Source organism: Lasioglossum baleicum, unplaced genomic scaffold (genome assembly GCF_051020765.1).
Source record: "Lasioglossum baleicum unplaced genomic scaffold, iyLasBale1 scaffold0067, whole genome shotgun sequence".
Taxonomy (NCBI): domain Eukaryota; kingdom Metazoa; phylum Arthropoda; class Insecta; order Hymenoptera; family Halictidae; genus Lasioglossum; species Lasioglossum baleicum.
Genome location: NW_027469127.1, coordinates 319,839 through 391,543, shown reverse-complemented (window position 1 = coordinate 391,543; position 71,705 = coordinate 319,839). Strand labels below are relative to the sequence as shown.

The 71,705-nt window shown below is 54.1% G+C and overlaps 1 protein-coding gene across 1 annotated transcript; it reads left to right on the top strand.

Annotated features, from left to right (window-relative positions):
* The first annotated feature begins 46,811 nt into the window (after nucleotides 1–46,811).
* LOC143219755 (uncharacterized) lies at nucleotides 46,812–50,055 on the top strand. The gene is made up of 3 exons (XM_076445633.1): nucleotides 46,812–49,073; nucleotides 49,170–49,562; nucleotides 49,957–50,055. Exons 1-3 carry the CDS (start codon nucleotides 46,812–46,814, stop codon nucleotides 50,053–50,055), a joined length of 2,754 nt encoding a protein of 917 aa, XP_076301748.1.
* The last annotated feature ends 21,650 nt before the right edge of the window (nucleotides 50,056–71,705 follow it).

Sequence of the window (71,705 nt, the reverse complement as noted above, 5' to 3'; positions counted from 1 at the left end):
CGTTCGAATTTAACGCCAACTTCGCGACGCTGACTTCGCATAGGTGGCGAGTGCCGCCACAGTCGCCGCGTTTACTCTGCCTTGATAGTTGAGCGAATCGACTTGTAACTTCGAGGTTACGAATCCGACTCTACGTTTGGGTTTACATTTTCCATTAATTTTAAAGGGAGGGGGGGTTGGGGGAGGATGGCGATGACAGACCAATTGCGCTCCTCCCCGCCACCATCGTCGCTACCGACGACCTCGACCTCGAGCCGAGCCGAGCCGAGCCGAGCGGGGCCGAAGGCCCAACGGGCTCCCAGAAAATTCGGAAAGGCGATATACCTTTAAACCCAGTTGGCCGTAACATTCTCGATGACGTCAAATTAGTGAAAAATCAAAGATTCTTTGTCGCCGTATAGCTCGAGAACGGGTCGACGGGTGCGGGCGAGAGTAGGCTCGTCGGACGGAGGACGCGGAGACGAAGGTTTACCGCGCGAAAATTCGCGAAAAAGTTTTTACGTGTGCATCGGTAACGCGCGTCGACCTCGGCGGAGGATAAGTTACCGACCACCAGCGGCAGTGGTGGGTATGCGCGGGGCGTATAAACTGCCGCGTTAAAAATGAAACCAGAATTTCGGCGCTTCCACGGTTCAGGGCTGAAAAGGTCCCGAAAGATAATAACTGATTCAAACGTTCGAATTTAACGCCAACTTCGCGACGCTGACTTCGCATAGGTGGCGAGTGCCGCCACAGTCGCCGCGTTTACTCTGCCTTGATAGTTGAGCGAATCGACTTGTAACTTCGAGGTTACGAATCCGACTCTACGTTTGGGTTTACATTTTCCATTAATTTTAAAGGGAGGGGGGGTTGGGGGAGGATGGCGATGACAGACCAATTGCGCACCTCCCCGCCACCATCGTCGCTACCGACGACCTCGACCTCGACCTCGAGCCGAGCCGAGCCGAGCGGGGCCGAAGGACCGACGGGCTCCCGGAAAATTCCGAAAGGCGATATACCATTAATTCCCAGTTGGCCGTAACTTTTTCGGTGACGTCAAATTAGTGAAATTTTGCGATTTCTTTGTCGCCGTATAGCTAGAGAACGGGTCGACGGGTGCGGGCGAGAGTAGGCTCGTCGGACGGAGTACGCGGAGACGAAGATTTACCGCGCGAAAAATTCGCGAAGATTCGCGAAAAAGTTTTTACGTGTGCAACGGTAACGCGCGTCGTCCTCGGCGGAGGATAACTTACCGACCACCAACGGCAGTGGTCGGTAACGCTCGGGGGGTATAAGCTGCCGCGTTAAAAATGAAACCCGAATTTCGGCGCTTCCACGGTTCAGGGCTCAAAAGGGCCCGAAAGAAAATAACTGATTCAAACGTTCGAATTTAACGCCAACTTCGCGACGCTGACTTCGCATAGGTGGCGAGTGCCGCCACAGTCGCCGCGTATACTCTCCCTTGATAGTTGTGCGAATCGACTTGTAACTTCGAGGTTACGAATCCGACTCTACGTTTGGGTTTACATTTTCCATTAATTTTAAAGAGAGGGGGGATTGGGGGGAGGATGGCGATGACAGACCAATTGCGCACCTCCCCGCCACCATCGTCGCTACCGACGACCTCGACCTCGAGCCGAGCCGAGCCGAGCGGGGCCGATGGACCGACCGGCTCCCGGAAAATTCCGAAAGGCGATATACCTTTAATTCCCAGTTGGCCGTAACTTTTTCGGTGACGTCAAATTAGTGAAATTTTGCGATTTCTTTGTCGCCGTATAGCTCGAGAACGGGTCGACGGGTGCGGGCGAGAGTAGGCTCGTCGGACGGAGGACGCGGAGACGAAGGTTTACCGCGCGAAAAATTCGCGAAGATTCGCGAAAAAGTTTTTACGTGTGCATCGGTAACGCGCGTCGACCTCGGCGGAGGATAAGTTACCGACCACAAGCGGCAGTGGTCGGTATGCACGGGGGGTATAAACTGCCGCGTTAAAAATGAAACCCGAATTTCGGCGCTTCCACGGTTCAGGGCTGAAAAGGGCCCGAAAGAAAATAACTGATTCAAACGTTCGAATTTAACGCCAACTTCGCGACGCTGACTTCGCATAGGTGGCGAGTGCCGCCACAGTCGCCGCGTTTACTCTCTCTTGATAGTTGAGCGAATCGACTTGTAACTTCGAGGTTACGAATCCGACTCTACGTTTGGGTTTACATTTTCCATTAATTTTAAAGGGAGGGGGGGTTGGGGGGAGGATGGCGATGACAGACCAATTGCGCACCTCCCCGCCACCACCGTCGCTACCGACGACCTCGACCTCGAGCCGAGCCGAGCCGAGCGGGGCCGAAGGACCGACGGGCTCCCGGAAAATTCCGAAAGGCGATATACCTTTAATTCCCAGTTGGCCGTAACTTTTTCGGTGACGTCAAATTAGTGAAATTTTGCGATTTCTTTGTCGCCGTATAGCTCGAGAACGGGTCGACGGGTGCGGGCGAGAGTAGGCTCGTCGGACGTAGGACGCGGAGACGAAGGTTTACCGCGCGAAAAATTCGCGAAGATTCGCGAAAAAGTTTTTACGTGTGCATCGGTAACGCGCGTCGACCTCGGCGGAGGATAAGTTACCGACCACCAGCGGCAGTGGTCGGTATGCGCGGGGGGTATAAACTGACGCGTTAAAAATGAAACCCGAATTTCGGCGCTTCCACGGTTCAGGGCTGAAAAGGGCCCGAAAGAAAATAACTGATTCAAACGTTCGAATTTAACGCCAACTTCGCGACGCTGACTTCGCATAGGTGGCGAGTGCCGCCACAGTCGCAGCGTTTACTCTCTCTTGATAGTTGAGCGAATCGACTTGTAACTTCGAGGTTACGAATCCGACTCTACGTTTGGGTTTACATTTTCCATTAATTTTAAAGGGAGGGGGGGTTGGGGGGAGGATGGCGATGACAGACCAATTGCGCACCTCCCCGCCACCATCGTCGCTACCGACGACCTCGACCTCGACCTCGACCTCGAGCCGAGCCGAGCCGAGCGGGGCCGAAGGACCGACGGGCTCCCGGAAAATTCCGAAAGGCGATATACCTTTAATTCCCAGTTGGACGTAACTTTTTCGGTGACGTCAAATTAGTGAAATTTTGCGATTACTTTGTCGCCGTATAGCTCGAGAACGGGTCGACGGGTGCGGGCGAGAGTAGGCTCGTCGGACGGAGGACGCGGAGACGAAGGTTTACCGCGCGAAAAATTCGCGAAGATTCGCGAAAAAGTTTTTACGTGTGCATCGGTAACGCGCGTCGACCTCGGCGGAGGATAACTTACCGACCACCAACGGCAGTGGTCGGTAACGCTCGGGGGTATAAGCTGCCGCGTTAAAAATGAAACCCGAATTTCGGCGCTTCCACGGTTCAGGGCTGAAAAGGGCCCGAAAGAAAATAACTGATTCAAACGTTCGAATTTAACGCCAACTGCGCGACGCTGACTTCGCATCGGTGGCGAGTGCCGCCACAGTCGCAGCGTTTACTCTCCCTTGATAGTTGAGCGAATCGACTTGTAACTTCGAGGTTACGAATCCGACTCTACGTTTGGGTTTACATTTTCCATTAATTTTAAAGGGAGGGGGGGTTGGTGGGAGGATGGCGATGACAGACCAATTGCGCTCCTCCCCGCCACCATCGTCGCTACCGACGACCTCGACCTCGAGCCGAGCCGAGCCGAGCCGAGCGGGGCCGAAGGCCTGACGGGCTCCCAGAAAATTCGGAAAGGCGATATACCTTTAAACCCAGTTGGCCGTATCATTCTCGATGACGTCAAATTAGTGAAAAATCAAAGTTTCTTTGTCGCCGTATAGCTCGAGAACGGGTCGACGGGTGCGGGCGAGAGTAGGCTCGTCGGACGGAGGACGCGGAGACGAAGGTTTACCGCGCGAAAAATTCGCGAAGATTCGCGAAAAAGTTTTTACGTGTGCAACGGTAACGCGCGTCGTCCTCGGCGGAGGATAACTTACCGACCACCAACGGCAGTGGTCGGTAACGCTCGGGGGGTATAAGCTGCCGCGTTAAAAATGAAACCCGAATTTCGGCGCTTCCACGGTTCAGGGCTGAAAAGGGCCCGAAAGAAAATAACTGATTCAAACGTTCGAATTTAACGCCAACTTCGCGACGCTGACTTCGCATAGGTGGCGAGTGCCGCCACAGTCGCCGCGTTTACTCTCCCTTGATAGTTGTGCGAATCGACTTGTAACTTCGAGGTTACGAATCCGACTCTACGTTTGGGTTTACATTTTCCATTAATTTTAAAGAGAGGGGGGATTGGGGGGAGGATGGCGATGACAGACCAATTGCGCACCTCCCCGCCACCATCGTCGCTACCGACGACCTCGACCTCGAGCCGAGCCGAGCCGAGCGGGGCCGAAGGACCGACGGACTCCCGGAAAATTCCGAAAGGCGATATACCTTTAATTCCCAGTTGGCCGTAACTTTTTCGGTGACGTCAAATTAGTGAAATTTTGCGATTTCTTTGTCGCCGTATAGCTCGAGAACGGGTCGACGGGTGCGGGCGAGAGTAGGCTCGTCGGACGGAGGACGCGGAGACGAAGGTTTACCGCGCGAAAATTCGCGAAAAAGTTTTTACGTGTGCATCGGTAACGCGCGTCGACCTCGGCGGAGGATAAGTTACCGACCACCAGCGGCAGTGGTCGGTATGCGCGGGGGGTATAAGCTGCCGCGTTAAAAATGAAACCAGAATTTCGGCGCTTCCACGGTTCAGGGCTGAAAAGGGCCCGAAAGATAATAACTGATTCAAACGTTCGAATTTAACGCCAACTTCGCGACGCTGACTTCGCATAGGTGGCGAGTGCCGCCACAGTCGCCGCGTTTACTCTGCCTTGATAGTTGAGCGAATCGACTTGTAACTTCGAGGTTACGAATCCGACTCTACGTTTGGGTTTACATTTTCCATTAATTTTAAAGGGAGGGGGGGTTGGTGGGAGGATGGCGATGACAGACCAATTGCGCTCCTCCCCGCCACCATCGTCGCTACCGACGACCTCGACCTCGAGCCGAGCCGAGCCGAGCCGAGCGGGGCCGAAGGACCGACGGGCTCCCGGAAAATTCCGAAAGGCGATATACCATTAATTCCCAGTTGGCCGTAACTTTTTCGGTGACGTCAAATTAGTGAAATTTTGCGATTTCTTTGTCGCCGTATAGCTAGAGAACGGGTCGACGGGTGCGGGCGAGAGTAGGCTCGTCGGACGGAGTACGCGGAGACGAAGATTTACCGCGCGAAAAATTCGCGAAGATTCGCGAAAAAGTTTTTACGTGTGCAACGGTAACGCGCGTCGTCCTCGGCGGAGGATAACTTACCGACCACCAACGGCAGTGGTCGGTAACGCTCGGGTGGTATAAGCTGCCGCGTTAAAAATGAAACCCGAATTTCGGCGCTTCCACGGTTCAGGGCTCAAAAGGGCCCGAAAGAAAATAACTGATTCAAACGTTCGAATTTAACGCCAACTTCGCGACGCTGACTTCGCATAGGTGGCGAGTGCCGCCACAGTCGCCGCGTATACTCTCCCTTGATAGTTGTGCGAATCGACTTGTAACTTCGAGGTTACGAATCCGACTCTACGTTTGGGTTTACATTTTCCATTAATTTTAAAGAGAGGGGGGATTGGGGGGAGGATGGCGATGACAGACCAATTGCGCACCTCCCCGCCACCATCGTCGCTACCGACGACCTCGACCTCGAGCCGAGCCGAGCCGAGCGGGGCCGATGGACCGACCGGCTCCCGGAAAATTCCGAAAGGCGATATACCTTTAATTCCCAGTTGGCCGTAACTTTTTCGGTGACGTCAAATTAGTGAAATTTTGCGATTTCTTTGTCGCCGTATAGCTCGAGAACGGGTCGACGGGTGCGGGCGAGAGTAGGCTCGTCGGACGGAGGACGCGGAGACGAAGGTTTACCGCGCGAAAAATTCGCGAAGATTCGCGAAAAAGTTTTTACGTGTGCATCGGTAACGCGCGTCGACCTCGGCGGAGGATAAGTTACCGACCACAAGCGGCAGTGGTCGGTATGCACGGGGGGTATAAACTGCCGCGTTAAAAATGAAACCCGAATTTCGGCGCTTCCACGGTTCAGGGCTGAAAAGGGCCCGAAAGAAAATAACTGATTCAAACGTTCGAATTTAACGCCAACTTCGCGACGCTGACTTCGCATAGGTGGCGAGTGCCGCCACAGTCGCCGCGTTTACTCTCTCTTGATAGTTGAGCGAATCGACTTGTAACTTCGAGGTTACGAATCCGACTCTACGTTTGGGTTTACATTTTCCATTAATTTTAAAGGGAGGGGGGGTTGGGGGGAGGATGGCGATGACAGACCAATTGCGCACCTCCCCGCCACCACCGTCGCTACCGACGACCTCGACCTCGAGCCGAGCCGAGCCGAGCGGGGCCGAAGGACCGACGGGCTCCCGGAAAATTCCGAAAGGCGATATACCTTTAATTCCCAGTTGGCCGTAACTTTTTCGGTGACGTCAAATTAGTGAAATTTTGCGATTTCTTTGTCGCCGTATAGCTCGAGAACGGGTCGACGGGTGCGGGCGAGAGTAGGCTCGTCGGACGTAGGACGCGGAGACGAAGGTTTACCGCGCGAAAAATTCGCGAAGATTCGCGAAAAAGTTTTTACGTGTGCATCGGTAACGCGCGTCGACCTCGGCGGAGGATAAGTTACCGACCACCAGCGGCAGTGGTCGGTATGCGCGGGGGGTATAAACTGACGCGTTAAAAATGAAACCCGAATTTCGGCGCTTCCACGGTTCAGGGCTGAAAAGGGCCCGAAAGAAAATAACTGATTCAAACGTTCGAATTTAACGCCAACTTCGCGACGCTGACTTCGCATAGGTGGCGAGTGCCGCCACAGTCGCAGCGTTTACTCTCTCTTGATAGTTGAGCGAATCGACTTGTAACTTCGAGGTTACGAATCCGACTCTACGTTTGGGTTTACATTTTCCATTAATTTTAAAGGGAGGGGGGGTTGGGGGGAGGATGGCGATGACAGACCAATTGCGCACCTCCCCGCCACCATCGTCGCTACCGACGACCTCGACCTCGACCTCGACCTCGAGCCGAGCCGAGCCGAGCGGGGCCGAAGGACCGACGGGCTCCCGGAAAATTCCGAAAGGCGATATACCTTTAATTCCCAGTTGGACGTAACTTTTTCGGTGACGTCAAATTAGTGAAATTTTGCGATTACTTTGTCGCCGTATAGCTCGAGAACGGGTCGACGGGTGCGGGCGAGAGTAGGCTCGTCGGACGGAGGACGCGGAGACGAAGGTTTACCGCGCGAAAAATTCGCGAAGATTCGCGAAAAAGTTTTTACGTGTGCATCGGTAACGCGCGTCGACCTCGGCGGAGGATAACTTACCGACCACCAACGGCAGTGGTCGGTAACGCTCGGGGGTATAAGCTGCCGCGTTAAAAATGAAACCCGAATTTCGGCGCTTCCACGGTTCAGGGCTGAAAAGGGCCCGAAAGAAAATAACTGATTCAAACGTTCGAATTTAACGCCAACTGCGCGACGCTGACTTCGCATCGGTGGCGAGTGCCGCCACAGTCGCAGCGTTTACTCTCTCTTGATAGTTGAGCGAATCGACTTGTAACTTCGAGGTTACGAATCCGACTCTACGTTTGGGTTTACATTTTCCATTAATTTTATAGGGAGGGGGGGTTGGGGGGAGGATGGCGATGACAGACCAATCGCGCGCCTCCCCGCCACCATCGTCGCTACCGACGACCTCGACCTCGAGCCGAGCCGAGCGGGGCCGAAGGACCGACGGGCTCCCGGAAAATTCGGAAAGGCGATACACCTTTAATTCCCAGTTGGCCGTAACTTTTTCGGTGACGTCAAATTAGTGAAATTTTGCGATTTCTTTGTCGCCGTATAGCTCGAGAACGGGTCGACGGGTGCGGGCGAGAGTAGGCTCGTCGGACGGAGGACGCGGAGACGAAGGTTTACCGCGCCAAAAAATCGCGAAGATTCGCGAAGAAGTTTTTACGTGTGCATCGGTAACGCGCGTCGACCTCGGCGGAGGATAAGTTACCGACCACCACCGGCAGTGGTCGGTAACGCTCGGGGGGTATAAGCTGCCGCGTTAAAAATGAAACCCGAATTTCGGCGCTTCCACGGTTCATGGCTGAAAAGGGCCGGAAAGAAAATACCTGATTCAAACGTTCGAATTTAACGCCAACTGCGCGACGCTGACTTCGCATAGGTGGCGAGTGCCGCCACAGTCGCCGCGTTTACTCTGCCTTGATAGTTGTGCGAATCGACTTGTAACTTCGAGGTTACGAATCCGACTCTACGTTTGGGTTTACATTTTCCATTAATTTTAAAGGGAGGGGTATTGGGGGGAGGATGGCGATGACAGACCAATTGCGCACCTCCCCGCCACCATCGTCGCTACCGACGACCTCGACCTCGAGCCGAGCCGAGCCGAGCGGGGCCGAAGGACCGACGGACTCCCGGAAAATTCCGAAAGGCGATATACCTTTAATTCCCAGTTGGCCGTAACTTTTTCGGTGACGTCAAATTAGTGAAATTTTGCGATTTCTTTGTCGCCGTATAGCTCGAGAACGGGTCGACGGGTGCGGGCGAGAGTAGGCTCGTCGGACGGAGGACGCGGAGACGAAGGTTTACCGCGCGAAAATTCGCGAAAAAGTTTTTACATGTGCATCGGTAACGCGCGTCGACCTCGGCGGAGGATAAGTTACCGACCACCAGCGGCAGTGGTGGGTATGCGCGGGGCGTATAAACTGCCGCGTTAAAAATGAAACCAGAATTTCGGCGCTTCCACGGTTCAGGGCTGAAAAGGTCCCGAAAGATAATAACTGATTCAAACGTTCGAATTTAACGCCAACTTCGCGACGCTGACTTCGCATAGGTGGCGAGTGCCGCCACAGTCGCCGCGTTTACTCTGCCTTGATAGTTGAGCGAATCGACTTGTAACTTCGAGGTTACGAATCCGACTCTACGTTTGGGTTTACATTTTCCATTAATTTTAAAGGGAGGGGGGGTTGGGGGAGGATGGCGATGACAGACCAATTGCGCACCTCCCCGCCACCATCGTCGCTACCGACGACCTCGACCTCGACCTCGAGCCGAGCCGAGCCGAGCGGGGCCGAAGGACCGACGGGCTCCCGGAAAATTCCGAAAGGCGATATACCATTAATTCCCAGTTGGCCGTAACTTTTTCGGTGACGTGAAATTAGTGAAATTTTGCGATTTCTTTGTCGCCGTATAGCTAGAGAACGGGTCGACGGGTGCGGGCGAGAGTAGGCTCGTCGGACGGAGTACGCGGAGACGAAGATTTACCGCGCGAAAAATTCGCGAAGATTCGCGAAAAAGTTTTTACGTGTGCAACGGTAACGCGCGTCGTCCTCGGCGGAGGATAACTTACCGACCACCAACGGCAGTGGTCGGTAACGCTCGGGGGGTATAAGCTGCCGCGTTAAAAATGAAACCCGAATTTCGGCGCTTCCACGGTTCAGGGCTCAAAAGGGCCCGAAAGAAAATAACTGATTCAAACGTTCGAATTTAACGCCAACTTCGCGACGCTGACTTCGCATAGGTGGCGAGTGCCGCCACAGTCGCCGCGTATACTCTCCCTTGATAGTTGTGCGAATCGACTTGTAACTTCGAGGTTACGAATCCGACTCTACGTTTGGGTTTACATTTTCCATTAATTTTAAAGAGAGGGGGGATTGGGGGGAGGATGGCGATGACAGACCAATTGCGCACCTCCCCGCCACCATCGTCGCTACCGACGACCTCGACCTCGAGCCGAGCCGAGCCGAGCGGGGCCGATGGACCGACCGGCTCCCGGAAAATTCCGAAAGGCGATATACCTTTAATTCCCAGTTGGCCGTAACTTTTTCGGTGACGTCAAATTAGTGAAATTTTGCGATTTCTTTGTCGCCGTATAGCTCGAGAACGGGTCGACGGGTGCGGGCGAGAGTAGGCTCGTCGGACGGAGGACGCGGAGACGAAGGTTTACCGCGCGAAAAATTCGCGAAGATTCGCGAAAAAGTTTTTACGTGTGCATCGGTAACGCGCGTCGACCTCGGCGGAGGATAAGTTACCGACCACAAGCGGCAGTGGTCGGTATGCACGGGGGGTATAAACTGCCGCGTTAAAAATGAAACCCGAATTTCGGCGCTTCCACGGTTCAGGGCTGAAAAGGGCCCGAAAGAAAATAACTGATTCAAACGTTCGAATTTAACGCCAACTTCGCGACGCTGACTTCGCATAGGTGGCGAGTGCCGCCACAGTCGCCGCGTTTACTCTCTCTTGATAGTTGAGCGAATCGACTTGTAACTTCGAGGTTACGAATCCGACTCTACGTTTGGGTTTACATTTTCCATTAATTTTAAAGGGAGGGGGGGTTGGGGGGAGGATGGCGATGACAGACCAATTGCGCACCTCCCCGCCACCACCGTCGCTACCGACGACCTCGACCTCGAGCCGAGCCGAGCCGAGCGGGGCCGAAGGACCGACGGGCTCCCGGAAAATTCCGAAAGGCGATATACCTTTAATTCCCAGTTGGCCGTAACTTTTTCGGTGACGTCAAATTAGTGAAATTTTGCGATTTCTTTGTCGCCGTATAGCTCGAGAACGGGTCGACGGGTGCGGGCGAGAGTAGGCTCGTCGGACGTGGGACGCGGAGACGAAGGTTTACCGCGCGAAAAATTCGCGAAGATTCGCGAAAAAGTTTTTACGTGTGCATCGGTAACGCGCGTCGACCTCGGCGGAGGATAAGTTACCGACCACCAGCGGCAGTGGTCGGTATGCGCGGGGGGTATAAACTGACGCGTTAAAAATGAAACCCGAATTTCGGCGCTTCCACGGTTCAGGGCTGAAAAGGGCCCGAAAGAAAATAACTGATTCAAACGTTCGAATTTAACGCCAACTTCGCGACGCTGACTTCGCATAGGTGGCGAGTGCCGCCACAGTCGCAGCGTTTACTCTCTCTTGATAGTTGAGCGAATCGACTTGTAACTTCGAGGTTACGAATCCGACTCTACGTTTGGGTTTACATTTTCCATTAATTTTAAAGGGAGGGGGGGTTGGGGGGAGGATGGCGATGACAGACCAATTGCGCACCTCCCCGCCACCATCGTCGCTACCGACGACCTCGACCTCGACCTCGACCTCGAGCCGAGCCGAGCCGAGCGGGGCCGAAGGACCGACGGGCTCCCGGAAAATTCCGAAAGGCGATATACCTTTAATTCCCAGTTGGCCGTAACTTTTTCGGTGACGTCAAATTAGTGAAATTTTGCGATTACTTTGTCGCCGTATAGCTCGAGAACGGGTCGACGGGTGCGGGCGAGAGTAGGCTCGTCGGACGGAGGACGCGGAGACGAAGGTTTACCGCGCGAAAAATTCGCGAAGATTCGCGAAAAAGTTTTTACGTGTGCATCGGTAACGCGCGTCGACCTCGGCGGAGGATAACTTACCGACCACCAACGGCAGTGGTCGGTAACGCTCGGGGGGTATAAGCTGCCGCGTTAAAAATGAAACCCGAATTTCGGCGCTTCCACGGTTCAGGGCTGAAAAGGGCCCGAAAGAAAATAACTGATTCAAACGTTCGAATTTAACGCCAACTGCGCGACGCTGACTTCGCATCGGTGGCGAGTGCCGCCACAGTCGCAGCGTTTACTCTCTCTTGATAGTTGAGCGAATCGACTTGTAACTTCGAGGTTACGAATCCGACTCTACGTTTGGGTTTACATTTTCCATTAATTTTATAGGGAGGGGGGGTTGGGGGGAGGATGGCGATGACAGACCAATCGCGCGCCTCCCCGCCACCATCGTCGCTACCGACGACCTCGACCTCGAGCCGAGCCGAGCGGGGCCGAAGGACCGACGGGCTCCCGGAAAATTCGGAAAGGCGATACACCTTTAATTCCCAGTTGGCCGTAACTTTTTCGGTGACGTCAAATTAGTGAAATTTTGCGATTTCTTTGTCGCCGTATAGCTCGAGAACGGGTCGACGGGTGCGGGCGAGAGTAGGCTCGTCGGACGGAGGACGCGGAGACGAAGGTTTACCGCGCCAAAAAATCGCGAAGATTCGCGAAGAAGTTTTTACGTGTGCATCGGTAACGCGCGTCGACCTCGGCGGAGGATAAGTTACCGACCACCACCGGCAGTGGTCGGTAACGCTCGGGGGGTATAAGCTGCCGCGTTAAAAATGAAACCCGAATTTCGGCGCTTCCACGGTTCATGGCTGAAAAGGGCCGGAAAGAAAATACCTGATTCAAACGTTCGAATTTAACGCCAACTGCGCGACGCTGACTTCGCATAGGTGGCGAGTGCCGCCACAGTCGCCGCGTTTACTCTGCCTTGATAGTTGTGCGAATCGACTTGTAAATTCGAGGTTACGAATCCGACTCTACGTTTGGGTTTACATTTTCCATTAATTTTAAAGGGAGGGGTATTGGGGGGAGGATGGCGATGACAGACCAATTGCGCACCTCCCCGCCACCATCGTCGCTACCGACGACCTCGACCTCGATCCGAGCCGAGCCGAGCGGGGCCGAAGGACCGACGGCCTCCCGGAAAATTCCGAAAGGCGATATACCTTTAATTCCCAGTTGGCCGTAACTTTTTCGGTGACGTCAAATTAGTGAAATTTTGCGATTTCTTTGTCGCCGTATAGCTAGAGAACGGGTCGACGGGTGCGGGCGAGAGTAGGCTCGTCGGACGGAGGACGCGGAGACGAAGGTTTACCGCGCGAAAATTCGCGAAAAAGTTTTTACATGTGCATCGGTAACGCGCGTCGACCTCGGCGGAGGATAAGTTACCGACCACCAGCGGCAGTGGTGGGTATGCGCGGGGGGTATAAACTGCCGCGTTAAAAATGAAACCAGAATTTCGGCGCTTCCACGGTTCAGGGCTGAAAAGGTCCCGAAAGATAATAACTGATTCAAACGTTCGAATTTAACGCCAACTTCGCGACGCTGACTTCGCATAGGTGGCGAGTGCCGCCACAGTCGCCGCGTTTACTCTGCCTTGATAGTTGAGCGAATCGACTTGTAACTTCGAGGTTACGAATCCGACTCTACGTTTGGGTTTACATTTTCAATTAATTTTAAAGGGTGGGGGGGTTGGGGGAGGATGGCGATGACAGACCAATTGCGCACCTCCCCGCCACCATCGTCGCTACCGACGACCTCGACCTCGACCTCGAGCCGAGCCGAGCCGAGCGGGGCCGAAGGACCGACGGGCTCCCGGAAAATTCCGAAAGGCGATATACCTTTAATTCCCAGTTGGCCGTAACTTTTTCGGTGACGTCAAATTAGTGAAATTTTGCGATTTCTTTGTCGCCGTATAGCTCGAGAACGGGTCGACGGGTGCGGGCGAGAGTAGGCTCGTCGGACGGAGGACGCGGAGACGAAGGTTTACCGCGCGAAAAATTCGCGAAGATTCGCGAAAAAGTTTTTACGTGTGCATCGGTAACGCGCGTCGACCTCGCCGGAGGATAAGTTACCGACCACCACCGGCAGTGGTCGGTAACGCTCGGGGGGTATAACCTGCCGCGTTAAAAATGAAACCCGAATTTCGGCGCTTCCACGGTTCAGGGCTGAAAAGGGCCCGAAAGAAAATAACTGATTCTAACGATCGAATTTAACGCCAACTGGGCGACGCTAATTTCGCATACGTGGCGAGTGCCGCCTCAGTCGCCGCGTTTACTCTCCCTTGATAGTGGAGCGAATCGACTTGTAACTTCGAGGTTACGAATCCGACTCTACGTTTAGGTTTACATTTTCCATTAATTTTAAAGGGAGGGGGGGTTGGTGGGAGGATGGCGATGACAGACCAATTGCGCTCCTCCCCGCCACCATCGTCGCTACCGACGACCTCGACCTCGAGCCGAGCCGAGCCGAACCGAGCGGGGCCGAAGGCCCGACGGGCTCCCAGGAAATTCGGAAAGGCGATATACCTTCAAACCCAGTTGGCCGTAACTTTTTCGGTGACATCAAATTAGTGAAATTTTGCGATTTCTTTGTCGCCGTATAGCTCGAGAACGGGTCGACGGGTGCGGGCGAGAGTAGGCTCGTCGGACGTAGGACGCGGAGACGAAGGTTTACCGCGCGAAAAATTCGCGAAGATTCGCGAAAAAGTTTTTACGTGTGCATCGGTAACGCGCGTCGACCTCGGCGGAGGATAAGTTACCGACCACCAGCGGCAGTGGTCGGTATGCGCGGGAGGTATAAACTGCCGCGTTAAAAATGAAACCCGAATTTCGGCGCTTCCACGGTTCAGGGCTGAAAAGGGCCCGAAAGATAATAACTGATTCAAACGTTCGAATTTAACGCCAACTGCGCGACGCTGACTTCGCATCGGTGGCTAGTGCCGCCACAGTCGCAGCGTTTACTCTCCCTTGATAGTTGAGCGAATCGACGGGGAGGATGGCGATGACAGACCAATCGCGCGCCTCCCCGCCACCATCGTCGCTACTGACGACCTCGACTTCGAGCCGAGCCGACCCGAGCGGGGCCGAAGGACCGACGGGCTCCCGGAATATTCGGAAAGGCGATACACCTTTAATTCCCAGTTGGCCGTAACTTTTTCGGTGACGTCAAATTAGTGAAATTTTGCGATTTCTTTGTCGCCGTATAGCTCGAGAACGGGTCGACGGGTGCGGGCGAGAGTAGGCTCGTCGGACGTAGGACGCGGAGACGAAGGTTTACCGCGCGAAAAATTCGCGAAGATTCGCGAAAAAGTTTTTACGTGTGCATCGGTAACGCGCGTCGACCTCGGCGGAGGATAAGTTACCGACCACCAGCGGCAGTGGTCGGTATGCGCGGGGGGTATAAACTGCCGCGTTAAAAATGAAACCCGAATTTCGGCGCATCCACGGTTCAGGGCTGAAAAGGGCCCGAAAGAAAATAACTGATTCAAACGTTCGAATTTAACGCCAACTTCGCGACGCTGACTTCGCATAGGTGGCGAGTGCCGCCACAGTCGCCGCGTTTACTCTCTCTTGATAGTTGAGCGAATCGACTTGTAACTTCGAGGTTACGAATCCGACTCTACGTTTGGGTTTACATTTTCCATTAATTGTAAAGGGAAGGGGGGTTGGGGGGAGGATGGCGATGACAGACCAATTGCGCACCCCCCGCCACCACCGTCGCTACCGACGACCTCGACCTCGAGCCGAGCCGAGCCGAGCGGGGCCGAAGGACCGACGGGCTCCCGGAAAATTCCGAAAGGCGATATACCTTTAATTCCCAGTTGGCCGTAACTTTTTCGGTGACGTCAAATTAGTGAAATTTTGCGATTACTTTGTCGCCGTATAGCTCGAGAACGGGTCGACGGGTGCGGGCGAGAGTAGGCTCGTAGGACGGAGGACGCGGAGACGAAGGTTTACCGCGCGAAAAATTCGCGAAGATTCGCGAAAAAGTTTTTACGTGTGCATCGGTAACGCGCGTCGACCTCGGCGGAGGATAACTTACCGACCACCAACGGCAGTGGTCGGTAACGCTCGGGGGGTATAAGCTGCCGCGTTAAAAATGAAACCCGAATTTCGGCGCTTCCACGGTTCAGGGCTGAAAAGGGCCCGAAAGAAAATAACTGATTCAAACGTTCGAATTTAACGCCAACTGCGCGACGCTGACTTCGCATCGGTGGCGAGTGCCGCCACAGTCGCAGCGTTTACACTCTCTTGATAGTTGAGCGAATCGACTTGTAACTTCGAGGTTACGAATCCGACTCTACGTTTGGGTTTACATTTTCCATTAATTTTAAAGGGAGGAGGGGTTGGGGGGAGGATGGCGATGACAGACCAATTGCGCACCTCCCCGCCACCATCGTCGCTACCGACGACCTCGACCTCGACCTCGACCTCGAGCCGAGCCGAGCCGAGCGGGGCCGAAGGACCGACGGGCTCCCGGAAAATTCCGAAAGGCGATATACCTTTAATTCCCAGTTGGCCGTAACTTTTTCGGTGACGTCAAATTAGTGAAATTTTGCGATTTCTTTGTCGCCGTATAGCTCGAGAACGGGTCGACGGGTGCGGGCGAGAGTAGGCTCGTCGGACGGAGGACGCGGAGACGAAGGTTTACCGCGCGAAAAAATCGCGAAGATTCGCGAAGAAGTTTTTACGTGTGCATCGGTAACGCGCGTCGACCTCGGCGGAGGATAAGTTACCGACCACCACCGGCAGTGGTCGGTAACGCTCGGGGGGTATAAGCTGCCGCGTTAAAAATGAAACCCGAATTTCGGCGCTTCCACGGTTCATGGCTGAAAAGGGCCGGAAAGAAAATACCTGATTCAAACGTTCGAATTTAACGCCAACTGCGCGACGCTGACTTCGCATAGGTGGCGAGTGCCGCCACAGTCGCCGCGTTTACTCTGCCTTGATAGTTGAGCGAATCGACTTGTAACTTCGAGGTTACGAATCCGACTCTACGTTTGGGTTTACATTTTCCATTAATTTTATAGGGAGGGGGGGTTGGGGGGAGGATGGCGATGACAGACCAATCGCGCGCCTCCCCGCCACCATCGTCGCTACCGACGACCTCGACCTCGAGCCGAGCCGAGCGGGGCCGAAGGACCGACGGGCTCCCGGAAAATTCGGAAAGGCGATACACCTTTAATTCCCAGTTGGCCGTAACTTTTTCGGTGACGTCAAATTAGTGAAATTTTGCGATTTCTTTGTCGCCGTATAGCTCGAGAACGGGTCGACGGGTGCGGGCGAGAGTAGGCTCGTCGGACGGAGGACGCGGAGACGAAGGTTTACCGCGCCAAAAAATCGCGAAGATTGGCGAAGAAGTTTTTACGTGTGCATCGGTAACGCGCGTCGACCTCGGCGGAGGATAAGTTACCGACCACCACCGGCAGTGGTCGGTAACGCTCGGGGGGTATAAGCTGCCGCGTTAAAAATGAAACCCGAATTTCGGCGCTTCCACGGTTCATGGCTGAAAAGGGCCGGAAAGAAAATACCTGATTCAAACGTTCGAATTTAACGCCAACTGCGCGACGCTGACTTCGCATAGGTGGCGAGTGCCGCCACAGTCGCCGCGTTTACTCTGCCTTGATAGTTGTGCGAATCGACTTGTAAATTCGAGGTTACGAATCCGACTCTACGTTTGGGTTTACATTTTCCATTAATTTTAAAGGGAGGGGTATTGGGGGGAGGATGGCGATGACAGACCAATTGCGCACCTCCCCGCCACCATCGTCGCTACCGACGACCTCGACCTCGATCCGAGCCGAGCCGAGCGGGGCCGAAGGACCGACGGCCTCCCGGAAAATTCCGAAAGGCGATATACCTTTAATTCCCAGTTGGCCGTAACTTTTTCGGTGACGTCAAATTAGTGAAATTTTGCGATTTCTTTGTCGCCGTATAGCTAGAGAACGGGTCGACGGGTGCGGGCGAGAGTAGGCTCGTCGGACGGAGGACGCGGAGACGAAGGTTTACCGCGCGAAAATTCGCGAAAAAGTTTTTACATGTGCATCGGTAACGCGCGTCGACCTCGGCGGAGGATAAGTTACCGACCACCAGCGGCAGTGGTGGGTATGCGCGGGGGGTATAAACTGCCGCGTTAAAAATGAAACCAGAATTTCGGCGCTTCCACGGTTCAGGGCTGAAAAGGTCCCGAAAGATAATAACTGATTCAAACGTTCGAATTTAACGCCAACTTCGCGACGCTGACTTCGCATAGGTGGCGAGTGCCGCCACAGTCGCCGCGTTTACTCTGCCTTGATAGTTGAGCGAATCGACTTGTAACTTCGAGGTTACGAATCCGACTCTACGTTTGGGTTTACATTTTCAATTAATTTTAAAGGGTGGGGGGGTTGGGGGAGGATGGCGATGACAGACCAATTGCGCACCTCCCCGCCACCATCGTCGCTACCGACGACCTCGACCTCGACCTCGAGCCGAGCCGAGCCGAGCGGGGCCGAAGGACCGACGGGCTCCCGGAAAATTCCGAAAGGCGATATACCTTTAATTCCCAGTTGGCCGTAACTTTTTCGGTGACGTCAAATTAGTGAAATTTTGCGATTTCTTTGTCGCCGTATAGCTCGAGAACGGGTCGACGGGTGCGGGCGAGAGTAGGCTCGTCGGACGGAGGACGCGGAGACGAAGGTTTACCGCGCGAAAAATTCGCGAAGATTCGCGAAAAAGTTTTTACGTGTGCATCGGTAACGCGCGTCGACCTCGCCGGAGGATAAGTTACCGACCACCACCGGCAGTGGTCGGTAACGCTCGGGGGGTATAACCTGCCGCGTTAAAAATGAAACCCGAATTTCGGCGCTTCCACGGTTCAGGGCTGAAAAGGGCCCGAAAGAAAATAACTGATTCTAACGATCGAATTTAACGCCAACTGGGCGACGCTAATTTCGCATACGTGGCGAGTGCCGCCTCAGTCGCCGCGTTTACTCTCCCTTGATAGTGGAGCGAATCGACTTGTAACTTCGAGGTTACGAATCCGACTCTACGTTTAGGTTTACATTTTCCATTAATTTTAAAGGGAGGGGGGGTTGGTGGGAGGATGGCGATGACAGACCAATTGCGCTCCTCCCCGCCACCATCGTCGCTACCGACGACCTCGACCTCGAGCCGAGCCGAGCCGAACCGAGCGGGGCCGAAGGCCCGACGGGCTCCCAGGAAATTCGGAAAGGCGATATACCTTCAAACCCAGTTGGCCGTAACTTTTTCGGTGACATCAAATTAGTGAAATTTTGCGATTTCTTTGTCGCCGTATAGCTCGAGAACGGGTCGACGGGTGCGGGCGAGAGTAGGCTCGTCGGACGTAGGACGCGGAGACGAAGGTTTACCGCGCGAAAAATTCGCGAAGATTCGCGAAAAAGTTTTTACGTGTGCATCGGTAACGCGCGTCGACCTCGGCGGAGGATAAGTTACCGACCACCAGCGGCAGTGGTCGGTATGCGCGGGAGGTATAAACTGCCGCGTTAAAAATGAAACCCGAATTTCGGCGCTTCCACGGTTCAGGGCTGAAAAGGGCCCGAAAGATAATAACTGATTCAAACGTTCGAATTTAACGCCAACTGCGCGACGCTGACTTCGCATCGGTGGCTAGTGCCGCCACAGTCGCAGCGTTTACTCTCCCTTGATAGTTGAGCGAATCGACGGGGAGGATGGCGATGACAGACCAATCGCGCGCCTCCCCGCCACCATCGTCGCTACTGACGACCTCGACTTCGAGCCGAGCCGACCCGAGCGGGGCCGAAGGACCGACGGGCTCCCGGAATATTCGGAAAGGCGATACACCTTTAATTCCCAGTTGGCCGTAACTTTTTCGGTGACGTCAAATTAGTGAAATTTTGCGATTTCTTTGTCGCCGTATAGCTCGAGAACGGGTCGACGGGTGCGGGCGAGAGTAGGCTCGTCGGACGTAGGACGCGGAGACGAAGGTTTACCGCGCGAAAAATTCGCGAAGATTCGCGAAAAAGTTTTTACGTGTGCATCGGTAACGCGCGTCGACCTCGGCGGAGGATAAGTTACCGACCACCAGCGGCAGTGGTCGGTATGCGCGGGGGGTATAAACTGCCGCGTTAAAAATGAAACCCGAATTTCGGCGCATCCACGGTTCAGGGCTGAAAAGGGCCCGAAAGAAAATAACTGATTCAAACGTTCGAATTTAACGCCAACTTCGCGACGCTGACTTCGCATAGGTGGCGAGTGCCGCCACAGTCGCCGCGTTTACTCTCTCTTGATAGTTGAGCGAATCGACTTGTAACTTCGAGGTTACGAATCCGACTCTACGTTTGGGTTTACATTTTCCATTAATTGTAAAGGGAAGGGGGGTTGGGGGGAGGATGGCGATGACAGACCAATTGCGCACCCCCCGCCACCACCGTCGCTACCGACGACCTCGACCTCGAGCCGAGCCGAGCCGAGCGGGGCCGAAGGACCGACGGGCTCCCGGAAAATTCCGAAAGGCGATATACCTTTAATTCCCAGTTGGCCGTAACTTTTTCGGTGACGTCAAATTAGTGAAATTTTGCGATTACTTTGTCGCCGTATAGCTCGAGAACGGGTCGACGGGTGCGGGCGAGAGTAGGCTCGTAGGACGGAGGACGCGGAGACGAAGGTTTACCGCGCGAAAAATTCGCGAAGATTCGCGAAAAAGTTTTTACGTGTGCATCGGTAACGCGCGTCGACCTCGGCGGAGGATAACTTACCGACCACCAACGGCAGTGGTCGGTAACGCTCGGGGGGTATAAGCTGCCGCGTTAAAAATGAAACCCGAATTTCGGCGCTTCCACGGTTCAGGGCTGAAAAGGGCCCGAAAGAAAATAACTGATTCAAACGTTCGAATTTAACGCCAACTGCGCGACGCTGACTTCGCATCGGTGGCGAGTGCCGCCACAGTCGCAGCGTTTACACTCTCTTGATAGTTGAGCGAATCGACTTGTAACTTCGAGGTTACGAATCCGACTCTACGTTTGGGTTTACATTTTCCATTAATTTTAAAGGGAGGAGGGGTTGGGGGGAGGATGGCGATGACAGACCAATTGCGCACCTCCCCGCCACCATCGTCGCTACCGACGACCTCGACCTCGACCTCGACCTCGAGCCGAGCCGAGCCGAGCGGGGCCGAAGGACCGACGGGCTCCCGGAAAATTCCGAAAGGCGATATACCTTTAATTCCCAGTTGGCCGTAACTTTTTCGGTGACGTCAAATTAGTGAAATTTTGCGATTTCTTTGTCGCCGTATAGCTCGAGAACGGGTCGACGGGTGCGGGCGAGAGTAGGCTCGTCGGACGGAGGACGCGGAGACGAAGGTTTACCGCGCGAAAAAATCGCGAAGATTCGCGAAGAAGTTTTTACGTGTGCATCGGTAACGCGCGTCGACCTCGGCGGAGGATAAGTTACCGACCACCACCGGCAGTGGTCGGTAACGCTCGGGGGGTATAAGCTGCCGCGTTAAAAATGAAACCCGAATTTCGGCGCTTCCACGGTTCATGGCTGAAAAGGGCCGGAAAGAAAATACCTGATTCAAACGTTCGAATTTAACGCCAACTGCGCGACGCTGACTTCGCATAGGTGGCGAGTGCCGCCACAGTCGCCGCGTTTACTCTGCCTTGATAGTTGAGCGAATCGACTTGTAACTTCGAGGTTACGAATCCGACTCTACGTTTGGGTTTACATTTTCCATTAATTTTAAAGGGAGGGGGGGTTGGGGGAGGATGGCGATGACAGACCAATTGCGCACCTCCCCGCCACCATCGTCGCTACCGACGACCTCGACCTCGACCTCGAGCCGAGCCGAGCCGAGCGGGGCCGAAGGACCGACGGGCTCCCGGAAAATTCCGAAAGGCGATATACCTTTAATTCCCAGTTGGCCGTAACTTTTTCGGTGACGTCAAATTAGTGAAATTTTGCGATTTCTTTGTCGCCGTATAGCTCGAGAACGGGTCGACGGGTGCGGGCGAGAGTAGGCTCGTCGGACGTAGGACGCGGAGACGAAGGTTTACCGCGCGAAAAATTCGCGAAGATTCGCGAAAAAGTTTTTACGTGTGCATCGGTAACGCGCGTCGACCTCGGCGGAGGATAAGTTACCGACCACCAGCGGCAGTGGTCGGTATGCGCGGGAGGTATAAACTGCCGCGTTAAAAATGAAACCCGAATTTCGGCGCTTCCACGGTTCAGGGCTGAAAAGGGCCCGAAAGATAATAACTGATTCAAACGTTCGAATTTAACGCCAACTGCGCGACGCTGACTTCGCATCGGTGGCTAGTGCCGCCACAGTCGCAGCGTTTACTCTCCCTTGATAGTTGAGCGAATCGACGGGGAGGATGGCGATGACAGACCAATCGCGCGCCTCCCCGCCACCATCGTCGCTACTGACGACCTCGACTTCGAGCCGAGCCGACCCGAGCGGGGCCGAAGGACCGACGGGCTCCCGGAATATTCGGAAAGGCGATACACCTTTAATTCCCAGTTGGCCGTAACTTTTTCGGTGACGTCAAATTAGTGAAATTTTGCGATTTCTTTGTCGCCGTATAGCTCGAGAACGGGTCGACGGGTGCGGGCGAGAGTAGGCTCGTCGGACGTAGGACGCGGAGACGAAGGTTTACCGCGCGAAAAATTCGCGAAGATTCGCGAAAAAGTTTTTACGTGTGCATCGGTAACGCGCGTCGACCTCGGCGGAGGATAAGTTACCGACCACCAGCGGCAGTGGTCGGTATGCGCGGGGGGTATAAACTGCCGCGTTAAAAATGAAACCCGAATTTCGGCGCATCCACGGTTCAGGGCTGAAAAGGGCCCGAAAGAAAATAACTGATTCAAACGTTCGAATTTAACGCCAACTTCGCGACGCTGACTTCGCATAGGTGGCGAGTGCCGCCACAGTCGCCGCGTTTACTCTCTCTTGATAGTTGAGCGAATCGACTTGTAACTTCGAGGTTACGAATCCGACTCTACGTTTGGGTTTACATTTTCCATTAATTGTAAAGGGAAGGGGGGTTGGGGGGAGGATGGCGATGACAGACCAATTGCGCACCCCCCGCCACCACCGTCGCTACCGACGACCTCGACCTCGAGCCGAGCCGAGCCGAGCGGGGCCGAAGGACCGACGGGCTCCCGGAAAATTCCGAAAGGCGATATACCTTTAATTCCCAGTTGGCCGTAACTTTTTCGGTGACGTCAAATTAGTGAAATTTTGCGATTACTTTGTCGCCGTATAGCTCGAGAACGGGTCGACGGGTGCGGGCGAGAGTAGGCTCGTAGGACGGAGGACGCGGAGACGAAGGTTTACCGCGCGAAAAATTCGCGAAGATTCGCGAAAAAGTTTTTACGTGTGCATCGGTAACGCGCGTCGACCTCGGCGGAGGATAACTTACCGACCACCAACGGCAGTGGTCGGTAACGCTCGGGGGGTATAAGCTGCCGCGTTAAAAATGAAACCCGAATTTCGGCGCTTCCACGGTTCAGGGCTGAAAAGGGCCCGAAAGAAAATAACTGATTCAAACGTTCGAATTTAACGCCAACTGCGCGACGCTGACTTCGCATCGGTGGCGAGTGCCGCCACAGTCGCAGCGTTTACACTCTCTTGATAGTTGAGCGAATCGACTTGTAACTTCGAGGTTACGAATCCGACTCTACGTTTGGGTTTACATTTTCCATTAATTTTAAAGGGAGGAGGGGTTGGGGGGAGGATGGCGATGACAGACCAATTGCGCACCTCCCCGCCACCATCGTCGCTACCGACGACCTCGACCTCGACCTCGACCTCGAGCCGAGCCGAGCCGAGCGGGGCCGAAGGACCGACGGGCTCCCGGAAAATTCCGAAAGGCGATATACCTTTAATTCCCAGTTGGCCGTAACTTTTTCGGTGACGTCAAATTAGTGAAATTTTGCGATTTCTTTGTCGCCGTATAGCTCGAGAACGGGTCGACGGGTGCGGGCGAGAGTAGGCTCGTCGGACGGAGGACGCGGAGACGAAGGTTTACCGCGCGAAAAAATCGCGAAGATTCGCGAAGAAGTTTTTACGTGTGCATCGGTAACGCGCGTCGACCTCGGCGGAGGATAAGTTACCGACCACCACCGGCAGTGGTCGGTAACGCTCGGGGGGTATAAGCTGCCGCGTTAAAAATGAAACCCGAATTTCGGCGCTTCCACGGTTCATGGCTGAAAAGGGCCGGAAAGAAAATACCTGATTCAAACGTTCGAATTTAACGCCAACTGCGCGACGCTGACTTCGCATAGGTGGCGAGTGCCGCCACAGTCGCCGCGTTTACTCTGCCTTGATAGTTGAGCGAATCGACTTGTAACTTCGAGGTTACGAATCCGACTCTACGTTTGGGTTTACATTTTCCATTAATTTTAAAGGGAGGGGGGGTTGGGGGAGGATGGCGATGACAGACCAATTGCGCACCTCCCCGCCACCATCGTCGCTACCGACGACCTCGACCTCGACCTCGAGCCGAGCCGAGCCGAGCGGGGCCGAAGGACCGACGGGCTCCCGGAAAATTCCGAAAGGCGATATACCTTTAATTCCCAGTTGGCCGTAACTTTTTCGGTGACGTCAAATTAGTGAAATTTTGCGATTTCTTTGTCGCCGTATAGCTCGAGAACGGGTCGACGGGTGCGGGCGAGAGTAGGCTCGTCGGACGGAGGACGCGGAGACGAAGGTTTACCGCGCGAGAATTCGCGAAAAAGTTTTTACGTGTGCATCGGTAACGCGCGTCGACCTCGGCGGAGGATAAGTTACCGACCACCACCGGCAGTGGTCGGTAACGCTCGGGGGGTATAAGCTGCCGCGTTAAAAATGAAACCCGAATTTCGGCGCTTCCACGGTCCAGGGCTGAAAAGGGCCCGAATGAAAATAACTGATTCAAACGTTCGAATTTAACGCCAACTTCGCGACGCTGACTTCGCATAGGTGGCGAGTGCCGCCACAGTCGCCGCGTTTACTCTGCCTTGATAGTTGTGCGAATCGACTTGTAACTTCGAGGTTACGAATCCGACTCTACGTTTGGGTTTACATTTTCCATTAATTTTAAAGGGAGGGGGGGTTGGTGGGAGGATGGCGATGACAGACCAATTGCGCTCCTCCCCGCCACCATCGTCGCTACCGACGACCTCGACCTCGAGCCGAGCCGAGCCGAGCCGAGCGGGGCCGAAGGCCCGACGGGCTCCCAGAAAATTCGGAAAGGCGATATACCTTTAAACCCAGTTGGCCGTAACATTCTCGATGACGTCAAATTAGTGAAAAATCAAAGTTTCTTTGTCGCCGTATAGCTCGAGAACGGGTCGACGGGTGCGGGCGAGAGTAGGCTCGTCGGACGGAGGACGCGGAGACGAAGGTTTACCGCGCGAAAAATTCGCGGAGATTCGCGAAAAAGTTTTTACGTGTGCATCGGTAACGCCACCAGCAGTGGTCGGTAACGCTCGGGGGGTATAAGCTGCCGCGTTAAAAATGAAACCCGAACTTCGGCGCTTCCACGGTTCAGGGCTGAAAAGGGCCCGAAAGAAAATAACTGATTCAAACGTTCGAATTTAACGCCAACTTCGTGATGCTGACTTCGCATCGGTGGCGTGTGCCGCCACAGTCGCCGCGTTTACTCTCTCTTGATAGTTGAGCGAATCGACTTGTAACTTCGAGGTTACGAATCCGACTCTACGTTTGGGTTTACATTTTCCATTAATTTTAAAGGGAGGGGGGGTTAGGGGGAGGATGGCGATGACAGACCAATTGCGCACCTCCCCGCCACCATCGTCGCTACCGACGACCTCGACCTCGAGCCAAGCCGAGCCGAGCGGGGCCGAAGGACCGACGGGCTCCCGGAAAATTCCGAAAGGCGATATACCTTTAATTCCCAGTTGGCCGTAACTTTTTCGGTGACGTCAAATTAGTGAAATTTTGCGATTTCTTTGTCGCCGTATAGCTCGAGAACGGGTCGACGGGTGCGGGCGAGAGTAGGCTCGTCGGACGGAGGACGCGGAGACGAAGGTTTACCGCGCGAAAAATTCGCGAAGATTCGCGAAAAAGTTTTTACGTGTGCAACGGTAACGCGCGTCGTCCTCGGCGGAGGATAACCTACCGACCACCAACGGCAGTGGTCGGTAACGCTCGGGGGGTATAAGCTGCCGCGTTAAAAATGAAACCCGAATTTCGGCGCTTCCACGGTTCAGGGCTGAAAAGGGCCCGAAAGAAAATAACTGATTCAAACGTTCGAATTTAACGCCAACTTCGCGACGCTGACTTCGCATAGGTGGCGAGTGCCGCCACAGTCGCCGCGTTTACTCTGCCTTGATAGTTGTGCGAATCGACTTGTAACTTCGAGGTTACGAATCCGACTCTACGTTTGGGTTTACATTTTCCATTAATTTTAAAGGGAGGGGGGATTGGGGGGAGGATGGCGATGACAGACCAATTGCGCACCTCCCCGCCACCATCGTCGCTACCGACGACCTCGACCTCGATCCGAGCCGAGCCGAGCGGGGCCGAAGGACCGACGGGCTCCCGGAAAATTCCGAAAGGCGATATACCTTTAATTCCCAGTTGGCCGTAACTTTTTCGGTGACGTCAAATTAGTGAAATTTTGCGATTTCTTTGTCGCCGTATAGCTAGAGAACGGGTCGACGGGTGCGGGCGAGAGTAGGCTCGTCGGACGGAGGACGCGGAGACGAAGGTTTACCGCGCGAAAATTCGCGAAAAAGTTTTTACATGTGCATCGGTAACGCGCGTCGACCTCGGCGGAGGATAAGTTACCGACCACCAGCGGCAGTGGTGGGTATGCGCGGGGGGTATAAACTGCCGCGTTAAAAATGAAACCAGAATTTCGGCGCTTCCACGGTTCAGGGCTGAAAAGGTCCCGAAAGATAATAACTGATTCAAACGTTCGAATTTAACGCCAACTTCGCGACGCTGACTTCGCATAGGTGGCGAGTGCCGTCACAGTCGCCGCGTTTACTCTGCCTTGATAGTTGAGCGGATCGACTTGTAACTTCGAGGTTACGAATCCGACTCTACGTTTGGGTTTACATTTTCCATTAATTTTAAAGGGAGGGGGGGTTGGGGGAGGATGGCGATGACAGACCAATTGCGCACCTCCCCGCCACCATCGTCGCTACCGACGACCTCGACCTCGACCTCGAGCCGAGCCGAGCCGAGCGGGGCCGAAGGACCGACGGGCTCCCGGAAAATTCCGAAAGGCGATATACCTTTAATTCCCAGTTGGCCGTAACTTTTTCGGTGACGTCAAATTAGTGAAATTTTGCGATTTCTTTGTCGCCGTATAGCTCGAGAACGGGTCGACGGGTGCGGGCGAGAGTAGGCTCGTCGGACGGAGGACGCGGAGACGAAGGTTTACCGCGCGAAAAATTCGCGAAGATTCGCGAAAAAGTTTTTACGTGTGCATCGGTAACGCGCGTCGACCTCGCCGGAGGATAAGTTACCGACCACCACCGGCAGTGGTCGGTAACGCTCGGGGGGTATAACCTGCCGCGTTAAAAATGAAACCCGAATTTCGGCGCTTCCACGGTTCAGGGCTGAAAAGGGCCCGAAAGAAAATAACTGATTCTAACGATCGAATTTAACGCCAACTGGGCGACGCTAATTTCGCATACGTGGCGAGTGCCGCCTCAGTCGCCGCGTTTACTCTCCCTTGATAGTTGAGCGAATCGACTTGTAACTTCGAGGTTACGAATCCGACTCTACGTTTAGGTTTACATTTTCCATTAATTTTAAAGGGAGGGGGGATTGGGGGAGGATGGCGATGACAGACCAATTGCGCACCTCCCCGCCACCATCGTCGCTACCGACGACCTCGACCTCGATCCGAGCCGAGCCGAGCGGGGCCGAAGGACCGACGGGCTCCCGGAAAATTCCGAAAGGCGATATACCTTTAATTCCCAGTTGGCCGTAACTTTTTCGGTGACGTCAAATTAGTGAAATTTTGCGATTTCTTTGTCGCCGTATAGCTCGAGAACGGGTCGACGGGTGCGGGCGAGAGTAGGCTCGTCGGACGTAGGACGCGGAGACGAAGGTTTACCGCGCGAAAAATTCGCGAAGATTCGCGAAAAAGTTTTTACGTGTGCATCGGTAACGCGCGTCGACCTCGGCGGAGGATAAGTTACCGACCACCAGCGGCAGTGGTCGGTATGCGCGGGGGGTATAAACTGCCGCGTTAAAAATGAAACCCGAATTTCGGCGCTTCCACGGTTCAGGGCTGAAAAGGGCCCGAAAGAAAATAACTGATTCAAACGTTCGAATTTAACGCCAACTTCGTGATGCTGACTTCGCATCGGTGGCGAGTGCCGCCACAGTCGCCGCGTTTACTCTCTCTTGATAGTTGAGCGAATCGACTTGTAACTTCGAGGTTACGAATCCGACTCTACGTTTGGGTTTACATTTTCCATTAATTTTAAAGGGAGGGGGGGTTGGGGGGAGGATGGCGATGACAGACCAATTGCGCACCTCCCCGCCACCATCGTCGCTACCGACGACCTCGACCTCGACCTCGAGCCGAGCCGAGCCGAGCGGGGCCGAAGGACCGACGGGCTCCCGGAAAATTCCGAAAGGCGATATACCTTTAATTCCCAGTTGGCCGTAACTTTTTCGGTGACGTCAAATTAGTGAAATTTTGCGATTTCTTTGTCGCCGTATAGCTCGAGAACGGGTCGACGGGTGCGGGCGAGAGTAGGCTCGTCGGACGGAGGACGCGGAGACGAAGGTTTACCGCGCGAAAAATTCGCGGAGATTCGCGAAAAAGTTTTTACGTGTGCATCGGTAACGCCACCAGCAGTGGTCGGTAACGCTCGGGGGGTATAAGCTGCCGCGTTAAAAATGAAACCCGAACTTCGGCGCTTCCACGGTTCAGGGCTGAAAAGGGCCCGAAAGAAAATAACTGATTCAAACGTTCGAATTTAACGCCAACTTCGTGATGCTGACTTCGCATCGGTGGCGAGTGCCGCCACAGTCGCCGCGTTTACTCTCTCTTGATAGTTGAGCGAATCGACTTGTAACTTCGAGGTTACGAATCCGACTCTACGTTTGGGTTTACATTTTCCATTAATTTTAAAGGGAGGGGGGGTTAGGGGGAGGATGGCGATGACAGACCAATTGCGCACCTCCCCGCCACCATCGTCGCTACCGACGACCTCGACCTCGAGCCAAGCCGAGCCGAGCCGAGCGGGGCCGAAGGACCGACGGGCTCCCGGAAAATTCCGAAAGGCGATATACCTTTAATTCCCAGTTGGCCGTAACTTTTTCGGTGACGTCAAATTAGTGAAATTTTGCGATTTCTTTGTCGCCGTATAGCTCGAGAACGGGTCGACGGGTGCGGGCGAGAGTAGGCTCGTCGGACGGAGGACGCGGAGACGAAGGTTTACCGCGCGAAAAATTCGCGAAAATTCGCGAAAATTCGCGAAAAATTTTTTACGTGTGCATCGGTAACGCGCGTCGTCCTCGACGGAGGATAACTTACCGACCACCAACGGCAGTGGTCGGTATGCGCGGGGGGTATAAACTGCCGCGTTAAAAATGAAACCCGAATTTCGGCGCTTCCACGGTTCAGGGCTGAAAAGGGCCCGAAAGAAAATAACTGATTCAAACGTTCGAATTTAACGCCAACTTCGCGACGCTGACTTCGCATAGGTGGCGAGTGCCGCCACAGTCGCCGCGTTTACTCTCTCTTGATAGTTGAGCGAATCGACTTGTAACTTCGAGGTTACGAATCCGACTCTACGTTTGGGTTTACATTTTCCATTAATTTTAAAGGGAGGAGGGGTTGGGGGGAGGATGGCGATGACAGACCAATTGCGCACCTCCCCGCCACCATCGTCGCTACCGACGACCTCGACCTCGACCTCGAGCCGAGCCGAGCCGAGCGGGGCCGAAGGACCGACGGGCTCCCGGAAAATTCCGAAAGGCGATATACCTTTAATTCCCAGTTGGCCGTAACTTTTTCGGTGACGTTAAATTAGTGAAATTTTGCGATTTCTTTGTCGCCGTATAGCTCGAGAACGGGTCGACGGGTGCGGGCGAGAGTAGGCTCGGCGGACGGAGGACGCGGAGACGAAGGTTTACCGCGCGAAAAATTCGCGAAAATTCGCGAAAAATTTTTTACGTGTGCATCGGTAACGCGCGTCGTCCTCGGCGGAGGATAACTTACCGACCACCAACGGCAGTGGTCGGTATGCGCGGGGGGTATAAACTGCCGCGTTAAAAATGAAACCCGAATTTCGGCGCTTCCACGGTTCAGGGCTGAAAAGGGCCCGAAAGAAAATAACTGATTCAAACGTTCGAATTTAACGCCAACTTCGCGACGCTGACTTCGCATAGGTGGCGAGTGCCGCCACAGTCGCCGCGTTTACTCTCTCTTGATAGTTGAGCGAATCGACTTGTAACTTCGAGGTTACGAATCCGACTCTACGTTTGGGTTTACATTTTCCATTAATTTTAAAGGGAGGGGGGGTTGGGGGGAGGATGGCGATGACAGACCAATCGCGCGCCTCCCCGCCACCATCGTCGCTACCGACGACTTCGACCTCGAGCCGAGCCGAGCCGAGCGGGGCCGAAGGACCGACGGGCTCCCGGAAAATTCCGAAAGGCGATATACCTTTAATTCCCAGTTGGCCGTAACTTTTTCGGTGACGTCAAATTAGTGAAATTTTGCGATTTCTTTGTCGCCGTATAGCTAGAGAACGGGTCGACGGGTGCGGGCGAGAGTAGGCTCGTCGGACGGAGGACGCGGAGACGAAGGTTTACCGCGCGAAAAATTCGCGGAGATTCGCGAAAAAGTTTTTACGTGTGCATCGGTAACGCCACCAGCAGTGGTCGGTAACGCTCGGGGGGTATAAGCTGCCGCGTTAAAAATGAAACCCGAACTTCGGCGCTTCCACGGTTCAGGGCTGAAAAGGGCCCGAAAGAAAATAACTGATTCAAACGTTCGAATTTAACGCCAACTTCGTGATGCTGACTTCGCATCGGTGGCGAGTGCCGCCACAGTCGCCGCGTTTACTCTCTCTTGATAGTTGAGCGAATCGACTTGTAACTTCGAGGTTACGAATCCGACTCTACGTTTGGGTTTACATTTTCCATTAATTTTAAAGGGAGGGGGGGTTAGGGGGAGGATGGCGATGACAGACCAATTGCGCACCTCCCCGCCACCATCGTCGCTACCGACGACCTCGACCTCGAGCCAAGCCGAGCCGAGCGGGGCCGAAGGACCGACGGGCTCCCGGAAAATTCCGAAAGGCGATATACCTTTAATTCCCAGTTGGCCGTAACTTTTTCGGTGACGTCAAATTAGTGAAATTTTGCGATTTCTTTGTCGCCGTATAGCTCGAGAACGGGTCGACGGGTGCGGGCGAGAGTAGGCTCGTCGGACGGAGGACGCGGAGACGAAGGTTTACCGCGCGAAAAATTCGCGAAGATTCGCGAAAAAGTTTTTACGTGTGCAACGGTAACGCGCGTCGTCCTCGGCGGAGGATAACCTACCGACCACCAACGGCAGTGGTCGGTAACGCTCGGGGGGTATAAGCTGCCGCGTTAAAAATGAAACCCGAATTTCGGCGCTTCCACGGTTCAGGGCTGAAAAGGGCCCGAAAGAAAATAACTGATTCAAACGTTCGAATTTAACGCCAACTTCGCGACGCTGACTTCGCATAGGTGGCGAGTGCCGCCACAGTCGCCGCGTTTACTCTGCCTTGATAGTTGTGCGAATCGACTTGTAACTTCGAGGTTACGAATCCGACTCTACGTTTGGGTTTACATTTTCCATTAATTTTAAAGGGAGGGGGGATTGGGGGGAGGATGGCGATGACAGACCAATTGCGCACCTCCCCGCCACCATCGTCGCTACCGACGACCTCGACCTCGATCCGAGCCGAGCCGAGCGGGGCCGAAGGACCGACGGGCTCCCGGAAAATTCCGAAAGGCGATATACCTTTAATTCCCAGTTGGCCGTAACTTTTTCGGTGACGTCAAATTAGTGAAATTTTGCGATTTCTTTGTCGCCGTATAGCTAGAGAACGGGTCGACGGGTGCGGGCGAGAGTAGGCTCGTCGGACGGAGGACGCGGAGACGAAGGTTTACCGCGCGAAAATTCGCGAAAAAGTTTTTACATGTGCATCGGTAACGCGCGTCGACCTCGGCGGAGGATAAGTTACCGACCACCAGCGGCAGTGGTGGGTATGCGCGGGGGGTATAAACTGCCGCGTTAAAAATGAAACCAGAATTTCGGCGCTTCCACGGTTCAGGGCTGAAAAGGTCCCGAAAGATAATAACTGATTCAAACGTTCGAATTTAACGCCAACTTCGCGACGCTGACTTCGCATAGGTGGCGAGTGCCGTCACAGTCGCCGCGTTTACTCTGCCTTGATAGTTGAGCGGATCGACTTGTAACTTCGAGGTTACGAATCCGACTCTACGTTTGGGTTTACATTTTCCATTAATTTTAAAGGGAGGGGGGGTTGGGGGAGGATGGCGATGACAGACCAATTGCGCACCTCCCCGCCACCATCGTCGCTACCGACGACCTCGACCTCGACCTCGAGCCGAGCCGAGCCGAGCGGGGCCGAAGGACCGACGGGCTCCCGGAAAATTCCGAAAGGCGATATACCTTTAATTCCCAGTTGGCCGTAACTTTTTCGGTGACGTCAAATTAGTGAAATTTTGCGATTTCTTTGTCGCCGTATAGCTCGAGAACGGGTCGACGGGTGCGGGCGAGAGTAGGCTCGTCGGACGGAGGACGCGGAGACGAAGGTTTACCGCGCGAAAAATTCGCGAAGATTCGCGAAAAAGTTTTTACGTGTGCATCGGTAACGCGCGTCGACCTCGCCGGAGGATAAGTTACCGACCACCACCGGCAGTGGTCGGTAACGCTCGGGGGGTATAACCTGCCGCGTTAAAAATGAAACCCGAATTTCGGCGCTTCCACGGTTCAGGGCTGAAAAGGGCCCGAAAGAAAATAACTGATTCTAACGATCGAATTTAACGCCAACTGGGCGACGCTAATTTCGCATACGTGGCGAGTGCCGCCTCAGTCGCCGCGTTTACTCTCCCTTGATAGTTGAGCGAATCGACTTGTAACTTCGAGGTTACGAATCCGACTCTACGTTTAGGTTTACATTTTCCATTAATTTTAAAGGGAGGGGGGATTGGGGGAGGATGGCGATGACAGACCAATTGCGCACCTCCCCGCCACCATCGTCGCTACCGACGACCTCGACCTCGATCCGAGCCGAGCCGAGCGGGGCCGAAGGACCGACGGGCTCCCGGAAAATTCCGAAAGGCGATATACCTTTAATTCCCAGTTGGCCGTAACTTTTTCGGTGACGTCAAATTAGTGAAATTTTGCGATTTCTTTGTCGCCGTATAGCTCGAGAACGGGTCGACGGGTGCGGGCGAGAGTAGGCTCGTCGGACGTAGGACGCGGAGACGAAGGTTTACCGCGCGAAAAATTCGCGAAGATTCGCGAAAAAGTTTTTACGTGTGCATCGGTAACGCGCGTCGACCTCGGCGGAGGATAAGTTACCGACCACCAGCGGCAGTGGTCGGTATGCGCGGGGGGTATAAACTGCCGCGTTAAAAATGAAACCCGAATTTCGGCGCTTCCACGGTTCAGGGCTGAAAAGGGCCCGAAAGAAAATAACTGATTCAAACGTTCGAATTTAACGCCAACTTCGTGATGCTGACTTCGCATCGGTGGCGAGTGCCGCCACAGTCGCCGCGTTTACTCTCTCTTGATAGTTGAGCGAATCGACTTGTAACTTCGAGGTTACGAATCCGACTCTACGTTTGGGTTTACATTTTCCATTAATTTTAAAGGGAGGGGGGGTTGGGGGGAGGATGGCGATGACAGACCAATTGCGCACCTCCCCGCCACCATCGTCGCTACCGACGACCTCGACCTCGACCTCGAGCCGAGCCGAGCCGAGCGGGGCCGAAGGACCGACGGGCTCCCGGAAAATTCCGAAAGGCGATATACCTTTAATTCCCAGTTGGCCGTAACTTTTTCGGTGACGTCAAATTAGTGAAATTTTGCGATTTCTTTGTCGCCGTATAGCTCGAGAACGGGTCGACGGGTGCGGGCGAGAGTAGGCTCGTCGGACGGAGGACGCGGAGACGAAGGTTTACCGCGCGAAAAATTCGCGGAGATTCGCGAAAAAGTTTTTACGTGTGCATCGGTAACGCCACCAGCAGTGGTCGGTAACGCTCGGGGGGTATAAGCTGCCGCGTTAAAAATGAAACCCGAACTTCGGCGCTTCCACGGTTCAGGGCTGAAAAGGGCCCGAAAGAAAATAACTGATTCAAACGTTCGAATTTAACGCCAACTTCGTGATGCTGACTTCGCATCGGTGGCGAGTGCCGCCACAGTCGCCGCGTTTACTCTCTCTTGATAGTTGAGCGAATCGACTTGTAACTTCGAGGTTACGAATCCGACTCTACGTTTGGGTTTACATTTTCCATTAATTTTAAAGGGAGGGGGGGTTAGGGGGAGGATGGCGATGACAGACCAATTGCGCACCTCCCCGCCACCATCGTCGCTACCGACGACCTCGACCTCGAGCCAAGCCGAGCCGAGCCGAGCGGGGCCGAAGGACCGACGGGCTCCCGGAAAATTCCGAAAGGCGATATACCTTTAATTCCCAGTTGGCCGTAACTTTTTCGGTGACGTCAAATTAGTGAAATTTTGCGATTTCTTTGTCGCCGTATAGCTCGAGAACGGGTCGACGGGTGCGGGCGAGAGTAGGCTCGTCGGACGGAGGACGCGGAGACGAAGGTTTACCGCGCGAAAAATTCGCGAAAATTCGCGAAAATTCGCGAAAAATTTTTTACGTGTGCATCGGTAACGCGCGTCGTCCTCGACGGAGGATAACTTACCGACCACCAACGGCAGTGGTCGGTATGCGCGGGGGGTATAAACTGCCGCGTTAAAAATGAAACCCGAATTTCGGCGCTTCCACGGTTCAGGGCTGAAAAGGGCCCGAAAGAAAATAACTGATTCAAACGTTCGAATTTAACGCCAACTTCGCGACGCTGACTTCGCATAGGTGGCGAGTGCCGCCACAGTCGCCGCGTTTACTCTCTCTTGATAGTTGAGCGAATCGACTTGTAACTTCGAGGTTACGAATCCGACTCTACGTTTGGGTTTACATTTTCCATTAATTTTAAAGGGAGGAGGGGTTGGGGGGAGGATGGCGATGACAGACCAATTGCGCACCTCCCCGCCACCATCGTCGCTACCGACGACCTCGACCTCGACCTCGAGCCGAGCCGAGCCGAGCGGGGCCGAAGGACCGACGGGCTCCCGGAAAATTCCGAAAGGCGATATACCTTTAATTCCCAGTTGGCCGTAACTTTTTCGGTGACGTTAAATTAGTGAAATTTTGCGATTTCTTTGTCGCCGTATAGCTCGAGAACGGGTCGACGGGTGCGGGCGAGAGTAGGCTCGGCGGACGGAGGACGCGGAGACGAAGGTTTACCGCGCGAAAAATTCGCGAAAATTCGCGAAAAATTTTTTACGTGTGCATCGGTAACGCGCGTCGTCCTCGGCGGAGGATAACTTACCGACCACCAACGGCAGTGGTCGGTATGCGCGGGGGGTATAAACTGCCGCGTTAAAAATGAAACCCGAATTTCGGCGCTTCCACGGTTCAGGGCTGAAAAGGGCCCGAAAGAAAATAACTGATTCAAACGTTCGAATTTAACGCCAACTTCGCGACGCTGACTTCGCATAGGTGGCGAGTGCCGCCACAGTCGCCGCGTTTACTCTCTCTTGATAGTTGAGCGAATCGACTTGTAACTTCGAGGTTACGAATCCGACTCTACGTTTGGGTTTACATTTTCCATTAATTTTAAAGGGAGGGGGGGTTGGGGGGAGGATGGCGATGACAGACCAATCGCGCGCCTCCCCGCCACCATCGTCGCTACCGACGACTTCGACCTCGAGCCGAGCCGAGCCGAGCGGGGCCGAAGGACCGACGGGCTCCCGGAAAATTCCGAAAGGCGATATACCTTTAATTCCCAGTTGGCCGTAACTTTTTCGGTGACGTCAAATTAGTGAAATTTTGCGATTTCTTTGTCGCCGTATAGCTAGAGAACGGGTCGACGGGTGCGGGCGAGAGTAGGCTCGTCGGACGGAGGACGCGGAGACGAAGGTTTACCGCGCGAAAATTCGCGAAAATGTTTTTACATGTGCATCGGTAACGCGCGTCGACCTCGGCGGAGGATAAGTTACCGACCACCAGCGGCAGTGGTGGGTATGCGCGGGGGGTATAAACTGCCGCGTTAAAAATGAAACCAGAATTTCGGCGCTTCCACGGTTCAGGGCTGAAAAGGTCCCGAAAGATAATAACTGATTCAAACGTTCGAATTTAACGCCAACTTCGCGACGCTGACTTCGCATAGGTGGCGAGTGCCGTCACAGTCGCCGCGTTTACTCTGCCTTGATAGTTGAGCGGATCGACTTGTAACTTCGAGGTTACGAATCCGACTCTACGTTTGGGTTTACATTTTCCATTAATTTTAAAGGGAGGGGGGGTTGGGGGAGGATGGCGATGACAGACCAATTGCGCACCTCCCCGCCACCATCGTCGCTACCGACGACCTCGACCTCGACCTCGAGCCGAGCCGAGCCGAGCGGGGCCGAAGGACCGACGGGCTCCCGGAAAATTCCGAAAGGCGATATACCTTTAATTCCCAGTTGGCCGTAACTTTTTCGGTGACGTCAAATTAGTGAAATTTTGCGATTTCTTTGTCGCCGTATAGCTCGAGAACGGGTCGACGGGTGCGGGCGAGAGTAGGCTCGTCGGACGGAGGACGCGGAGACGAAGGTTTACCGCGCGAAAAATTCGCGAAGATTCGCGAAAAAGTTTTTACGTGTGCATCGGTAACGCGCGTCGACCTCGGCGGAGGATAACTTACCGACCACCAACGGCAGTGGTCGGTAACGCTCGGGGGGTATAAGCTGCCGCGTTAAAAATGAAACCCGAATTTCGGCGCTTCCACGGTTCAGGGCTGAAAAGGGCCCGAAAGAAAATAACTGATTCAAACGTTCGAATTTAACGCCAACTTCGCGACGCTGACTTCGCATCGGTGGCGAGTGCCGCCACAGTCGCCGCGTTTACTCTGCCTTGATAGTTGTGCGAATCGACTTGTAACTTCGAGGTTACGAATCCGACTCTACGTTTGGGTTTACATTTTCCATTAATTTTAAAGGGAGGGGGGGTTGGGGGGAGGATGGCGATGACAGACCAATTGCGCACCTCCCCGCCACCATCGTCGCTACCGACGACCTCGACCTCGACCTCGACCTCGAGCCGAGCCGAGCCGAGCGGGGCCGAAGGACCGACGGGCTCCCGGAAAATTCCGAAAGGCGATATACCTTTAATTCCCAGTTGGCCGTAACTTTTTCGGTGACGTCAAATTAGTGAAATTTTGCGATTTCTTTGTCGCCGTATAGCTCGAGAACGGGTCGACGGGTGCGGGCGAGAGTAGGCTCGTCGGACGGAGGACGCGGAGACGAAGGTTTACCGCGCGAAAAAATCGCGAAGATTCGCGAAGAAGTTTTTACGTGTGCATCGGTAACGCGCGTCGACCTCGGCGGAGGATAAGTTACCGACCACCACCGGCAGTGGTCGGTAACGCTCGGGGGGTATAAGCTGCCGCGTTAAAAATGAAACCCGAATTTCGGCGCTTCCACGGTTCATGGCTGAAAAGGGCCGGAAAGAAAATACCTGATTCAAACGTTCGAATTTAACGCCAACTGCGCGACGCTGACTTCGCATAGGTGGCGAGTGCCGCCACAGTCGCCGCGTTTACTCTGCCTTGATAGTTGAGCGAATCGACTTGTAACTTCGAGGTTACGAATCCGACTCTACGTTTGGGTTTACATTTTCCATTAATTTTAAAGGGAGGGGGGGTTGGGGGAGGATGGCGATGACAGACCAATTGCGCACCTCCCCGCCACCATCGTCGCTACCGACGACCTCGACCTCGACCTCGAGCCGAGCCGAGCCGAGCGGGGCCGAAGGACCGACGGGCTCCCGGAAAATTCCGAAAGGCGATATACCTTTAATTCCCAGTTGGCCGTAACTTTTTCGGTGACGTCAAATTAGTGAAATTTTGCGATTTCTTTGTCGCCGTATAGCTCGAGAACGGGTCGACGGGTGCGGGCGAGAGTAGGCTCGTCGGACGGAGGACGCGGAGACGAAGGTTTACCGCGCGAGAATTCGCGAAAAAGTTTTTACGTGTGCATCGGTAACGCGCGTCGACCTCGGCGGAGGATAAGTTACCGACCACCACCGGCAGTGGTCGGTAACGCTCGGGGGGTATAAGCTGCCGCGTTAAAAATGAAACCCGAATTTCGGCGCTTCCACGGTCCAGGGCTGAAAAGGGCCCGAATGAAAATAACTGATTCAAACGTTCGAATTTAACGCCAACTTCGCGACGCTGACTTCGCATAGGTGGCGAGTGCCGCCACAGTCGCCGCGTTTACTCTGCCTTGATAGTTGAGCGAATCGACTTGTAACTTCGAGGTTACGAATCCGACTCTACGTTTGGGTTTACATTTTCCATTAATTTTAAAGGGAGGGGGGGTTGGTGGGAGGATGGCGATGACAGACCAATTGCGCTCCTCCCCGCCACCATCGTCGCTACCGACGACCTCGACCTCGAGCCGAGCCGAGCCGAGCCGAGCGGGGCCGAAGGCCCGACGGGCTCCCAGAAAATTCGGAAAGGCGATATACCTTTAAACCCAGTTGGCCGTAACATTCTCGATGACGTCAAATTAGTGAAAAATCAAAGTTTCTTTGTCGCCGTATAGCTCGAGAACGGGTCGACGGGTGCGGGCGAGAGTAGGCTCGTCGGACGGAGGACGCGGAGACGAAGGTTTACCGCGCGAAAAATTCGCGGAGATTCGCGAAAAAGTTTTTACGTGTGCATCGGTAACGCGCGTCGACCTCGGCGGAGGATAAGTTACCGACCACCACCGGCAGTGGTCGGTAACGCTCGGGGGGTATAAGCTGCCGCGTTAAAAATGAAACCCGAATTTCGGCGCTTCCACGGTTCATGGCTGAAAAGGGCCGGAAAGAAAATACCTGATTCAAACGTTCGAATTTAACGCCAACTGCGCGACGCTGACTTCGCATAGGTGGCGAGTGCCGCCACAGTCGCCGCGTTTACTCTGCCTTGATAGTTGAGCGAATCGACTTGTAACTTCGAGGTTACGAATCCGACTCTACGTTTGGGTTTACATTTTCCATTAATTTTAAAGGGAGGGGGGGTTGGGGGAGGATGGCGATGACAGACCAATTGCGCACCTCCCCGCCACCATCGTCGCTACCGACGACCTCGACCTCGACCTCGAGCCGAGCCGAGCCGAGCGGGGCCGAAGGACCGACGGGCTCCCGGAAAATTCCGAAAGGCGATATACCTTTAATTCCCAGTTGGCCGTAACTTTTTCGGTGACGTCAAATTAGTGAAATTTTGCGATTTCTTTGTCGCCGTATAGCTCGAGAACGGGTCGACGGGTGCGGGCGAGAGTAGGCTCGTCGGACGGAGGACGCGGAGACGAAGGTTTACCGCGCGAGAATTCGCGAAAAAGTTTTTACGTGTGCATCGGTAACGCGCGTCGACCTCGGCGGAGGATAAGTTACCGACCACCACCGGCAGTGGTCGGTAACGCTCGGGGGGTATAAGCTGCCGCGTTAAAAATGAAACCCGAATTTCGGCGCTTCCACGGTCCAGGGCTGAAAAGGGCCCGAATGAAAATAACTGATTCAAACGTTCGAATTTAACGCCAACTTCGCGACGCTGACTTCGCATAGGTGGCGAGTGCCGCCACAGTCGCCGCGTTTACTCTGCCTTGATAGTTGAGCGAATCGACTTGTAACTTCGAGGTTACGAATCCGACTCTACGTTTGGGTTTACATTTTCCATTAATTTTAAAGGGAGGGGGGGTTGGTGGGAGGATGGCGATGACAGACCAATTGCGCTCCTCCCCGCCACCATCGTCGCTACCGACGACCTCGACCTCGAGCCGAGCCGAGCCGAGCCGAGCGGGGCCGAAGGCCCGACGGGCTCCCAGAAAATTCGGAAAGGCGATATACCTTTAAACCCAGTTGGCCGTAACATTCTCGATGACGTCAAATTAGTGAAAAATCAAAGTTTCTTTGTCGCCGTATAGCTCGAGAACGGGTCGACGGGTGCGGGCGAGAGTAGGCTCGTCGGACGGAGGACGCGGAGACGAAGGTTTACCGCGCGAAAAATTCGCGGAGATTCGCGAAAAAGTTTTTACGTGTGCATCGGTAACGCCACCAGCAGTGGTCGGTAACGCTCGGGGGGTATAAGCTGCCGCGTTAAAAATGAAACCCGAATTTCGGCGCTTCCACGGTTCAGGGCTGAAAAGGGCCCGAAAGAAAATAACTGATTCAAACGTTCGAATTTAACGCCAACTTCGCGACGCTGACTTCGCATAGGTGGCGAGTGCCGCCACAGTCGCCGCGTTTACTCTGCCTTGATAGTTGTGCGAATCGACTTGTAACTTCGAGGTTACGAATCCGACTCTACGTTTGGGTTTACATTTTCCATTAATTTTAAAGGGAGGGGGGATTGGGGGGAGGATGGCGATGACAGACCAATTGCGCACCTCCCCGCCACCATCGTCGCTACCGACGACCTCGACCTCGATCCGAGCCGAGCCGAGCGGGGCCGAAGGACCGACGGGCTCCCGGAAAATTCCGAAAGGCGATATACCTTTAATTCCCAGTTGGCCGTAACTTTTTCGGTGACGTCAAATTAGTGAAATTTTGCGATTTCTTTGTCGCCGTATAGCTAGAGAACGGGTCGACGGGTGCGGGCGAGAGTAGGCTCGTCGGACGGAGGACGCGGAGACGAAGGTTTACCGCGCGAAAATTCGCGAAAAAGTTTTTACATGTGCATCGGTAACGCGCGTCGACCTCGGCGGAGGATAAGTTACCGACCACCAGCGGCAGTGGTGGGTATGCGCGGGGGGTATAAACTGCCGCGTTAAAAATGAAACCAGAATTTCGGCGCTTCCACGGTTCAGGGCTGAAAAGGTCCCGAAAGATAATAACTGATTCAAACGTTCGAATTTAACGCCAACTTCGCGACGCTGACTTCGCATAGGTGGCGAGTGCCGTCACAGTCGCCGCGTTTACTCTGCCTTGATAGTTGAGCGGATCGACTTGTAACTTCGAGGTTACGAATCCGACTCTACGTTTGGGTTTACATTTTCCATTAATTTTAAAGGGAGGGGGGGTTGGGGGAGGATGGCGATGACAGACCAATTGCGCACCTCCCCGCCACCATCGTCGCTACCGACGACCTCGACCTCGACCTCGAGCCGAGCCGAGCCGAGCGGGGCCGAAGGACCGACGGGCTCCCGGAAAATTCCGAAAGGCGATATACCTTTAATTCCCAGTTGGCCGTAACTTTTTCGGTGACGTCAAATTAGTGAAATTTTGCGATTTCTTTGTCGCCGTATAGCTCGAGAACGGGTCGACGGGTGCGGGCGAGAGTAGGCTCGTCGGACGGAGGACGCGGAGACGAAGGTTTACCGCGCGAAAAATTCGCGAAGATTCGCGAAAAAGTTTTTACGTGTGCATCGGTAACGCGCGTCGACCTCGCCGGAGGATAAGTTACCGACCACCACCGGCAGTGGTCGGTAACGCTCGGGGGGTATAACCTGCCGCGTTAAAAATGAAACCCGAATTTCGGCGCTTCCACGGTTCAGGGCTGAAAAGGGCCCGAAAGAAAATAACTGATTCTAACGATCGAATTTAACGCCAACTGGGCGACGCTAATTTCGCATACGTGGCGAGTGCCGCCTCAGTCGCCGCGTTTACTCTCCCTTGATAGTTGAGCGAATCGACTTGTAACTTCGAGGTTACGAATCCGACTCTACGTTTAGGTTTACATTTTCCATTAATTTTAAAGGGAGGGGGGATTGGGGGAGGATGGCGATGACAGACCAATTGCGCACCTCCCCGCCACCATCGTCGCTACCGACGACCTCGACCTCGATCCGAGCCGAGCCGAGCGGGGCCGAAGGACCGACGGGCTCCCGGAAAATTCCGAAAGGCGATATACCTTTAATTCCCAGTTGGCCGTAACTTTTTCGGTGACGTCAAATTAGTGAAATTTTGCGATTTCTTTGTCGCCGTATAGCTCGAGAACGGGTCGACGGGTGCGGGCGAGAGTAGGCTCGTCGGACGTAGGACGCGGAGACGAAGGTTTACCGCGCGAAAAATTCGCGAAGATTCGCGAAAAAGTTTTTACGTGTGCATCGGTAACGCGCGTCGACCTCGGCGGAGGATAAGTTACCGACCACCAGCGGCAGTGGTCGGTATGCGCGGGGGGTATAAACTGCCGCGTTAAAAATGAAACCCGAATTTCGGCGCTTCCACGGTTCAGGGCTGAAAAGGGCCCGAAAGAAAATAACTGATTCAAACGTTCGAATTTAACGCCAACTTCGTGATGCTGACTTCGCATCGGTGGCGAGTGCCGCCACAGTCGCCGCGTTTACTCTCTCTTGATAGTTGAGCGAATCGACTTGTAACTTCGAGGTTACGAATCCGACTCTACGTTTGGGTTTACATTTTCCATTAATTTTAAAGGGAGGGGGGGTTGGGGGGAGGATGGCGATGACAGACCAATTGCGCACCTCCCCGCCACCATCGTCGCTACCGACGACCTCGACCTCGACCTCGAGCCGAGCCGAGCCGAGCGGGGCCGAAGGACCGACGGGCTCCCGGAAAATTCCGAAAGGCGATATACCTTTAATTCCCAGTTGGCCGTAACTTTTTCGGTGACGTCAAATTAGTGAAATTTTGCGATTTCTTTGTCGCCGTATAGCTCGAGAACGGGTCGACGGGTGCGGGCGAGAGTAGGCTCGTCGGACGGAGGACGCGGAGACGAAGGTTTACCGCGCGAAAAATTCGCGGAGATTCGCGAAAAAGTTTTTACGTGTGCATCGGTAACGCCACCAGCAGTGGTCGGTAACGCTCGGGGGGTATAAGCTGCCGCGTTAAAAATGAAACCCGAACTTCGGCGCTTCCACGGTTCAGGGCTGAAAAGGGCCCGAAAGAAAATAACTGATTCAAACGTTCGAATTTAACGCCAACTTCGTGATGCTGACTTCGCATCGGTGGCGAGTGCCGCCACAGTCGCCGCGTTTACTCTCTCTTGATAGTTGAGCGAATCGACTTGTAACTTCGAGGTTACGAATCCGACTCTACGTTTGGGTTTACATTTTCCATTAATTTTAAAGGGAGGGGGGGTTAGGGGGAGGATGGCGATGACAGACCAATTGCGCACCTCCCCGCCACCATCGTCGCTACCGACGACCTCGACCTCGAGCCAAGCCGAGCCGAGCCGAGCGGGGCCGAAGGACCGACGGGCTCCCGGAAAATTCCGAAAGGCGATATACCTTTAATTCCCAGTTGGCCGTAACTTTTTCGGTGACGTCAAATTAGTGAAATTTTGCGATTTCTTTGTCGCCGTATAGCTCGAGAACGGGTCGACGGGTGCGGGCGAGAGTAGGCTCGTCGGACGGAGGACGCGGAGACGAAGGTTTACCGCGCGAAAAATTCGCGAAAATTCGCGAAAATTCGCGAAAAATTTTTTACGTGTGCATCGGTAACGCGCGTCGTCCTCGACGGAGGATAACTTACCGACCACCAACGGCAGTGGTCGGTATGCGCGGGGGGTATAAACTGCCGCGTTAAAAATGAAACCCGAATTTCGGCGCTTCCACGGTTCAGGGCTGAAAAGGGCCCGAAAGAAAATAACTGATTCAAACGTTCGAATTTAACGCCAACTTCGCGACGCTGACTTCGCATAGGTGGCGAGTGCCGCCACAGTCGCCGCGTTTACTCTCTCTTGATAGTTGAGCGAATCGACTTGTAACTTCGAGGTTACGAATCCGACTCTACGTTTGGGTTTACATTTTCCATTAATTTTAAAGGGAGGAGGGGTTGGGGGGAGGATGGCGATGACAGACCAATTGCGCACCTCCCCGCCACCATCGTCGCTACCGACGACCTCGACCTCGACCTCGAGCCGAGCCGAGCCGAGCGGGGCCGAAGGACCGACGGGCTCCCGGAAAATTCCGAAAGGCGATATACCTTTAATTCCCAGTTGGCCGTAACTTTTTCGGTGACGTTAAATTAGTGAAATTTTGCGATTTCTTTGTCGCCGTATAGCTCGAGAACGGGTCGACGGGTGCGGGCGAGAGTAGGCTCGGCGGACGGAGGACGCGGAGACGAAGGTTTACCGCGCGAAAAATTCGCGAAAATTCGCGAAAAATTTTTTACGTGTGCATCGGTAACGCGCGTCGTCCTCGGCGGAGGATAACTTACCGACCACCAACGGCAGTGGTCGGTATGCGCGGGGGGTATAAACTGCCGCGTTAAAAATGAAACCCGAATTTCGGCGCTTCCACGGTTCAGGGCTGAAAAGGGCCCGAAAGAAAATAACTGATTCAAACGTTCGAATTTAACGCCAACTTCGCGACGCTGACTTCGCATAGGTGGCGAGTGCCGCCACAGTCGCCGCGTTTACTCTCTCTTGATAGTTGAGCGAATCGACTTGTAACTTCGAGGTTACGAATCCGACTCTACGTTTGGGTTTACATTTTCCATTAATTTTAAAGGGAGGGGGGGTTGGGGGGAGGATGGCGATGACAGACCAATCGCGCGCCTCCCCGCCACCATCGTCGCTACCGACGACTTCGACCTCGAGCCGAGCCGAGCCGAGCCGAGCGGGGCCGAAGGACCGACGGGCTCCCGGAAAATTCCGAAAGGCGATATACCTTTAATTCCCAGTTGGCCGTAACTTTCTCGGTGACGTCAAATTAGTGAAATTTTGCGATTTCTTTGTCGCCGTATAGCTCGAGAACGGGTCGACGGGTGCGGGCGAGAGTAGGCTCGTCGGACGGAGGACGCGGAGACGAAGGTTTACCGCGCGAAAAATTCGCCAAAATTCGCGAAAAATTTTTTACGTGTGCATCGGTAACGCGCGTCGACCTCGGCGGAGGATAATTTACCGACCACCACCGGCAGTGGTCGGTAACGCTCGGGTGGTATAAGCTGCCGCGTTAAAAATGAAACCCGAATTTCGGCGCTTCCACGGTTCAGGGCGGAAAAGGGCCGGAAAGAAAATAACAGATTCAAACGTTCGAATTTAACGCCAACTTCGTGATGCTGACTTCGCATCGGTGGCGAGTGCCGCCACAGTCGCCGCGTTTACTCTCCCTTGATAGTTGAGCGAATCGACTTGTAACTTCGAGGTTACGAATCCGACTCTACGTTTGGGTTTACATTATCCATTAATTTTAAAGGGGGAGGGGGGGTTGGGGGGGGATGGCGATGACAGACCAATTGCGCACCTCCCCGCCACCATCGTCGCTACCGACGTCCTCGACCTCGAGCCGAGCCGAGCCGAGCCGAGCGGGGCCGAAGGCCCGACGGGCTCCCGGAAAATTCGGAAAGGCGATATACCTTTAAACCCAGTTGGCCGTAACTTTTTCGGTGACGTCAAATTAGTGAAATTTTGCGATTTCTTTGTCGCCGTATAGCTCGAGAACGGGTCGACGGGTGCGGGCGAGAGTAGGCTCGTCGGACGGAGGACGCGGAGACGAAGGTTTACCGCGCGAAAAATTCGCGAAGATTCGCGAAAAAGTTTTTACGTGTGCATCGGTAACGCGCGTCGACATCGGCGGAGGATAATTTACCGACCACCACCGGCAGTGGTCGGTATGCGCGGGGGGTATAAACTGCCGCGTTAAAAATGAAACCCGAATTTCGGCGCTTCCACGGTTCAGGGCTGAAAAGGGCCCGAAAGAAAATAACTGATTCAAACGTTCGAATTTAACGCCAACTTCGCGACGCTGACTTCGCATAGGTGGCGAGTGCCGCCACAGTCGCAGCGTTTACTCTCTCTTGATAGTTGAGCAAATCGACTTGTAACTTCGAGGTTACGAATCCGACTCTACGTTTGGGTTTACATTTTCCATTAATTTTAAAGGGAGGGGGGGTTGGGGGGAGGATGGCGATGACAGACCAATTGCGCACCTCCCCGCCACCACCGTCGCTACCGACGACCTCGACCTCGAGCCGAGCCGAGCCGAGCGGGGCCGAAGGACCGACGGGCTCCCGGAAAATTCCGAAAGGCGATATACCTTTAATTCCCAGTTGGCCGTAACTTTTTCGGTGACGTCAAATTAGTGAAATTTTGAGATTACTTTGTCGCCGTATAGCTCGAGAACGGGTCGACGGGTGCGGGCGAGAGTAGGCTCGTCGGACGGAGGACGCGGAGACGAAGGTTTACCGCGCGAAAAAATCGCGAAGATTCGCGAAGAAGTTTTTACGTGTGCATCGGTAACGCGCGTCGACCTCGGCGGAGGATAAGTTACCGACCACCACCGGCAGTGGTCGGTAACGCTCGGGGGGTATAAGCTGCCGCGTTAAAAATGAAACCCGAATTTCGGCGCTTCCACGGTTCATGGCTGAAAAGGGCCGGAAAGAAAATACCTGATTCAAACGTGTTCGGGATTCGAATTATGGGATTTGCCGGCCGTTACGCCAACCGTCGAGCTACACTTGCTCTGGCTGTTTTTCATAATGTTTAGAGTCGCGTAGCGATCGCTCGCTACCGTTGCGTACGGCCGCGAGGTGTTTGTAAGCGCCCATCGCCGGTAAATCCCATAGTTTGAATCTCTAACGTTGCGTCTTACCGGATCATGCGATCGATCCGGAACCAATCGCGTGCGACCCCGCCTGCCGTTTCGTAGAATATTTAAAGGCCCTCCTTCGACGGCGCCTCGTCTGTTCGACTCAGTTCTCCGAATCAAGCTTATCAATCTATCTTCTTTACGTTTGCGACAATCACTGCGCTTTCTATATCGCAACTCTTCTTCGAAGTTCGTCTGGAGTTGCCTTCGAGCTGTCTTCTTTCGCGTCGCGATTCGTGCGTCTGCCCGCGTCAAGATTTTCCTCCGAACGCGGTGAAGATCTCCGTTCGCGGCGGCCCTCGTAAAGGAGTCGCACAAGATTTCCGTCGCGATTCAAAGGCAGACGTCTCGCACGATCAAGATTTCCGAATTGCGATTCGTCGACGACTGTTCATAGCTCCAATTTCAATAAAGTGCAGTGTGAACTTCACTCTGAAGGTAATTTTCCTCCCTCATTCTCACGATCCTCTTCATTGCCGTCCTCGCGCGCTCATTACTGAGCGGTTCCAGCGTCAGGCGCCTCCGACCGTCGGTCGACGCCGAACATTTTGGTCCTTCGAGCCGGATCGTGACGAACAGGCAAGTGAGGGAGTGGACGAGAGTGTCATATCATGGCAGACAACGTAGAAGCCCACGTTCAAATCCAGCAAGCTATAGAACGAGCTCTCACCAACTTAAAAAAGCTGGGGAAGAACAACTGGACAAAATCCACTCTGCGGACGAGGATTGTCCACCTTCAGGAGCAGTGGCGGAGGTTCGAGAACGGTCATTCGCGACTCTTCACCACTATCAAATCGGAGGAACGAGCCAAGCTTCCTTACTTCAAGGACGACCAATTTGCAGCTACGGAGGAGGTGTACTTGGACGCTTTAGCCTTCATGAACAACCAACTCGACGCGCTGACCACCGCCACCGTAAGTCAGCCTAACTCCGCGGGCGACGGACAAGCGTGTCCGTCAGTCCCAGAGACGCAGCTTCCCCGGATCAAGGTACCGCAGTTCGACGGCCGGTACGAGATCTGGGAAGCCTTCCGCGATAAATTCACCGCGCTTATTATTAAAAATTCTACGCTACACGATGTAACGCGTTTCCATCACTTGGTGTCCGTTCTGCAGGGTCCCGCGCTTGAGTGTATTTCGACTTTGTCAATCACGGAAGATAATTTTAAAATCGCTTGGGATACGCTTACGGCGCGGTTTAATAATCCGAGGCGCATAATCACCGCGCATCTTTCGCAGTTAATTACGCTTCCCGCGCTTTCTCGCGAATCAGCCACGGACCTCCAGCATCTCCGCGATCGTGTCTGCGTCACCGTCGAATCCCTAAAGAAGCTCGGGCGCAAACCAGACGATTTTTGGGACGACTTCCTGGTCCATATTGTGTCACAAAAGTTGGACTCTTCGACGCGGAAGGCGTGGAAACTCAAACTTGGCGACGACGTAACGCCGCCGTCGTTCAAGACGTTTTCGAAATTTCTTGATTCACGTGCTCGCGGTTTGGAGGAATTTGCGCTCGATTCCGACACCACGACCTCTAAGAGTCCTAAAGCCACAAGTCATCCCGCCGCCAGTTCATCTCGAGTTCATGCTGCGACCGCTTCACGACCCTTGAACCCTTCGCGCCCTTCGTGCCCCGTCTGTCAAGCTTCTCATAGTTTCAGCGCTTGCCCGACATTCACGGCTCAAAGCCCCAACGGTCGGCGCGAACTTGTTCAAAAGTTCTCGCGTTGCTTTAATTGTTTAAGTCACAGTCATTCCATTCGAAACTGTCCCAGCAAATACTCTTGTCGATTCTGTCAAAAACGTCACCACTCGTTGCTGCATTTAGAGACTTCTTCCGCATCATCGTCACCTCCAGAATCATCTACAGCCACCTCGATGCCGACCGAGGTCAACTCTCATTTCGCTTCCACCCTCGCGGCCTCGCCCTCAGGTATTCTCTTGGCCACAGCATGGGTGCAACTACGAGTTCCGTCAGGTCGCTGCATCACAGTCCGAGCCTTGATTGATCAAGGCTCAGAAGCTAGTTTCATAACCGAAGCCATGGTGCACCTCTTACGTGCGAAACGCACTCGCGTCTCGGCTACCATATCTGCCGTCGGCGGGGTCCATGTTGGTACGTTGCGCCACGCCGTGCGCCTCCAGATCGCTCCTCGCAATTCCTCGAGCCCTTCGGTTTCGACCACCGCGCTCGTCTTAAAATCTCTCTCGACATACATGCCGAAGCGCATTCAGGATAGTCGAACTCTCGATCATTTATCCGATCTCAAGTGGGCCGATTCTGATCCGTCAAATTCGGCCGCGATTCATGTCCTCCTCGGCGCAGACGTCTATTCTGAAATAATTTTAGACGGTCTACGGAAAGGCTCAAGCGGGCAACCTATTGCCCAAAACACCATTTTTGGTTGGGTCATCTCTGGCCCTTTCTCTCCTCTGTCGCTTGACGGCCCACGACCTTGTGCCAGCTCCAGCATTGCGATGCATCACTGTGTCCAAGACGACACACTATCGAGCGAGCTGCGCCGTTTCTGGGAGATTGAGGAAATCCCCTCGCAGTCCCTACTTACCAAGGAGGACGAACAGTGTGAGCAGCATTTTCAAAAGCACACATCGCGAGCTTCTGATGGGCGGTACATAGTCCGTCTCCCGTTCCGTACTGGCCCTCCAATTGATATTGGCCATTCTCGCGGTGCTGCGGACAAAGTCCTGCAGTCCATCCATCGGAAACTTCTGCTCCAACCATCCCTAGCAGTGGAATATAAAGAGTTTCTAAAAGAATATGAGTCTCTCGGACACATGCGTCCTGCGCCCGTTTCGTCCTCGCCTGTTCAGTGTGTTTACATTCCGCACCATCCAGTGCTGCGCGCTGACAGCGTAACCACACATCTCCGTGTTGTTTTTAACGCATCCAGCGTCACTTCAAACGATTCCACTCTAAATGACCACCTCTTTTCCGGTCCCAAATTACAGCTTGATCTCTCTGCCATCATACTTCGATGGCGAACATTCCGGTTCGTTTATACAGCGGACATTACCAAAATGTACCACCAGATTCTGGTTGACGAACGCGACGTTGACTATCAGCGTATTCTCTGGAAATCAGCCCTCTCCGAGGATGCACAGGCATTCCAATTACTGACCGTGACGTATGGCATGACCTGTGCCCCATTTTTAGCTCTCCGCGTTCTGCAACAACTCCTTAAGGATGAAGGAAAACGGTTCCCGCTCGCAGTTCCCGTTCTTCAGTCTCATATTTATGTCGACGATGTCCTTTACGGCGGCAACGATTTATCGGCGATTCGTCAGTCCCGTGATCAATTAGTCCATCTCCTCCAATGCGGTCAAATGAAATTGCGAAAATGGGCCAGTAATTCGGTCGAATTTCTTTCCAACATCGATCAGGAAGATCATGGACTAGCCTGCTCCAAAACTCTTGCTCCCGACGATCGAGTCAAAATCCTCGGGATAAGCTGGAACCCTTCTCGTGATTCATTTCAATTTAACGTAAATCTATCCGCGCCGATACCGTCCACGAAACGCGCTATTCTCTCGACCATCGCGAAACTGTACGACCCTCTCGGTTGGGTTACTCCCGCTATCATTAGAGTGAAAATCCTCATTCAAGGATTGTGGCGCCTTCGTCTCGGATGGGACGACCCCATCCCGACTCAGTCCTATGAACAATGGAAATCCATCTATTCCAAATTTCCTCTTTTAAACGGACTCCAAATAGCACGGTGGATCGGGTCGGTTCCAGATGCCTCACAGATCGAACTCCACGGTTTCGCAGACGCTTCAACGGTGGCCTACGCCGCCGTCGTTTTCGTCCGCTGTACCACCGTTGACGGACACATAAATGTCTCTCTGCTTGCTGGCAAGTCAAAGGTCGCCCCATTGACACCTCTGACCATCCCTCGACTTGAATTGCAAGCTGCCGTCCTTCTGACTCGTCTGATGAACTTTGTTGCATCCTCCCTTGACCTTCTCGATGTTCCATGCTACTGTTGGACTGATTCGACAGTGGCACTAGCGTGGTTGCAGTCTCACCCCTCCAAATGGAAGACGTTCGTCGCCAACCGGGTTGCAGATGCACAATCTCGTCTCCCTCAAGCTATATGGCATCATATTCCGACAGCGGACAATCCCGCTGACTGCGCGTCGCGCGGACTTCTAAGCGACGAATTAATAAATTCTCGCCTTTGGTGGCATGGCCCCTCTTGGCTTCGCTGCAATCCCACGGAATGGCCTCAGCAACTTCGACAACCTCCCGCAGAAGATTCGTCCGAGTTAAAGGTCGTGCTTCACAGCATGGTTCCTTCTCCCGATTGGGATTTAGAATCCCGCTTCTCAAATTGGCCCAAACTCATTCGAGTAACGGCTTATATTAACCGTTTCGTCGGTAATTCCCGTCGCTTTCGCCGTCCCAATTCAAACTCTGCTCAAGGACGCGCCTTAACCGCCTTCGAATGCACCGCTGCCAAAATCTTTTGGTTGCGACGCATTCAAACCGCCCAGTTTGGCGATACCATCGCCTCTCTCTCCAGTGGTCAACCACTACCTCGAGGAGATTCTCTTGAATCTCTCAACCCGTTTCTCGACGAAGACGGACTGCTTCGCGTTGGGGGTCGTCTTCGCAACGCCCCTCTCCCAGTGCAATCGAAGCATCCAATTCTGTTACCTCCCCATCCGCTGGTTCGCCTTATCATTGAACAAGCTCACACACGAGCTCTGCATGCCGGGTTGCAGCTCACCCTCCATATTATTCGTCAAGAATACTGGCTTCTCCGAGGTCGGAGTCAGGTAAAGGCCGTCATTCACGCTTGTGTCAGGTGCGTCCGAGAAAGGGCCGCCCTCCCGACTCAGATCATGGGAGACCTTCCTGCCCCGAGAGTTTCCCCGCCGAAAAAACCCTTTTCGCATTGCGGGCTGGATTACGCGGGGCCCGTCCACATCCGTGCCTCCGCTGGTCGTGGGATAACATCCCGAAAAGCCTACATCGCGCTATTTATCTGCATGGCCACCAAGGCCGTGCATCTGGAATTGGTCGCGGACTATTCCACCTCAGCCTTTCTCAATGCGTATGTTCGTTTCTGTTCCCGTCGCGGATTACCCGAAAGCATGTATTCTGATAACGGAACCACTTTCGTCGGCGCAAATAAGGAGTTGACAATGTCGTATCGCGCCGCGCTTCGAGATCCCGAATTTCAGAATCGAACTGCCGGTGACGGAATCGTTTGGCACTTCATTCCCCCATCTGCTCCGCATTTTGGCGGACTGTGGGAAGCAGGAGTTAAAAGTGTCAAGCACCATCTTCGACGAGTTCTCGGCGATCGGACACTCACATTCGAGGAATTCACGACGTTACTTTGTGCCATCGAGGCATGTTTAAATTCACGACCCATCGCTCCTCTGTCCGATACTCTCGACGAGTTCGCTCCGCTGACACCAGGTCATTTCCTCATCGGGTCTGCCCTTACAACCCCTCCGGAACCGTCTCTGCTGGACCTCGCCGAAAATCGTCTCTCGCGATGGCAATTAGTCCGACACATGACAGAGCGATTTTGGAAAATGTGGCGCACGGATTATCTCAATACGCTCCAACAACGCGGAAAGTGGCGTCGCCCTCGCCCTTCCATCTCGATCGGACAGCTCGTTCTCATAAAGAACTCGACACTACCTCCGTGCAAGTGGGAACTCGGACGAATCGTACAAACGCATCCGGGCGACGACAATCATATTCGAGTAGTCACCGTAAGAACTGCGACCTCGTGCTTTAAAAGGCCAATCGTTAAATTGTGCCCTCTGCCCGTCAGTTGCAATTCCGAGGACTAAGCTAAACGCGTCCCTTGTCACATCTTCCGATAAACTACAAATCGGTAGATATCTCGCGCTTCGTTCGAGCGTTCCCTGCAACTTGTGCGCTCTATCTCCACAAATGTACGTGAGTTCCCTACCTCTTGCGATATCTGTATAAATAAATGTCTGTAAACGTCGTTCAATCGGCATTCGTTTTGCGTACTCGTTTAGCGGATCGTCGCTCTTGCGCAATCAAGTTATTAAATCGTCATGCCCTCGCGTCGTCACGGCGGGCGGTCCGTTTCGGCATGTTTACTTCATTCGTCATTTTCGTTACCTTCATCTCTCAATTCTGTTTACTTGTCTCCGGCAGGCGGTCACCGGTTTGCGTAATTTGGGTCTAGCGTGCGGGTATTGTAACACGCATTCCCTTTATCGTTAAGTCTCGTCGTCGCGATCCCCCCGTCATCTCATTTCTGTCATGCGGTTTCGATGCGTTTCGAAACTAGTGTTTCGAGGCGGGCGGTATGTTCGGGATTCGAATTATGGGATTTGCCGGCCGTTACGCCAACCGTCGAGCTACACTTGCTCTGGCTGTTTTTCATAATGTTTAGAGTCGCGTAGCGATCGCTCGCTACCGTTGCGTACGGCCGCGAGGTGTTTGTAAGCGCCCATCGCCGGTAAATCCCATAGTTTGAATCTCTAACGTTGCGTCTTACCGGATCATGCGATCGATCCGGAACCAATCGCGTGCGACCCCGCCTGCCGTTTCGTAGAATATTTAAAGGCCCTCCTTCGACGGCGCCTCGTCTGTTCGACTCAGTTCTCCGAATCAAGCTTATCAATCTATCTTCTTTACGTTTGCGACAATCACTGCGCTTTCTATATCGCAACTCTTCTTCGAAGTTCGTCTGGAGTTGCCTTCGAGCTGTCTTCTTTCGCGTCGCGATTCGTGCGTCTGCCCGCGTCAAGATTTTCCTCCGAACGCGGTGAAGATCTCCGTTCGCGGCGGCCCTCGTAAAGGAGTCGCACAAGATTTCCGTCGCGATTCAAAGGCAGACGTCTCGCACGATCAAGATTTCCGAATTGCGATTCGTCGACGACTGTTCATAGCTCCAATTTCAATAAAGTGCAGTGTGAACTTCACTCTGAAGGTAATTTTCCTCCCTCATTCTCACGATCCTCTTCATTGCCGTCCTCGCGCGCTCATTACTGAGCGGTTCCAGCGTCAGGCGCCTCCGACCGTCGGTCGACGCCGAACAAAACGTTCGAATTTAACGCCAACTGCGCGACGCTGACTTCGCATCGGTGGCGAGTGCCGTCACAGTCGCAGCGTTTACTCTCCCTTGATAGTTGAGCGAGTTGACTTGTAACTTCGAGGTTACGAATCCGACTCTACGTTTAGGTTTACATTTTCCATTAATTTTAAAGGGAGGGGGGGTTGGGGGGAGGATGGCGATGACAGACCAATCGCGCGCCTCCCCGCCACCATCGTCGCTACCGACGACCTCGACCTCGAGCCGAGCCGAGCGGGGCCGAAGGACCGACGGGTTCCCGGAAAATTCGGAAAGGCGATACACCTTTAATTCCCAGTTGGCCGTAACTTTTTCGGTGACGTCAAATTAGTGAAATTTTGCGATTTCTTTGTCGCCGTATAGCTCGAGAACGGGTCGACGGGTGCGGGCGAGAGTAGGCTCGTCGGACGGAGGACGCGGAGACGAAGGTTTACCGCGCGAAAAATTCGCGAAGATTCGCGAAGAAGTTTTTACGTGTGCATCGGTAACGCGCGTCGACCTCGGCGGAGGATAAGTTACCGACCATCAGCGGCAGTGGTCGGTATGCGCTCGGGGGGTATAAACTGCCGCGTTAAAAATGAAACCCGAATTTCGGCGCTTCCACGGTTCAGGGCTGAAAAGGGCCCGAAAGATAATAACTGATTCAAACGTTCGAATTTAACGCCAACTTCGCGACGCTGACTTCGCATAGGTGGCGAGTGCCGCCACAGTCGCCGCGTTTACTCTCCCTTGATAGTTGAGCGAATCGACTTGTAACTTCGAGGTTACGAATCCGACTCTACGTTTGGGATTACATTTTCCATTAATTTTAAAGGGAGGGGGGGTTGGGGGGAGGATGGCGATGACAGACCAATTGCGCACCTCCCCGCCACCATCGTCGCTACCGACGACCTCGACCTCGACCTCGACCTCGAGCCGAGCCGAGCCGAGCGGGGCCGAAGGACCGACGGGCTCCCGGAAAATTCCGAAAGGTGATATACCTTTAATTCCCAGTTGGCCGTAAATTTTTCGGTGACGTCAAATTAGTGAAATTGTGCGATTACTTTGTCGCCGTATAGCTCGAGAACGGGTCGACGGGTGCGGGCGAGAGTAGGCTCGTCGGACGGAGGACGCGGAGACGAAGGTTTACCGCGCGAAAAATTCGCGAAGATTCGCGAAAAAGTTTTTACGTGTGCATCGGTAACGCGCGTCGACCTCGGCGGAGGATAAGTTACCGACCACCAGCGGCAGTGGTCGGTATGCGCGGGGGGTATAAACTGCCGCGTTAAAAATGAAACCCGAATTTCGGCGCTTCCACGGTTCAGGGCTGAAAAGGGCCCGAAAGAAAATAACTGATTCAAACGTTCGAATTTAACGCCAACTTCGCGACGCTGACTTCGCATAGGTGGCGAGTGCCGCCACAGTCGCCGCGTTTACTCTCTCTTGATAGTTGAGCGAATCGACTTGTAACTTCGAGGTTACGAATCCGACTCTACGTTTGGGTTTACATTTTCCATTAATTTTAAAGGGAGGGGGGGTTGGGGGGAGGATGGCGATGACAGACCAATTGCGCACCTCCCCGCCAACATCGTCGCTACCGACGACCTCGACCTCGACCTCGAGCCGAGCCGAGCCGAGCGGGGCCGAAGGACCGACGGGCTCCCGGAAAATTCCGAAAGGCGATATACCTTTAATTCCCAGTTGGCCGTAACTTTTTCGGTGACGTCAAATTAGTGAAATTTTGCGATTTCTTTGTCGCCGTATAGCTCGAGAACGGGTCGACGGGTGCGGGCGAGAGTAGGCTCGTCGGACGGAGGACGCGGAGACGAAGGTTTACCGCGCGAAAAATTCGCGGAGATTCGCGAAAAAGTTTTTACGTGTGCATCGGTAACGCCACCAGCAGTGGTCGGTAACGCTCGGGGGGTATAAGCTGCCGCGTTAAAAATGAAACCCGAACTTCGGCGCTTCCACGGTTCAGTGCTGAAAAGGGCCCGAAAGAAAATAACTGATTCAAACGTTCGAATTTAACGCCAACTTCGTGATGCTGACTTCGCATCGGTGGCGAGTGCCGCCACAGTCGCCGCGTTTACTCTCTCTTGATAGTTGAGCGAATCGACTTGTAACTTCGAGGTTACGAATCCGACTCTACGTTTGGGTTTACATTTTCCATTAATTTTAAAGGGAGGGGGGGTTAGGGGGAGGATGGCGATGACAGACCAATTGCGCACCTCCCCGCCACCATCGTCGCTACCGACGACCTCGACCTCGAGCCAAGCCGAGCCGAGCGGGGCCGAAGGACCGACGGGCTCCCGGAAAATTCCGAAAGGCGATATACCTTTAATTCCCAGTTGGCCGTAACTTTTTCGGTGACGTCAAATTAGTGAAATTTTGCGATTTCTTTGTCGCCGTATAGCTCGAGAACGGGTCGACGGGTGCGGGCGAGAGTAGGCTCGTCGGACGGAGGACGCGGAGACGAAGGTTTATCGCGCGAAAAATTCGCGAAAATTCGCGAAAAATTTTTTACGTGTGCATCGGTAACGCGCGTCGTCCTCGGCGGAGGATAACTTACCGACCACCAACGGCAGTGGTCGGTATGCGCGGGGGGTATAAACTGCCGCGTTAAAAATGAAACCCGAATTTCGGCGCTTCCACGGTTCAGGGCTGAAAAGGGCCCGAAAGAAAATAACTGATTCAAACGTTCGAATTTAACGCCAACTTCGCGACGCTGCCTTCGCATAGGTGGCGAGTGCCGCCACAGTCGCCGCGTTTACTCTCTTTTGATAGTTGAGCGAATCGACTTGTAACTTCGAGGTTACGAATCCGACTCTACGTTTGGGTTTACATTTTCCATTAATTTTAAAGGGAGGGGGGGTTGGGGGGAGGATGGCGATGACAGACCAATTGCGCACCTCCCCGCCACCATCGTCGCTACCGACGACCTCGACCTCGAGCCAAGCCGAGCCGAGCGGGGCCGAAGGACCGACGGGCTCCCGGAAAATTCCGAAAGGCGATATACCTTTAATTCCCAGTTGGCCGTAACTTTTTCGGTGACGTCAAATTAGTGAAATTTTGCGATTTCTTTGTCGCCGTATAGCTCGAGAACGGGTCGACGGGTGCGGGCGAGAGTAGGCTCGTCGGACGGAGGACGCGGAGACGAAGGTTTACCGCGCGAAAAATTCGCGAAAATTCGCGAAAATTCGCGAAAAATTTTTTACGTGTGCATCGGTAACGCGCGTCGTCCTCGACGGAGGATAACTTACCGACCACCAACGGCAGTGGTCGGTATGCGCGGGGGGTATAAACTGCCGCGTTAAAAATGAAACCCGAATTTCGGCGCTTCCACGGTTCAGGGCTGAAAAGGGCCCGAAAGAAAATAACTGATTCAAACGTTCGAATTTAACGCCAACTTCGCGACGCTGACTTCGCATAGGTGGCGAGTGCCGCCACAGTCGCCGCGTTTACTCTCTCTTGATAGTTGAGCGAATCGACTTGTAACTTCGAGGTTACGAATCCGACTCTACGTTTGGGTTTACATTTTCCATTAATTTTAAAGGGAGGGGGGGTTGGGGGGAGGATGGCGATGACAGACCAATTGCGCACCTCCCCGCCACCATCGTCGCTACCGACGACCTCGACCTCGACCTCGAGCCGAGCCGAGCCGAGCGGGGCCGAAGGACCGACGGGCTCCCGGAAAATTCCGAAAGGCGATATACCTTTAATTCCCAGTTGGCCGTAACTTTTTCGGTGACGTTAAATTAGTGAAATTTTGCGATTTCTTTGTCGCCGTATAGCTCGAGAACGGGTCGACGGGTGCGGGCGAGAGTAGGCTCGGCGGACGGAGGACGCGGAGACGAAGGTTTACCGCGCGAAAAATTCGCGAAAATTCGCGAAAAATTTTTTACGTGTGCATCGGTAACGCGCGTCGTCCTCGGCGGAGGATAACTTACCGACCACCAACGGCAGTGGTCGGTATGCGCGGGGGGTATAAACTGCCGCGTTAAAAATGAAACCCGAATTTCGGCGCTTCCACGGTTCAGGGCTGAAAAGGGCCCGAAAGAAAATAACTGATTCAAACGTTCGAATTTAACGCCAACTTCGCGACGCTGACTTCGCATAGGTGGCGAGTGCCGCCACAGTCGCCGCGTTTACTCTCTCTTGATAGTTGAGCGAATCGACTTGTAACTTCGAGGTTACGAATCCGACTCTACGTTTGGGTTTACATTTTCCATTAATTTTAAAGGGAGGGGGGGTTGGGGGGAGGATGGCGATGACAGACCAATCGCGCGCCTCCCCGCCACCATCGTCGCTACCGACGACTTCGACCTCGAGCCGAGCCGAGCCGAGCGGGGCCGAAGGACCGACGGGCTCCCGGAAAATTCCGAAAGGCGATATACCTTTAATTCCCAGTTGGCCGTAACTTTCTCGGTGACGTCAAATTAGTGAAATTTTGCGATTTCTTTGTCGCCGTATAGCTCGAGAACGGGTCGACGGGTGCGGGCGAGAGTAGGCTCGTCGGACGGAGGACGCGGAGACGAAGGTTTACCGCGCGAAAAATTCGCCAAAATTCGCGAAAAATTTTTTACGTGTGCATCGGTAACGCGCGTCGACCTCGGCGGAGGATAATTTACCGACCACCACCGGCAGTGGTCGGTAACGCTCGGGTGGTATAAGCTGCCGCGTTAAAAATGAAACCCGAATTTCGGAGCTTCCACGGTTCAGGGCGGAAAAGGGCCGGAAAGAAAATAACAGATTCAAACGTTCGAATTTAACGCCAACTTCGTGATGCTGACTTCGCATCGGTGGCGAGTGCCGCCACAGTCGCCGCGTTTACTCTCCCTTGATAGTTGAGCGAATCGACTTGTAACTTCGAGGTTACGAATCCGACTCTACGTTCGGGTTTACATTATCCATTAATTTTAAAGGGGGAGGGGGGGTTGGGGGGGGATGGCGATGACAGACCAATTGCGCACCTCCCCGCCACCATCGTCGCTACCGACGACCTCGACCTCGAGCCGAGCCGAGCCGAGCCGAGCGGGGCCGAAGGCCCGACGGGCTCCCGGAAAATTCGGAAAGGCGATATACCTTTAAACCCAGTTGGCCGTACCTTTTTCGGTGACGTCAAATTAGTGAAATTTTGCGATTTCTTTGTCGCCGTATAGCTCGAGAACGGGGCGACGGGTGCGGGCGAGAGTAGGCTCGTCGGACGGAGGACGCGGAGACGAAGGTTTACCGCGCGAAAAATTCGCGAAGATTCGCGAAAAAGTTTTTACGTGTGCATCGGTAACGCGCGTCGACATCGGCGGAGGATAATTTACCGACCACCACCGGCAGTGGTCGGTAACGCTCGGGGGGTATAAGCTGCCGCGTTAAAAATGAAACCCGAATTTCGGCGCTTCCACGGTTCATGGCTGAAAAGGGCCGGAAAGAAAATAACTGATTCAAACGTTCGAATTTAACGCCAACTTCGTGATGCTGACTTCGCATCGGTGGCGAGTGCCGCCACAGTCGCCGCGTTTACTCTCCCTTGATAGTTGAGCGAATCGACTTGTAACTTCGAGGTTACGAATCCGACTCTACGTTCGGGTTTACATTATCCATTAATTTTAAAGGGGGAGGGGGGGTTGGGGGGGGATGGCGATGACAGACCAATTGCGCACCTCCCCGCCACCATCGTCGCTACCGACGACCTCGACCTCGAGCCGAGCCGAGCCGAGCCGAGCGGGGCCGAAGGCCCGACGGGCTCCCGGAAAATTCGGAAAGGCGATATACCTTTAAACCCAGTTGGCCGTAACTTTTTCGGTGACGTCAAATTAGTGAAATTTTGCGATTTCTTTGTCGCCGTATAGCTCGAGAACGGGGCGACGGGTGCGGGCGAGAGTAGGCTCGTCGGACGGAGGACGCGGAGACGAAGGTTTACCGCGCGAAAAATTCGCGAAGATTCGCGAAAAAGTTTTTACGTGTGCATCGGTAACGCGCGTCGACATCGGCGGAGGATAATTTACCGACCACCACCGGCAGTGGTCGGTAACGCTCGGGGGGTATAAGCTGCCGCGTTAAAAATGAAACCCGAATTTCGGCGCTTCCACGGTTCATGGCTGAAAAGGGCCGGAAAGAAAATAACTGATTCAAACGTTCGAATTTAACGCCAACTTCGTGATGCTGACTTCGCATCGGTGGCGAGTGCCGCCACAGTCGCCGCGTTTACTCTCCCTTGATAGTTGAGCGAATCGACTTGTAACTTCGAGGTTACGAATCCGACTCTACGTTTGGGTTTATATTTTCCATTAATTTTAAAGGGAGGGGGGGTTGGGGGGAGGATGGCGATGACAGACCAATCGCGCGCCTCCCCGCCACCATCGTCGCTACCGACGACCTCGACCTCGAGCCGAGCCGAGCCGCGCCGAGCGGGGCCGAAGGCCCGACGGGCTCCCGGAAAATTCGGAAAGGCTATATACCTTTAAACCCAGTTGGCCGTACCTTTTTCGGTGACGTCAAATTAGTGAAATTTTGCGATTTCTTTGTCGCCGTATAGCTCGAGAACGGGGCGACGGGTGCGGGCGAGAGTAGGCTCGTCGGACGGAGGACGCGGAGACGAAGGTTTACCGCGCGAAAAATTCGCGAAGATTCGCGAAAAAGTTTTTACGTGTGCATCGGTAACGCGCGTCGACATCGGCGGAGGATAATTTACCGACCACCACCGGCAGTGGTCGGTAACGCTCGGGGGGTATAAGCTGCCGCGTTAAAAATGAAACCCGAATTTCGGCGCTTCCACGGTTCATGGCTGAAAAGGGCCGGAAAGAAAATAACTGATTCAAACGTTCGAATTTAACGCCAACTTCGTGATGCTGACTTCGCATCGGTGGCGAGTGCCGCCACAGTCGCCGCGTTTACTCTCCCTTGATAGTTGAGCGAATCGACTTGTAACTTCGAGGTTACGAATCCGACTCTACGTTCGGGTTTACATTATCCATTAATTTTAAAGGGGGAGGGGGGGTTGGGGGGGGATGGCGATGACAGACCAATTGCGCACCTCCCCGCCACCATCGTCGCTACCGACGACCTCGACCTCGAGCCGAGCCGAGCCGAGCCGAGCGGGGCCGAAGGCCCGACGGGCTCCCGGAAAATTCGGAAAGGCGATATACCTTTAAACCCAGTTGGCCGTAACTTTTTCGGTGACGTCAAATTAGTGAAATTTTGCGATTTCTTTGTCGCCGTATAGCTCGAGAACGGGGCGACGGGTGCGGGCGAGAGTAGGCTCGTCGGACGGAGGACGCGGAGACGAAGGTTTACCGCGCGAAAAATTCGCGAAGATTCGCGAAAAAGTTTTTACGTGTGCATCGGTAACGCGCGTCGACATCGGCGGAGGATAATTTACCGACCACCACCGGCAGTGGTCGGTAACGCTCGGGGGGTATAAGCTGCCGCGTTAAAAATGAAACCCGAATTTCGGCGCTTCCACGGTTCATGGCTGAAAAGGGCCGGAAAGAAAATAACTGATTCAAACGTTCGAATTTAACGCCAACTTCGTGATGCTGACTTCGCATCGGTGGCGAGTGCCGCCACAGTCGCCGCGTTTACTCTCCCTTGATAGTTGAGCGAATCGACTTGTAACTTCGAGGTTACGAATCCGACTCTACGTTTGGGTTTATATTTTCCATTAATTTTAAAGGGAGGGGGGGTTGGGGGGAGGATGGCGATGACAGACCAATCGCGCGCCTCCCCGCCACCATCGTCGCTACCGACGACCTCGACCTCGAGCCGAGCCGAGCCGCGCCGAGCGGGGCCGAAGGCCCGACGGGCTCCCGGAAAATTCGGAAAGGCTATATACCTTTAATTCCCAGTTGGCCGTAACTTTTTCGGCGACGTCAAATTAGTGAATAGCTCGAGAACGGGTCGACGGGTGCGGGCGAGAGTAGGCTCGTCGGACGGAGGACGCGGAGACGAAGGTTTACCGCGCGAAAAATTCGCGGAGATTCGCGAAAAAGTTTTTACGTGTGCATCGGTAACGCCACCAGCAGTGGTCGGTAACCCTCGGGGGGTATAAGCTGCCGCGTTAAAAATGAAACCCGAATTTCGGCGCTTCCACGGTTCAGGGCTGAAAAGGGCCCGAAAGAAAATAACTGATTCAAACGTTCGAATTTAACGCCAACTTCGTGATGCTGACTTCGCATCGGTGGCGAGTGCCGCCACAGTCGCCGCGTTTACTCTCTCTTGATAGTTGAGCGAATCGACTTGTAACTTCGAGGTTACGAATCCGACTCTACGTTTGGGTTTACATTTTCCATTAATTTTAAAGGGAGGGGGGGTTGGGGGGAGGATGGCGATGACAGACCAATTGCGCACCTCCCCGCCACCATCGTCGCTACCGACGACCTCGACCTCGACCTCGAGCCGAGCCGAGCCGAGCGGGGCCGAAGGACCGACGGGCTCCCGGAAAATTCCGAAAGGCGATATACCTTTAATTCCCAGTTGGCCGTAACTTTTTCGGTGACGTCAAATTAGTGAAATTTTGCGATTACTTTGTCGCCGTATAGCTCGAGAACGGGTCGACGGGTGCGGGCGAGAGTAGGCTCGTCGGACGGAGGACGCGGAGACGTAGGTTTACCGCGCGAAAAATTCGCGAAGATTCGCGAAAAAGTTTTTACGTGTGCATCGGTAACGCGCGTCGACCTCGGCGGAGGATAAGTTACCGACCACCAGCGGCAGTGGTCGGTATGCGCGGGGGGTATAAACTGCCGCGTTAAAAATGAAACCCGAATTTCGGCGCTTCCACGGTTCAGGGCTGAAAAGGGCCCGAAAGAAAATAACTGATTCAAACGTTCGAATTTAACGCCAACTTCGTGATGCTGACTTCGCATCGGTGGCGAGTGCCGCCACAGTCGCCGCGTTTACTCTCCCTTGATAGTTGAGCGAATCGACTTGTAACTTCGAGGTTACGAATCCGACTCTACGTTTGGGTTTACATTATCCATTAATTTTAAAGGGGGAGGGGGGGTTGGGGGGGGGATGGCGATGACAGACCAATTGCGCACCTCCCCGCCACCATCGTCGCTACCGACGACCTCGGCCTCGACCTCGAGCCGAGCCGAGCCGAGCGGGGCCGAAGGACCGACGGGCTCCCGGAAAATTCCGAAAGGCGATATACCTTTAATTCCCAGTTGGCCGTAACTTTTTCGGTGACGTCAAATTAGTGAAATTTTGCGATTACTTTGTCGCCGTATAGCTCGAGAACGGGTCGACGGGTGCGGGCGAGAGTAGGCTCGTCGGACGGAGGACGCGGAGACGTAGGTTTACCGCGCGAAAAATTCGCGAAGATTCGCGAAAAAGTTTTTACGTGTGCATCGGTAACGCGCGTCGACCTCGGCGGAGGATAAGTTACCGACCACCAGCGGCAGTGGTCGGTATGCGCGGGGGGTATAAACTGCCGCGTTAAAAATGAAACCCGAATTTCGGCGCTTCCACGGTTCAGGGCTGAAAAGGGCCCGAAAGAAAATAACTGATTCAAACGTTCGAATTTAACGCCAACTTCGTGATGCTGACTTCGCATCGGTGGCGAGTGCCGCCACAGTCGCCGCGTTTACTCTCCCTTGATAGTTGAGCGAATCGACTTGTAACTTCGAGGTTACGAATCCGACTCTACGTTTGGGTTTACATTATCCATTAATTTTAAAGGGGGAGGGGGGGTTGGGGGGGGGATGGCGATGACAGACCAATTGCGCACCTCCCCGCCACCATCGTCGCTACCGACGACCTCGACCTCGAGCCGAGCCGAGCCGAGCCGAGCGGGGCCGAAGGCCCGACGGGCTCCCGGAAAATTCGGAAAGGCGATATACCTTTAAACCCAGTTGGCCGTAACTTTTTCGGTGACGTCAAATTAGTGAAATTTTGCGATTTCTTTGTCGCCGTATAGCTCGAGAACGGGTCGACGGGTGCGGGCGAGAGTAGGCTCGTCGAACGGAGGACGCGGAGACGAAGGTTTACCGCGCGAAAAATTCGCGAAGATTCGCGAAAAAGTTTTTACGTGTGCATCGGTAACGCGCGTCGACATCGGCGGAGGATAATTTACCGACCACCACCGGCAGTGGTCGGTAACGCTCGGGGGGTATAAGCTGCCGCGTTAAAAATGAAACCCGAATTTCGGCGCTTCCACGGTTCATGGCTGAAAAGGGCCGGAAAGAAAATAACTGATTCAAACGTTCGAATTTAACGCCAACTTCGTGATGCTGACTTCGCATCGGTGGCGAGTGCCGCCACAGTCGCCGCGTTTACTCTCCCTTGATAGTTGAGCGAATCGACTTGTAACTTCGAGGTTACGAATCCGACTCTACGTTTGGGTTTACATTTTCCATTAATTTTAAAGGGAGGGGGGGTTGGGGGGAGGATGGCGATGACAGACCAATTGCGCACCTCCCCGCCACCATCGTCGCTACCGACGACCTCGACCTCGACCTCGACCTCGAGCCGAGCCGAGCCGAGCGGGGCCGAAGGACCGACGGGCTCCCGGAAAATTCCGAAAGGTGATATACCTTTAATTCCCAGTTGGCCGTAACTTTTTCGGTGACGTCAAATTAGTGAAATTTTGCGATTACTTTGTCGCCGTATAGCTCGAGAACGGGTCGACGGGTGCGGGCGAGAGTAGGCTCGTCGGACGGAGGACGCGGAGACGAAGGTTTACCGCGCGAAAAATTCGCGAAGATTCGCGAAAAAGTTTTTACGTGTGCACCGGTAACGCGCGTCGACCTCGGCGGAGGATAAGTTACCGACCACCAGCGGCAGTGGTCGGTATGCGCGGGGGGTATAAACTGCCGCGTTAAAAATGAAACCCGAATTTCGGCGCTTCCACGGTTCAGGGCTGAAAAGGGCCCGAAAGATAATAACTGATTCAAACGTTCGAATTTAACGCCAACTTCGCGACGCTGACTTCGCATAGGTGGCGAGTGCCGCCACAGTGGCCGCGATTACGCTCCCTTGATAGTTGAGCGAATCGACTTGTATCTTCGAGGTTACGAATCCGACTCTACGTTTGGGTTTACATTTTCCATTAATTTTAAAGGGAGGGGGGGTTGGGGGGAGGATGGCGATGACAGACCAATTGCGCACCTCCCCGCCACCACCGTCGCTACCGACGACCTCGACCTCGAGCCGAGCCGAGCCGAGCGGGGCCGAAGGACCGACGGGCTCCCGGAAAATTCCGAAAGGCGATATACCTTTAATTCCCAGTTGGCCGTAACTTTTTCGGTGACGTCAAATTAGTGAAATTTTGCGATTTCTTTGTCGCCGTATAGCTCGAGAACGGGTCGACGGGTGCTGGCGAGAGAGGGCTCGTCGGACGGAGGACGCGGAGACGAATGTTTACCGCGCGAAAAATTCGCGAAAAATTTTTTACGTGTGCATCGGTAACGCGCGTCGACCTCGGCGGAGGATAAGTTACCGACCACCACCGGCAGTGGTCGGTAACGCTCGGGGGGTATAAGCTGCCGCGTTAAAAATGAAACCCGAATTTCGGCGCTTCCACGGTTCATGGCTGAAAAGGGCCGGAAAGAAAATACCTGATTCAAACGTTCGAATTTAACGCCAACTGCGCGACGCTGACTTCGCATCGGTGGCGAGTGCCGTCACAGTCGCAGCGTTTACTCTCCCTTGATAGTTGAGCGAGTTGACTTGTAACTTCGAGGTTACGAATCCGACTCTACGTTTAGGTTTACATTTTCCATTAATTTTAAAGGGAGGGGGGGTTGGGGGGAGGATGGCGATGACAGACCAATTGCGCACCTCCCCGCCACCATCGTCGATACCGACGACCTCGACCTCGAGCCGAGCCGAGCCGAGCGGGGCCGAAGGACCGACGGGCCCCCGGAAAATTCCGAAAGGCGATATACCTTTAATTCCCAGTTGGCCGTAACTTTTTCGGTGACGTCAAATTAGTGAAATTTTGAGATTACTTTGTCGCCGTATAGCTCGAGAACGGGTCGACGGGTGCGGGCGAGAGTAGGCTCGTCGGACGGAGGACGCGGAGACGAAGGTTTACCGCGCGAAAAATTCGCGAAGATTCGCGAAGAAGTTTTTACGTGTGCATCGGTAACGCGCGTCGACCTCGGCGGAAGATAAGTTACCGACCACCAGCGGCAGTGGTCGGTATGCGCTCGGGGGGTATAAACTGCCGCGTTAAAAATGAAACCCGAATTTCGGCGCTTCCACGGTTCAGGGCTGAAAAGGGCCCGAAAGATAATAACTGATTCAAACGTTCGAATTTAACGCCAACTTCGCGACGCTGACTTCGCATAGGTGGCGAGTGCCGCCACAATCGCCGCGTTTACTCTCCCTTGATAGTTGAGCGAATCGACTTGTAACTTCGAGGTTACGAATCCGACTCTACGTTTGGGTTTACATTTTCCATTAATTTTAAAGGGAGGGGGGGTTGGGGGGAGGATGGCGATGACAGACCAATTGCGCACCTCCCCGCCACCATCGTCGCTACCGACGACCTCGACCTCGACCTCGACCTCGAGCCGAGCCGAGCCGAGCGGGGCCGAAGGACCGAAGGGCTCCCGGAAAATTCCGAAAGGTGATATACCTTTAATTCCCAGTTGGCCGTAACTTTTTCGGTGACGTCAAATTAGTGAAATTTTGCGATTACTTTGTCGCCGTATAGCTCGAGAACGGGTCGACGGGTGCGGGCGAGAGTAGGCTCGTCGGACGGAGGACGCGGAGACGAAGGTTTACCGCGCGAAAAATTCGCGAAGATTCGCGAAAAAGTTTTTACGTGTGCATCGGTAACGCGCGTCGACCTCGGCGGAGGATAAGTTACCGACCACCAGCGGCAGTGGTCGGTATGCGCGGGGGGTATAAACTGCCGCGTTAAAAATGAAACCCGAATTTCGGCGCTTCCACGGTTCAGGGCTGAAAAGGGCCCGAAAGATAGTAACTGATTCAAACGTTCGAATTTAACGCCAACTTCGCGACGCTGACTTCGCATAGGTGGCGAGTGCCGCCACAGTGGCCGCGATTACGCTCCCTTGATAGTTGAGCGAATCGACTTGTATCTTCGAGGTTACGAATCCGACTCTACGTTTGGGTTTACATTTTCCATTAATTTTAAAGGGAGGGGGGGTTGGGGGGAGGATGGCGATGACAGACCAATTGCGCACCTCCCCGCCACCACCGTCGCTACCGACGACCTCGACCTCGAGCCGAGCCGAGCCGAGCGGGGCCGAAGGACCGACGGCCTCCCGGAAAATTCCGAAAGGCGATATACCTTTAATTCCCAGTTGGCCGTAACTTTTTCGGTGACGTCAAATTAGTGAAATTTTGCGATTTCTTTGTCGCCGTATAGCTCGAGAACGGGTCGACGGGTGCGGGCGAGAGTAGGCTCGTCGGACGGAGGACGCGGAGACGAAGGTTTACCGCGCGAAAAATTCGCGAAGATTCGCGAAAAAGTTTTTACGTGTGCATCGGTAACGCGCGTCGACCTCGGCGGAGGATAAGTTACCGACCACCAGCGGCAGTGGTCGGTATGCGCGGGGGGTATAAACTGCCGCGTTAAAAATGAAACCCGAATTTCGGCGCTTCCACGGTTCAGGGCTGAAAAGGGCCGGAAAGAAAATAACTGATTCAAACGTTCGAATTTAACGCCAACTTCGTGATGCTGACTTCGCATCGGTGGCGAGTGCCGCCACAGTGGCCGCGATTACGCTCCCTTGATAGTTGAGCGAATCGACTTGTATCTTCGAGGTTACGAATCCGACTCTACGTTTGGGTTTACATTTTCCATTAATTTTAAAGGGAGGGGGGGTTGGGGGGAGGATGGCGATGACAGACCAATTGCGCACCTCCCCGCCACCACCGTCGCTACCGACGACCTCGACCTCGAGCCGAGCCGAGCCGAGCGGGGCCGAAGGACCGACGGGCTCCCGGAAAATTCCGAAAGGCGATATACCTTTAATTCCCAGTTGGCCGTAACTTTTTCGGTGACGTCAAATTAGTGAAATTTTGCGATTTCTTTGTCGCCGTATAGCTCGAGAACGGGTCGACGGGTGCTGGCGAGAGAGGGCTCGTCGGACGGAGGACGCGGAGACGAATGTTTACCGCGCGAAAAATTCGCGAAAAATTTTTTACGTGTGCATCGGTAACGCGCGTCGACCTCGGCGGAGGATAAGTTACCGACCACCACCGGCAGTGGTCGGTAACGCTCGGGGGGTATAAGCTGCCGCGTTAAAAATGAAACCCGAATTTCGGCGCTTCCACGGTTCATGGCTGAAAAGGGCCGGAAAGAAAATACCTGATTCAAACGTTCGAATTTAACGCCAACTGCGCGACGCTGACTTCGCATCGGTGGCGAGTGCCGTCACAGTCGCAGCGTTTACTCTCCCTTGATAGTTGAGCGAGTTGACTTGTAACTTCGAGGTTACGAATCCGACTCTACGTTTAGGTTTACATTTTCCATTAATTTTAAAGGGAGGGGGGGTTGGGGGGAGGATGGCGATGACAGACCAATCGCGCGCCTCCCCGCCACCATCGTCGATACCGACGACCTCGACCTCGAGCCGAGCCGAGCGGGGCCGAAGGACCGACGGGTTCCCGGAAAATTCGGAAAGGCGATACACCTTTAATTCCCAGTTGGCCGTAACTTTTTCGGTGACGTCAAATTAGTGAAATTTTGCGATTTCTTTGTCGCCGTATAGCTCGAGAACGGGTCGACGGGTGCGGGCGAGAGTAGGCTCGTCGGACGGAGGACGCGGAGACGAAGGTTTACCGCGCGAAAAATTCGCGAAGATTCGCGAAGAAGTTTTTACGTGTGCATCGGTAACGCGCGTCGACCTCGGCGGAAGATAAGTTACCGACCACCAGCGGCAGTGGTCGGTATGCGCTCGGGGGGTATAAACTGCCGCGTTAAAAATGAAACCCGAATTTCGGCGCTTCCACGGTTCAGGGCTGAAAAGGGCCCGAAAGATAATAACTGATTCAAACGTTCGAATTTAACGCCAACTTCGCGACGCTGACTTCGCATAGGTGGCGAGTGCCGCCACAATCGCCGCGTTTACTCTCCCTTGATAGTTGAGCGAATCGACTTGTAACTTCGAGGTTACGAATCCGACTCTACGTTTGGGTTTACATTTCCCATTAATTTTAAAGGGAGGGGGGGTTGGGGGGAGGATGGCGATGACAGACCAATTGCGCGCCTCCCCGCCACCATCGTCGCTACCGACGACCTCGTACTCGACCTCGACCTCGAGCCGAGCCGAGCCGAGCGGGGCCGAAGGACCGAAGGGCTCCCGGAAAATTCCGAAAGGTGATATACCTTTAATTCCCAGTTGGCCGTAACTTTTTCGGTGACGTCAAATTAGTGAAATTTTGCGATTACTTTGTCGCCGTATAGCTCGAGAACGGGTCGACGGGTGCGGGCGAGAGTAGGCTCGTCGGACGGAGGACGCGGAGACGAAGGTTTACCGCGCGAAAAATTCGCGAAGATTCGCGAAAAAGTTTTTACGTGTGCATCGGTAACGCGCGTCGACCTCGGCGGAGGATAAGTTACCGACCACCAGCGGCAGTGGTCGGTATGCGCGGGGGGTATAAACTGCCGCGTTAAAAATGAAACCCGAATTTCGGCGCTTCCACGGTTCAGGGCTGAAAAGGGCCCGAAAGATAGTAACTGATTCAAACGTTCGAATTTAACGCCAACTTCGCGACGCTGACTTCGCATAGGTGGCGAGTGCCGCCACAGTGGCCGCGATTACGCTCCCTTGATAGTTGAGCGAATCGACTTGTATCTTCGAGGTTACGAATCCGACTCTACGTTTGGGTTTACATTTTCCATTAATTTTAAAGGGAGGGGGGGTTGGGGGGAGGATGGCGATGACAGACCAATTGCGCACCTCCCCGCCACCACCGTCGCTACCGACGACCTCGACCTCGAGCCGAGCCGAGCCGAGCGGGGCCGAAGGACCGACGGGCTCCCGGAAAATTCCGAAAGGCGATATACCTTTAATTCCCAGTTGGCCGTAACTTTTTCGGTGACGTCAAATTAGTGAAATTTTGCGATTTCTTTGTCGCCGTATAGCTCGAGAACGGGTCGACGGGTGCGGGCGAGAGTAGGCTCGTCGGACGGAGGACGCGGAGACGAAGGTTTACCGCGCGAAAAATTCGCGAAGATTCGCGAAAAATTCGCGAAGATTCGCGAAAAAGTTTTTACGTGTGCATCGGTAACGCGCGTCGACATCGGCGGAGGATAATTTACCGACCACCACCGGCAGTGGTCGGTAACGCTCGGGGGGTATAAGCTGCCGCGTTAAAAATGAAACCCGAATTTCGGCGCTTCCACGGTTCATGGCTGAAAAGGGCCGGAAAGAAAATAACTGATTCAAACGTTCGAATTTAACGCCAACTTCGTGATGCTGACTTCGCATCGGTGGCGAGTGCCGCCACAGTCGCCGCGTTTACTCTCCCTTGATAGTTGAGCGAATCGACTTGTAACTTCGAGCTTACGAATCCGACTCTACGTTTGGGTTTATATTTTCCATTAATTTTAAAGGGAGGGGGGGTTGGGGGGAGGATGGCGATGACAGACCAATCGCGCGCCTCCCCGCCACCATCGTCGCTACCGACGACCTCGACCTCGAGCCGAGCCGAGCCGCGCCGAGCGGGGCCGAAGGCCCGACGGGCTCCCGGAAAATTCGGAAAGGCTATATACCTTTAATTCCCAGTTGGCCGTAACTTTTTCGGCGACGTCAAATTAGTGAATAGCTCGAGAACGGGTCGACGGGTGCGGGCGAGAGTAGGCTCGTCGGACGGAGGACGCGGAGACGAAGGTTTACCGCGCGAAAAATTCGCGGAGATTCGCGAAAAAGTTTTTACGTGTGCATCGGTAACGCCACCAGCAGTGGTCGGTAACCCTCGGGGGGTATAAGCTGCCGCGTTAAAAATGAAACCCGAATTTCGGCGCTTCCACGGTTCAGGGCTGAAAAGGGCCCGAAAGAAAATAACTGATTCAAACGTCCGAATTTAACGCCAACTTCGTGATGCTGACTTCGCATCGGTGGCGAGTGCCGCCACAGTCGCCGCGTTTACTCTCTCTTGATAGTTGAGCGAATCGACTTGTAACTTCGAGGTTACGAATCCGACTCTACGTTTGGGTTTACATTTTCCATTAATTTTAAAGGGAGGGGGGGTTGGGGGGAGGATGGCGATGACAGACCAATTGCGCACCTCCCCGCCACCATCGTCGCTACCGACGACCTCGACCTCGACCTCGAGCCGAGCCGAGCCGAGCGGGGCCGAAGGACCGACGGGCTCCCGGAAAATTCCGAAAGGCGATATACCTTTTATTCCCAGTTGGCCGTAACTTTTTCGGTGACGTCAAATTAGTGAAATTTTGCGATTACTTTGTCGCCGTATAGCTCGAGAACGGGTCGACGGGTGCGGGCGAGAGTAGGCTCGTCGGACGGAGGACGCGGAGACGTAGGTTTACCGCGCGAAAAATTCGCGAAGATTCGCGAAAAAGTTTTTACGTGTGCATCGGTAACGCGCGTCGACCTCGGCGGAGGATAAGTTACCGACCACCAGCGGCAGTGGTCGGTATGCGCGGGGGGTATAAACTGCCGCGTTAAAAATGAAACCCGAATTTCGGCGCTTCCACGGTTCAGGGCTGAAAAGGGCCCGAAAGAAAATAACTGATTCAAACGTTCGAATTTAACGCCAACTTCGTGATGCTGACTTCGCATCGGTGGCGAGTGCCGCCACAGTCGCCGCGTTTACTCTCCCTTGATAGTTGAGCGAATCGACTTGTAACTTCGAGGTTACGAATCCGACTCTACGTTTGGGTTTACATTTTCCATTAATTTTAAAAGGAGGGGGGGTTGGGGGGAGGATGGCGATGACAGACCAATTGCGCACCTCCCCGCCACCATCGTCGCTACCGACGACCTCGACCTCGACCTCGAGCCGAGCCGAGCCGAGCGGGGCCGAAGGACCGACGGGCTCCCGGAAAATTCCGAAAGGCGATATACCTTTAATTCCCAGTTGGCCGTAACTTTTTCGGTGACGTCAAATTAGTGAAATTTTGCGATTACTTTGTCGCCGTATAGCTCGAGAACGGGTCGACGGGTGCGGGCGAGAGTAGGCTCGTCGGACGGAGGACGCGGAGACGTAGGTTTACCGCGCGAAAAATTCGCGAAGATTCGCGAAAAAGTTTTTACGTGTGCATCGGTAACGCGCGTCGACCTCGGCGGAGGATAAGTTACCGACCACCAGCGGCAGTGGTCGGTATGCGCGGGGGGTATAAACTGCCGCGTTAAAAATGAAACCCGAATTTCGGCGCTTCCACGGTTCAGGGCTGAAAAGGGCCCGAAAGAAAATAACTGATTCAAACGTTCGAATTTAACGCCAACTTCGTGATGCTGACTTCGCATCGGTGGCGAGTGCCGCCACAGTCGCCGCGTTT

Coding starts and splice junctions, on each gene's coding strand:
- LOC143219755 (XM_076445633.1), top strand. CDS start 46,812: ATGGCAGACAACGTAGAAGCCCACGTTCAAATCCAGCAAGCTATAGAA. Junction 49,074..49,169: donor CAGTGCTGCGCGCTGACAGC/GTAACCACACAT, acceptor CCCAAATTACAG/CTTGATCTCTCTGCCATCAT. Junction 49,563..49,956: donor AAATGAAATTGCGAAAATGG/GCCAGTAATTCG, acceptor GGTCGGTTCCAG/ATGCCTCACAGATCGAACTC.